The 72,089-nt window shown below is 36.9% G+C and overlaps 3 protein-coding genes across 3 annotated transcripts in view; 2 read left to right on the top strand and 1 right to left on the bottom strand.

Annotated features, from left to right (window-relative positions):
* The window catches only part of LOC144707455 (rho GTPase-activating protein REN1-like), an 11,351-nt gene extending 5,775 nt beyond the window's left edge, over window positions 1-5,576 (top strand). Inside the window, exons 15-25 of the mRNA XM_078580566.1 lie at window positions 1-245; window positions 704-997; window positions 1,071-1,120; window positions 1,739-1,799; window positions 1,880-1,963; window positions 2,658-2,774; window positions 2,876-3,009; window positions 4,433-4,511; window positions 4,591-4,641; window positions 4,708-4,776; window positions 5,186-5,576. The exon at window positions 1-245 is cut by the window's left edge and continues 145 nt beyond it. Coding sequence (XP_078436692.1) covers window positions 1-245; window positions 704-997; window positions 1,071-1,120; window positions 1,739-1,799; window positions 1,880-1,963; window positions 2,658-2,774; window positions 2,876-3,009; window positions 4,433-4,511; window positions 4,591-4,641; window positions 4,708-4,776; window positions 5,186-5,386 — 1,385 coding nt within the window. The 3' untranslated portion in view covers window positions 5,387-5,576. The remainder of the gene's footprint in view (window positions 246-703; window positions 998-1,070; window positions 1,121-1,738; window positions 1,800-1,879; window positions 1,964-2,657; window positions 2,775-2,875; window positions 3,010-4,432; window positions 4,512-4,590; window positions 4,642-4,707; window positions 4,777-5,185) is intronic.
* Window positions 5,577-31,285: 25,709 nt separating this feature from the next.
* Window positions 31,286-35,311, bottom strand: LOC144707458 (receptor-like serine/threonine-protein kinase SD1-8). Its single transcript, XM_078580568.1, has 7 exons — window positions 33,954-35,311; window positions 33,261-33,398; window positions 33,000-33,142; window positions 32,700-32,910; window positions 32,361-32,601; window positions 32,061-32,211; window positions 31,286-31,827 (listed from the first exon to the last, which is right to left on the bottom strand). The coding sequence occupies exons 1-7, from the start codon at window positions 35,221-35,223 to the stop codon at window positions 31,516-31,518; spliced, it is 2,466 nt and encodes an 821-aa protein (XP_078436694.1). The 5' UTR covers window positions 35,224-35,311; the 3' UTR covers window positions 31,286-31,515.
* Window positions 35,312-67,036: 31,725 nt separating this feature from the next.
* Window positions 67,037-71,062, top strand: LOC144707651 (receptor-like serine/threonine-protein kinase SD1-8). The gene is made up of 7 exons (XM_078580876.1): window positions 67,037-68,418; window positions 69,036-69,173; window positions 69,292-69,434; window positions 69,524-69,734; window positions 69,833-70,073; window positions 70,223-70,373; window positions 70,607-71,062. Exons 1-7 carry the CDS (start codon window positions 67,110-67,112, stop codon window positions 70,916-70,918), a joined length of 2,505 nt encoding a protein of 834 aa, XP_078437002.1. The 5' UTR covers window positions 67,037-67,109; the 3' UTR covers window positions 70,919-71,062.
* The last annotated feature ends 1,027 nt before the right edge of the window (window positions 71,063-72,089 follow it).

Raw genomic sequence — 72,089 nt, 5'->3', positions numbered from 1 at the left:
ACGATGATGTTGATAATGATGATGATGATGATGATGATGATGGTGATGATGGTAATGATGATGATGATGATAATGATGATGATGATGGTGATGCTGTTGATGTGGATGAGCGTACAGATGGTGAGGTAATGGAAGATGAAGGATACCATGATGCACAGAACGATCTGGCCCATTCCGCTGAGGAGGATTCAGAAAATTTGTCTGCTGGAACTCTCAATGACGATATTGAATTATGCGGTTGTAAGGTCATAGTTGTAGATACTACCATATCATGATGATTCCATCATCTCATTCGTTAAAAAAACACTTAATAGACATGCATCACATTGTGAAATATGAATTATCAGAGACAATTACCGATTGTTCTTTTCTTTCCAAGAAAGTCTCACTACATCCTAATATGTTCTGTTTTATTAAAAAAAATTCTTCATCATCTGGTAAGTATTAAACTCCCCGTCTCGTAAGTATAAAATACATCAAAGCTTAAACCTAATTTAAGAGTTGAAATATTTTTATCCAATTTAGTTTGTAAACCAGTGCATCTAGACTGTGAAATAAATTTATCATTGCCATATTTAAATTGTTTTCATGTTCCTCATTGAAAATCTCCCTTGCATTTTTTTGCTTTCTTATTTAGCATTTATTGTCACCTCACACTTTCGCTATCACATCCATATAAATTTCCATTTATGTTTTTCTTCAGGAAATTGTGGATCATGCCTCCTTGGAGGAAACTCCTAAGCTCAGTAATGACAATCAAGACATTGAGAAATCTGGGCAATCCCTAGATACATCACCTAGTGAGGAAAACTTTGTAATTTCACAGGAAGATAACCATGGAGATGGTTTAGATTGCATGCGTACAGTACCAAGCCCTTTGCAGACTTCGCTGAGCAGCATAAATCCCTTATTTGTTGAAAAACTACCTGAAAAATCAAACAATTCAATATTGCAAGGATGGAAACTCAGGCCCCCAACAAAGTGGGGACGCACATCTGTGAGTTTTTTGTGTTATTGTTTTTTATGTCATATATTTCTTTCATGTTTTATCTTTTCTATTCAACTTTCAGGCAAGGAAGAACCTTTCAATGGAGTCAATTGACTATTCTGTTGAAGATGAGTAAGTCACTCTCACGGCCTCTATCATGTGCACTTCGTGGTGTTTTTATAAATTTCTTGGTACTATGTTTATACAGTTTCAAGAATGAATTTTGATCTATGCTACTTCATCGTAATCATCACATCTTACTGTAAACGTGTTTTTAGTACTTTTGGGGGAATAAAAGAGTTACATTTGAAGGAAGGGACATAAAAGGATTAGATCAAGAATGAATGCCTGATGTATCATAAAGTGGTACAATGTAATAATGTATTATACAGTTGGAAACTGAGTGATATTGATCCAAACAGGAAAGATGAAAGATAGATCAAGAAATTTGAGATCGAGATCAATAATTGAATAATCAAGAAAGCAAGTAGGGCAGGAGATAGAATCAAGAACTAGAGAAATGAATAGTCCTGAATAATGAGCTCTTGCGTTGATACCTAAGCTGGAAAATGTCTTCTCTTTCCTGTAGAATCTGGATCCTTTACTTAGAGATGGAGGGATGTAGATGTAAATGAATATATTGCCTTTTTCAAGTATTAGGGCCATAATGTATTCAAATACTCATGACATTTTGGAGATGGCAAATTATAGTACTTGTTTTCCTTTCCCTCTCCTTTCCCCAATGTGTAGTAATTTGATCCAGAGGCTGGAGATCACAAAAAGTGACTTGGAAGCTAAAATTGCCAAGGAGGTAGGCGCTATTTATCTAAAATATAAACTAGTAAAATGGTTACAACCATAATTATGTTCTGATTTTTGATTTTGGTGTAGGTGCAAGCAAATGCAATATTGCAGGGTAGTATAGAAAAGAGAAAAGAAACTCTGCATGAGCGCCGGGCTGCCCTTGAAGAAGATGTGGGTTTCAATTATGTATTTAAATTTTATTTTTGATACTTTGAAGTAAATAGACTAAAATTTTGAAGTCAGGTATAAAATAAATATCGACAGAAATATGGTTGAAAGCTGAAAAGACTTAACTTTCAAACTCCAAACCATTTCTTTCAGGATAAGAGGTTTCAGGTTTGATGAGGATGGTGACTGGTGGACCAAAACAATGCTAAATCACCATCTTCCTTGTCATTTTCAACCATTGGTTGATCATGAGTCAGGCGAAGCATAAATGACAATGACGATGATGACGAATCAGTCTTTGTTCGCGAGTGGACGATGATCTTCTAAGTCTGTATTGTCATTTTCTTGGTCATTGTTATCCAACCGTCTACGAAGATTTCATCATCGTTACTGTGAGTCGTCCAAGCCACCCATGGATGATGATGTCAGAATCCAGAGAGGTGGCGATGATAAATTAGTCATCTTATACCAACCCTAATAGAATACCAAAATGATGCATGATCATATAAATTTTTAAGAATTTATATCGTCATGCCAAAGCATTCTATGCAAATCTAAGGATTTGCACAGTTTTAAATCATTGTTCTATTGCATACACTCTTCTATTGGTAGGTTTCCTATTCCACATAACATTGCTGTATTTAGCAATCAATCATCATCATGTGAGACCCGAAGGTCCCAAGTGTTTTTGATACAGGTGAAGGGCTTACAAGAGCAATTGAGGAGAGAGAAAGAGCGGAGGTTATGCTTGGAGGCTGGCCTCATGAACTTGCGACCTGGACATGTGTCTTTCTCAACTCACATTGACTGCCGGGTAGGAACATTATTATACAGCTTTTCATGATGTTTTATGTGAAAAACAGAATTAGAAAACCTACTCATCTTTCATTATTCGTCCAAACTCCTCTTTCTCAGAATGTGCGATCAGATCTCGAGGACATTGCGCTGAGTGAGAAAGATGTGATTAACCTGAAGCAAAAGATTGCAGATCTTCGTGGTCAGTTCTTCCAACCAGCACAACAGATGTGTCCTACTTGCGGTCAACATATGTAAGCAAATCACTACCCAAGTACCATGACTGTTGGGATCATATACTGATAGGGTTTGACTTCCCGAATGATGGCGGCGAGAGGGTGTTGAAGATTAGTAATTTTCCTCGTCATTCATCTGCTATAAAGATGGCTAATGATGATGCAGACTTGTCATCATTAATGTCATTTGTAGGCAGCTAGTGAGGTTTGGGACCTCTTATTGACATCGACAGCCGATGTTGGCAGTAATATGACTTTGACAATTCGACATTGACAGTGTCAACTGTCACTTGTGTCAACGTCTTTATTGTCATCAACTGGCGATATGAGTAAAAACTATCCTTCATTGTCAAAATCAACAATGGTCATTAACATTGAAAGACCCCAAAAATTAACGTCGCTGGGTTATTGCTTGTGAACACCGTCACGACAACTGTCAGTATCAACCACAGGAAAATCAGCTCTGGTGGTTGATACCGACAGTTGTCGTGACGGTGTTCTTTAAGTATTCTTCATCATTGTCAACCTTGCCGAGGACAATGCGACTCTCTGTCTTAACTCTCTCAGATTACAATGAATTGGTGCATTTATTGCCATTTCCTCCAACCCTATGAAATGGTGCATTTTTTGCGTGAACAGAAGTGTCATCATCAGTAAAATATGAACCTGTGAACGTTGAGATTTCATTATTTTAGGGGAAAGAAATATTGTTATATTTTCATCATCAGGAAAACGAAAAATTGAAATTAAGATTGTATACTGATGAAAGGGATATGATTTTTTATTCATTAATTTTATGGCGGACTTGTGCAATTTGACTGTGTCATCTTACAATCGCCTAAAACAATAGGGTTTTTTGATCCCATTTTATTTATGATCTATTTCTCGGTGCTTTGAATTATTCAATGAAATAAAATGTTCTGACTCAGAGATCATCAAGAACAAAGATATTGTTAATTACAATTGAGTAAAGATAAACTGGACATAGTTGCAGTATTTTTTTATAATTATCTCGAGAGGTATTATGTTCGCATACAATAATAAGATACAATGGCTTTCAGGTTTTACTATTTTTAGGCCCCTTATTATTTCTTATTGCTTATTTTCTTGCTGATTTCTTTAATTTTTCGGGCGTATTCATGACCCAAACACGACAACATCAGCATAATGTAACCATGAACTGCTAATACATTATTTTTTTCTGAGAACGAAAATATGGTTTCACAATTTATTACTATGAGGGGTATCATATAATTTTATTGTATTTTCATTCGCTGGCCGCATTAAAAAAATTATGGCAGCAGGATGAATAGAAATGAGCATTTGCTTCTGCATAATAAACATATAAAAATTAAAATTGTATTTTATTTAGTTATCCAGATAATTATCATGAGGAATGATACATAATATGAAATCTTATGTCATTATTCTCTGGCTACAGAGCGGATCCATCAAAGTGGGTCAACACTTTGACCACCTCACCCTCCCATCATCTCACAAATACTGTTGAGGAAAAAGGGGTACGTGGCCAACTTTGTGTGGACGCTGGTTTTCTGAATCTAAGATTAAGTTGATTTCTAAATCTTCCGTTGGTTGCAGGCGGCCAAAAGTCATCCCGTTGACCTTTCCGAAGAATTGACAAAAGAGAAGGTGGGGCCCACTGCTAAATACTGCAATATTTTAATTTTTTATGGGTTTTTAAAATTTTATGGCCAGGTCAAAGGACGAGATGACGAGAAGTCTAAGACGAGTCAACCGGCAAGGAAAGCCCATTCCAAGATTGAGGTACATAATGCCTTTTAAAGATTCAAAATAATATAAGGAAGCAAGTTTGTGTACGATCTAAATCAATTGATGACCGTCAGTGTCGATATTTGCATTTTTGGACAAAAAATATAAATAAAAAGGTGAGTGCATGTAATAAATAGATCACAATTAGATGTTACAAACTTTTTTTTCAATGGTTCCTAACAACTGAAATTCTTCATTTGCCTGTTTACACTGCATTCAGGATCTTGCTATGGAAATAACTGAGATGTATGTATTAAAACCTCACTAATTGATATTTCTACTTTATGAGAAAAAAATAGTTAAAAAATTCCTGCAAGTGGATTTTTCAATAAAGTAACATCATTAACAGACTAAATTTAACCTGCTCCGGACCGCTGAAATTGGTGAGCTTCTTCTGATGCAGTCTTCAGAATCTCCGGAAGCAGCTTCCGGATTATCGTTATTATCATCATCGTCATCGACATCGACGTTCTCGAGGTTGACCCATCGGCTTAACTTCCTCAAGGAGCGCCGGATCCAGCTGGCCAATGAGCTTCAGAGCATTGATCAGGTCCCGGCGCAGAGCCCAGAGAGCACTCCCAGCCAAGGAAACTTCATCAGATGATCCAGAATAGACTGGAACCTGCCCAAGAGACTAACTTGAATGGTGATTCAAAGCTCTGATCCTACGGTCCGTAAATTATTTTATTAAATTGCTTCAAGAATTATTCCTTTATTTAAAGATATAGATGGCATATAACTTGATATATCTGTGTAAAACCTTAACTCCAATGAATGAATCTATCTGGTCATGATCAATGCTCTTGGTTCTCTTCTCATAGGCCGTGATTGTTGAAATTTGATTTATTAGAGGAAGAGTATGAAAGGTAGATGGGTTATTAAATTTTTATCATTTAAATAGGGAATCGTGGGATGAATTATTCGTTCGTTCCTCGGCTTGAAAATGATTATAATGGAATAGGTTCTGTGATGCTCTGAGATCTTTTGTAGATTGAGATTCTGTGGTGATGGAAAAAATATTGAATAAGATATTATGTGGCCAAGTGAAGTATTGTGTAAAACATTATTAAATTTATGGAAGAAAACATAACTAACTTCACTTTTTCTTTAACTACTTTAACCTTATGATTATAGATGTATTATAGATCAGTATTATAATACAAGAAAATATGTTAGCATACCTCAATGAAAGTGTGACAGTCATGATTATATTCTTGTCTTATAAAAAATATTTTTGAGATAGATTTTATGCAATTTTTATTAGTCATAAACATGTCTTCATCCAGAACCGAGTTAAAATATTGAAATATTAATTTAAATTTTTATTTCTCTATTCATGCAAATTACGATGGTTCAAGGGGATGATAATTTTTTTTCCAATACTTTCTACGTTTTTGGGAATTTCAAGGCATAAAATTTAAAACAGGAAGGTAGTCCAAAAAACAGGAAGGTAGGTATTTTTTTCTACAGGAGCGCCCATAGGAAGACATGGGTTAATCCTACTTCTCTTATCATTATAGCAATTAGAGAGAGAAAGGGCAAAAGAGAGAGAGAGTGGAGAATAGAAAAATAGGTTTCAATTGATTTTGACAAGACGTCCTCATACACATAAGATAAGAGAGAAGAGAGAGAATGTGGGCCTAGAGTAGATGATGGAGGACCATCTCGAGGACGACGCCACGATGACGAAGAACCATCTCGAGGATGACGCGACGGGATGTCGTCAGCCACGCCGAGCAGCTCGCGCCGACGCTCACCACCCGGGGTTTAAGTACCCCGCGTAAGAACTTTTATCTTTTTACTTATGCTCATTTTCATGTGTGTTTGTATTTTTGGATTCGTGGACTGGGCCAATGTTGTTGGGCCCCGTCCTCGTCATTTTTACTTTTTATGTTTGTATTTTGAATTTGTAAGGGAGGCCGAACCACGTCTCGCGACGGTTCGTCCTCTCCCACGTTCACTTGGCACCCATCCTCACTATATAAGGGGATGGCATGCCCAAGGAACACCTTGGAGTCATTGTTGAAAAGTTTATTCACAATTCGCCCCTATCGTAGAGAGTAGTGTAGGGGTTTGGCTAGCCCCACCCCACGCTGAGATCACTCCGTGGTAGAGCCCACGCCTCCCCGTCGAGATCACTCCGAGGAGATGTGTTAAAGCGCGCCGTCGAGATCACTCCGGTGCGAGAAAGAGTTTCAAGAAGCCGCCATCAAGAATCAAAAGAGGCCTTCGTCGAGATTACTCCGGGGGTCTTGGGAGATTCAAGAAGCGTCGCCGACACGCCATCAACCGGGGAAATCTGCTCCGTCGAGGGAGCACACCCCAGATCCGTCAAGAACTCCTCTTTCTTGGAGGGTTCTTGGTTGTTACAGTTCAAGAAAGCCATTTCTTGGTACCTTTTTCCACCCTTCCACCATTTCTTGATCGCCCACCCCCCTTTCCCCATCGTTTCTTGATTCCCAACCGCCTCGTCTTGCCTTTCTTGATCGCCCACCCTCCTTTCCCCATCGTTTCTTGATCCCCAACCGCATCCTCTTGTCTTTCTTGATCGCCCACTTTCTTTCCCCTTGATTTCTTGATTTCTTGATTTCTTGATTTCTTGATTTCTTGATTTCTTGATTTCTTGATTTCTTGATTTCTTGATTTCTTGATTTCTTGATTTCATGATTTCTTGATTTCTTGATTTCATGATTTCTTGATTTCTTGATTTCTTGATTTCTTGATCTCACCATATCTCCTTGATTCCCCTTCGTTCTCCCCTTCGCCCTCATCTTTCTTGATTTCTTGATTCCCACCCTCTACGCCATAACTGATTACTTGGTTTTCTACCCCACCCCCACGACTATTCCCCCGATACTTGGTTCGCTGTCTTGCCCGCCCACACGACTACGCCTTGCGCCAGCCAAGCGCGCGCCTTGTGCGCCCTCTGCTCCGACTTTTGTTGCACGCCACCCGTGGACTCAGCTCTCTGGTAGTTACGACCGCACCGTCCGCACCGGTTTTGTCCTCGCCAACGACACTCGCCCGCGACCCGACACTAAGCATCCGCTCGACGACTTGGACGCCTTGGACTAAGCGATACAAAGGTCAGTCTCGTCTCCCCTCTATAAACTCCAGTATTATTATCTTCGACAGTCTCGTCTTCCCCTATCGCGTCCGCTACCGTGATATTCTCGAACATCATCGGATAGGACTAGCCACCTTGTCGAGCATAGGGATTCTTGTGGTAGACGGACTGTCATCCGACTTGGACGCCGAACGCTCCAGGGCTGTTAGATGCCCCTCACTTAGTAGACGTCTAGTAGGTCCGGCGGGTCATTGGGAGTTTGATCTTAGGTTCACTCGTCTCTCATTGATCGGTACGGCCGACGTCGCTATCCGTCAAGTCCTTATCTGCTCATTCGTATTTTCTCATCATTCGGCTTACATCCCATACATTCGCATCATAACCCTGTGACGTGAAACGCGCCGATCGATCCCGGCCGTCGTCGTATCACATCAGTAGACCCACTAAAGAAGGAGAGAGATATATTCCAATACTCCCCCTCAAGCTGGAGCATGGAGATCAAACATGCCCATCTTGCTTCCAATAGTCTCATACGTTGTCTCGGCCAGCACCTTTATACGGATATCTGCAAGTTGATGTGTGGAAGCAACATGAGGAGTACAGATAGTACCATCTATGACGTACTGTCGAATGAAGTGGCAATCACTCTCGATATGCTTGGCCCTCATGTGAAAAGTGTCGTTGCTGGCGATGAAGGTGACAGCTTCATTATCACAATACATCTTCATAGACAAGGGAGGCGGAAAACCGAGTTCAGTGAGAAGGGATCTCAACTAGAGCAGTTCCGATGTCGTGTCTGCCATGGCCCTATACTCTAACTCGGCAGTGGAACGGGAAACCATATATTATTTCTGTGATCTCCATGTGACCAGATTACCCCCAACATAAGTGGCATAGCCACCATGAGACTTGCGATCGTCCTTATCGCCCGCATATCCTGCATCAGAATAAGCCTCAACATGTAGATGGCCATGCCTCCGGTACAATAGGCCTTTTTTGGGGCCTCGCTTGATGTAGGAGAGAACACGATATACACCATCAAGATGTATTACACGAGCTTGCATGAACGGACTCAATACACTCACTGCATACACAATGTCAGGGCGTGTCACAGTCAAATAGAGAAGATTACCAACCAGACAATGATATAGGCCCAGGTTCGCCAATAATGTTGTTGCCTTATCCCACCAATAGGTTTTCCTTTAGGAGATCTAAAGCATAATTCTGCAGGCATAAAACCAGGTGGTTGGGGCGATAAGCAATTTCAAGGCCACAGAAGTACGGTGGTGGGGAGAAATCACGCATCACAAAATGCTGACAAAGATAAGCCTTGGTCGCAACAACCTCGGCCTCGTCACTGCCAGTGAGAATAATATCATCACCATAGACAGCTAGCACAATGCAACCCATAGGAGTTCACTGCCGCATGTGGGATCGGAGACAGTGGAGACGAAGCCATAAGTAAACAACAATGTGAAGAACTTGTGAAACCAAGCACGAGGGCTTTGCTTCAAGCCATAGATTGCGTTGTTCGAGAGATATACCATAGAAGACTCCCCTAGAGCAACATACCCAGGAGGTTGCTCCATATAAACTTGTTCTACCAAGTCTCCATAAAGGAACGCATTGGAGACATTGCTGATGAAGAGACCATGCCTGATTGAGTGCCACCGAGAAGAGGACCTGAATGGAGCTAAGAGGGGCCACTGGAGAGAAAGTCTCAGTATAGTCAAGTCCATAGGCCTGGGAGAAGCCGCGAGCGATGAGACACGCCTTGTATTGGGCAATAGTACAATCATGATTGTACTTGAGGGAGTACACCCACTTATAGGAGACAACGTTGGTGTCAGAGGGGCGGGGCACCAGCTGTCACGTGTCTCGCTAAAGAAAGGCAACATATTCTGCATCCATAGCTGCCTTCCACTCCAGTACCTGCAAAGCTTCAGAATACGATTTAGGAATTGACCCAGTGATAACAAAAAGGGCAAAGGTGCGATAGAAGAGAGAGAGACGAGTAGAGGAAACATGATGGCTAATAGGATGTTAAGTACATTGACGTGTGCCTTTTCGAAATGCAATAGGAAGGTCAAGGTTCAAGGGAGGAGAGGCTTAGGAGGATGCATGGTCGACGGATGGATCGACGGGAGGAGGAGATGTAGGGACGATAGGCTCAGGAGTAGGAGAAGGTGCGGAGAGTAGTGGATGGTCGAGATTAGAAGAAGAGTCAGCTGGGATGGTGGAAGAAGAGGAAGCCGTAGCTGAATCGAGAATGGAAGCTGAGGGGAGCGGAGTGAGAAGAGGGCCTCTAGTGTTAGAAGAAGTTATAGAGATGGGTGAGGGAACTAGGGGTGATGGTGTGAAGTATGGGACATCCTCGTGGAAAGTGACATCGACAGATGTGATGTAGCAGCATGTAGAGGGAAAGTAGACCCGGTAACCAATTTGAGTCTTGGAATAACCAACGAAGACACACTTGAGAGCATGCAGAGCGAGTTTGGATAAATCAAGGGTGTGATCTTGAACAAATCCAGTGCAGCCAAAGACTCAAGGAGGTAAGGAGAATGAGTCTGCACTGGGATGAAGACACTGATTAGGAATAACCCCACTTAAGGCAGCAGATGGAAGGTGATTCGCCAAGAATGTGGCAGAAAGGACTACATCAGACCACAAATACATGGGAACATGCATAACAACCAACATGGTGCGCACCATATCCAAGAGATGTTGATGTTTCTGCTCAACCACTCCATTATGTTGGGAGGTGTAGGGGCAAGTCGTTTGATGGATAATCCCTTTGTCTGCATAAAAGGTCTCCAAATAACATTGTACAAATTCCAGGGCATTATCCATACAAAATACTTTTGGGGTGGCAGCGTATTGTGTAATGATCGCCATCACAAAGTGTTGAACTGTGTCTAGGACTTTTTTCCGGCTCTGAAGGATGGAAGTCCAGCTTCATCTAGTATAGTCATCCACAAAGACAATGTAGTATCTCCCCCCGGAAGGTGAGGTGTGCTGTGTAAGGCCCCATACGTCGTAGTGGACAAGATCGAAAGGTCGAGCAGAAGGTATGCCGGTGCATGCAGGATATGATAATCGATGATGTTTTCCTAGTTCACATGATTTACATTTAAAAGAACACACATCAATCCATGGTAAGGCTTCTTTGGGTTTTGCAAAACTTGGATGTCCCAAACGACAATGCCATAAAAAGGAGTTTTGGGAAGAACATTGGGAGGCAGAAAGCGAAAACAGAGCAAGTAGTCTAGTGGATGGCGAAACAAGCATGAGCTCATAGATTCCTCGTTCATTCTCGTGGCCCAGTCCAATCCTCTGCCCTGTACGAAGATCCTGGAAGATGTAGTGATAAGGATAGAAGAAAACCCCACAGTTAAGGGCTTTGGTGATGGCACTGATGGAAAGCAGGTTCGTAAAGGACATTGTGGAGGGCCAGAGAAGATGTAGCCTGAGTGGTTCTTGACCCCTTTATGGGACACGGGTGACCATCAACGATGTAGATGTCAGGGTGTGAGGTGTTAGGGAATAGGGATTTAAGATGGAGGAGGTACCCGTCATATGAGCCGAAGCTCCTGGGTCAATCATCCAAATCGTATTAGAAGCTGAGAGGGTGGACATACCTGGAGTGGAGGAGCTTCCTCTGGCATAGGAAGCTAGATTGGTGGAGAGAGAGGCCAGACTAGTCGATGCACCCGACGGAGTGTGCAGAACGGATGCGTGGGAAGCCTAGAGATATGCAAGATGACATCATAGAGAGAGAGAGTTGTAACAGATGAGGCTACAATGGACATAGTGGACATCATAGAGAGAGCTGAAGTGCTCGATGTGGCCGGTGCGGATTTGCCCCCATCGGCAGCGAGTACCTATGCAGGTTTCCCGAAGTCCTTCCAACACTTCTCAGAGGGATGCGTCACCTTCCCACACTTGCATAAATGGAAAGCATTCTGTGGCTTTCCAGAGGTAGGCCCCTTGCCCAAGGACTTCGGGGGACCTCCAGATCCACTAGATACAGCTAAGGCAGAGATGTTGGCCGAAGGTATAGGTGACAAGGTAGGCACACTGTCATGAACCCAGAGTGCTGCAGAAAAAAATCTCCTCAATGGGCATCACCCGAGAACCAGCAAGAACTTGCCCGCGTATCATATGGGCGAGCTCGGGCTTCAGCCCACTCAGGAATGCACCAGCCTGAAGTTCGTCTCGATATCGAGCCAGTGTGTCGAAATCAGTAGACGGAGGCTGATACATTGCTATATCGGTAATGATGGACTCCATTGCGCCATAATAGTCATGGAGTAAGCGAGAGTCCTGCTTGCATGCAAATAGATCCTTGTATTGACGAACAGTCTTATTGACATTACTTTGTTGGTGTACATCATCGCTAGTCGTGGCCATAGAGCATGAGCTGAGCGAGTTTGATTGATAGGTTGCATGATCTTCGTGTGGACGCTCTGACACAGCCACGTACAGATCGCCGATTCAAGGTAACTCCACTCGGCATAGGTCGTATCGGACTCGGTCGGCAGAGGAACTGTCAGGTGATGTCGAAGTCGATGAGCATTCACGAATTCCAGGAATGCAGTCGACCACGAACTATAATTTGTTCCGTCAAACATATATGTCGGATGAGTGAGAGCCGTCATGATCGAGTGCCTCACGGGGGTTGGGTCAAGGGGAGCCGTTTGGATGGAAGATTCCGCTTCATCTGCCATGAGAGAGATGCTGCCAGATGCCGTTGGAGAGATAGGAGTGCCGCCTATAAAGATGCCGCTGGAGAGATAGGACCGCTGGAGAGATAGGAACGCCGGAGAGAGTTAGGAGCGCCGCCTGAGAGATAGGAGTGCCACCAATAAATATGCCGCCGGAGAGATAGGAATGCCACCAGAGAGATAGGAATGCTGGTGATCGGCGCCGCGTGGAAGAGTGGAGACGCCATTGTCAAGGAGATCGCCCCAAGGAAGATGCCGCTGATAGCCTCTCTCGACGCTCTGATACCATGTAGTGATCAGAGAGAGAAAGGGTGAAAGAGAGAGAGCGGCGAATAGAAAAATAGGGTTTGATTGATTTTGACAAGACGTCCTCATACACTTTTATAAGATAAGAGAGAAGAGAGAGAATGTGGGCCCAGAGTAGAGCCACTAAAGAAGGAGGGAGATATATTCCAACAATCATTAAATAAAGGTAAACCAAAATAAGACTAGCATTGAAATATATAACCTTTAATATTCACCTGGATATGTTTTTTTATTTTATCTTAAACAATACTAGAGTTATAAAGCACACATTTTCTTTATTCACTTTAATTTGATCTCCTAAAATTGTTTAACAGCCAATCCTTTTGCATCTACATGTAAAAATGATTATTAAATTGTGGTAGTGTTATTTTATGTGGGTCTACCTATAATATTCAAGACACACAATATTTTTTGATTTATTTGAGAAAATATATCATAATAAGGGGAATTGGGTAATTACAATTATCATAGTTTAGTGATAAATGCTTATCTGCTGAATAAATATTAAATGTATCTAATGGTATCTAAGGAAGGCAGCATGATCAGATGAATGAAATAATTATTAATTCAGGTTAGGGATACTCCTTAATACAATTTTATGTGTTAGCGGTCTAAGTGTTTGATTGATGTGATAAAAAATAGGGATCGCCGGTCCTGATACCGACATCGGATTATGGTATTGGGATGAATGCTGTACTGGATACCAAAAATCAAATTTTCGGTATCCATTTTTCGGATATCCATTTATAGGTTGCTACAGTAACGATATCCGTATCCGTATCCGTCTTGATGTCGTCATCCACCTTCGTCTCTCGGAGAGGATGGCGATATCAGATATTGGAGTTGGATATCGGATTTCGATATCCAACATAGAAGGGTTGTTGAAAATATAACTTAAGCATCATAATCGTCATTGTGCAACGGTTTAGTGAGGAAATATGTGGGCCAGCGAGTAAGCAGAGAGCTTTTTAGTTATTTAGTTGCTCGTTTAATATATACAACTCAACCTTTTTGTTTTCTTCCATATGGGATAACAGGACTTGGAGTTTGACATTAAACTCCAAATCCTATTGTACCATATAGAAGAAAACAAAAATATCAGAGTTTAAAGATTTAAAATTTTGAATCCAGTCTAATTATTATAAGAAGGATAGGAAAATGAAGTAAAAATAGAGGGATATGTAAGTAAAGGATAATAATTCAATGTCAAATGGATTTTGCATAAAATTATTTGAATAAGGTAAAGTTTTGGTAATTAGGAAGAATCAGCAGATTTTCTATCAATTTTGAGAAGTTTCATTATTTTGTTCTATTATAATAAAGAACCCTACGAATTAAGAAAGTATCATAACATTTTGACATTCAATATGAAATTTCCCCTCAAGGCATTTCAGAAATCATAGCAGACTTATGTCTACAAAGCTTGTACTAATACCATATGACTCTTCACGGCAAAATAGAAGGTTCCTAATACATTATATGGAGGAAAACTTTATTTTCTTGTAATTTTTTCACATGAAATTACCTGGTTTAAATATGATATGTTTAATAATAAATATCTTAAAATAGGCAATTCAAGGGTTAAAAGCTTAATTTTCCTTGGCATATTATATTGGGTTGTGTTTCAAGATTGATGATCCAAAATGATTTGTGCAGAATAAATTAAAACAAATTACAAGTGGTTTGATCTCATAACCTTGTCCAGAGTGGAATCTCATAAACTCAATAATTAGGATTTTGATTTGGTGGTGTACTCTATTTAATTATATTTAGCCAGTGATGAGTACATATCGTTCCACATAGAAAACTAGTTAAGGATTTACTATTTTAAATAAATCCTTAACTATTTTAAATAAGGATTTAGTTTTTTTTATTTAGTGGGATGATATGATAACAATATAAATTTGTTCTTAAGGTGAGATGATGTCAAAATTAAAATAGTTATTGGATAGTACTTAGTGATAATTAGAAGAAAAATTAAAGCAAGGATGTAGTGATGATAATGAGAGAAGAAAATAAATACACATGACATACATGATGAAAAGAATGAATCATGTAAGGGGGATGATGATGAACCAGAAATTAGGGTTAAATATGTTGTTTAGAGCTTCTGGTTTGTAATATATATATATACTTTCCTTTAGAGCATAGATCGAGTAAGGGTTGAATCCATAGTGAGCAAGTGTTGAATAGTTGAATTTTTGTATTTTATTTCTATTTTTTAAAAATAATTTTATAGTTATTTAAGGAAACAAATTGAATTTAACAAATGTAAACTAGTGAAAAGCAATTTAAAAGAATTATAGGAAGGTCTGAAAATATTTATCCAATTTAACCTAATTTATTCACATTGTATACAATAATTTTGAGAATTTTAATATGGCTTTACAGTAGAAAATACTAATAAATACTAATTTTAAAATACCTTAGCGGAACACTTTGGGAGTGTCAGGTGATGGTAGACAGAGATGAACATTAGTGTAGTGGAGCGGATGAAAGGTTATCGTGCTGATTGCAGCGGAGAGGATAGTGGATACATGATGACGAGCGGGGGAGCAGGGGCGAGTGGTGAAGATTTTCCTGTCAATGGTGAATCACGGATGGCAGCAGATAGGAGCCAACAAGTGGATGAACTGAAGATGGTGTGGGTGAGAGTGGAAACGTAGGCTATTAGCGATGGTAACCTAGGAAAAAAGACAAAGACGTAAGTTAGAAAAAGAAGAACACACTAACCTCGTCTGCACATGCCGAATAGGTCGAGTGGTGCTTTTTCTTCATGTGTCTTGATCAGAATGTTGCTGCTTCAGATCAAGAACGAACCCAAACGAGATTTTGAATGAGAAAATCACTATGCTAATCATAATTAGAACAAATTATAATGTTGTCCTTTTTACAATGATGGGGGGTTGTATTAATAGATCCAAGATGGTGGATGGATAGAGGAGGAAAATGTGTAACTACCCACAAAATTTCTGCCCAAAAATCCTTCTAGATCATGAGAGATCATCATATCAATTTGGACCAATCCAAGTCATCAGATTTTATCTCTCCTCTGATTTTCTCTCACTACCGAATTGTATGGTAGACTGACAGCCTGGTACAGAATTATAGGAGTGGAAAAATTCAATGTATCTATTAAAAATATTTAAATAAGTTTAAAAGTATATTTTTTGAATTATAAAAATTATTTTCTTTATGAATTCAACTTCAGAAATTCCATAAGAATGCTAGAAAATCCACAAAAATATAACAAACCCCCTTAAATTTTTAAATACTTCAAAATAGATATTTTCTGACCTGTGAAAGTATTTTAGTCATGAAGTTATTGTCAGAAAATTATGTTAAAATACCATAAAATAAAGAAAAAATAGAAATTGATTATTAGAGTGAAATAAACCATTTTAAACTCTAATAATATGGATTTATGATGATTTTAAGGAGAATAAATGCATAAAGTCCATGAAAATTAGCATGTGATTTTTGATTATCAGAGGAGTGTGATTATGATTAGATGGTGACGTGAATGGGCAAGTGATAATCTGAAAATTAGGGTTTAATCCTCATCGCTGGTATTTTGATATTATTCAATAAAAATATAAGCCTGTAATAAGGATTAAATATTCTTGTTATGGTGATTATTGAGATGAAGAGATATAATTACTCAATACAAAATTAAGTGACGAGAAAGTACAATGCGAGATAGTGATATTAAGTGAGGGAGAGTAGTTAGTAGATTTGAATGATGTGAGGCGTGACCAGAATTGATGAATCAAATCCCCCAATTGATGAGTAAGCTAATGGTAGGACGATGAAGTGGAGAACGTATGGATGTGGTGTGATAGCGAGACATGATAGTGGAAACGAACTAAGCTACATAGGATGTCAAGATAGAGCAATGTAAGACGAAGATGCTTACCTTAGATTGATGTCGGACATCGTTGAGGACGTCGTCCGGTCGGCACCGAGTATGATGGCTCGGTACCGATAAATGATGATGGTATCGAACGTCGACGGTGTCGTCGTCCGACGGATCAAAACCCTACATGGGTCGATGTAACTACGATGCGAGATGAGTGTCCTACGTGTCCCACGTGCAGGCTCCGACTCGAGGGAGGTGCCGAGCTCCTAGCTTGGACGACGTCACCCGTGACGGCAACAATGGCCTCCCAAACCTCGTCGGAGTGACGAAGTTGACTGCGACTGAACGGAATCAATCTGTAGGGCTCGCACGTAACGAACGTACTCGTCCGTACCAGTAAGATGCTCAAATTGTCATAGTTTTCTCTCGATTTCTCTCTCTCACCTACCTAGCCCGAGCGCGGTGGAGTCAAGACGAAAATGTACTGTAGGGAGTAATTAAACGAGCGGCGGGAAAGGACGGCATACCACGTTGGCGCGTGCCTCGTTGTGCAGGGCTTCGTCGATGGTTGTGGCGGTCGGAGCGGGCGTGGCGGTAAGGCGCCGGAGAGATCACGGTGCTCGACAGATGAAGCAATGTTGGAGCTATTGCGAAAGGTGGGAGGAGAAGAGACGAGGAGCTACCCACGATGGTGACGCAGCTCGAGAAACCCTGCCAGTCTGGCTTGGCGAGCATAGAATGGTCGATCCAGACGGTTCGTCAATAGGTGCGAGCAGTAAAAATCATTCTCCCGTAGGTGGTAGTCCTAGTAGTGCAGATGAACCGTTGGCGCGTCTAGCTGTCAGGAAACAGCAGCTCGCGATTCTCAACCCAAGGTCAACAATTCACAATCAGGTTGGTTTTCTGATCAATCAGAATTGGAACAGGTCCAAAGCCCCAATCGGGCGATCTTTCAGCCAGCAGAGTTCCCCACAAACTGATAAGTTGGCTGCATGAAAATCATAAACTGGAAGAACACACAACCAGGTGAAAGTCCTTGTCGAGTGGATCACCATTGGAGTCCTCGTCCGAAGTAAATTCCGATCAGGCCTGCACTCTGACCAGGTGAATTTCCAGTCTAGCGGGTCTCGAACAGACAAATTACTGATTATGTTGAGCTCCGGTCAAGGAAATTCACAGAATCTGGGCATTCTTCCCTTGGGTATCCTCAGACCCGGGCAGCAATCCGGTTAGGACTTCAGCTCATCGGTAAATCGTAACTTGGGGGAGGCGAGCCCTCCTGTTGACTGGTGGAAGACTGGTCGAACGGCTGAAAGGGCGACGGCGGGACAAACTTTGTAGCCGGCAGAAAGAACCCGGGTGGGGGGGGGGGGCGTGGGGATTGAAGAGGAGAAGTGGGGGAGGGTCAGCCGACTCCCCTCTTTTCTTCCTTGCTTCCTTCCAGCAAATTCCCTTCCTGACGCTCTCTGTAATCTCCTCTCTTCCCCCCTCTCTTGATCTTCTCTCGATGGCGGGGTTGAGACCAAGAAATTGACAAACTGAATTCTTCTTACTTCCTGGTCTGTTCCTCTAGGCCTTGTCTAGGGCGCTCTTCCCTTATAAAGGGGAAGGGATGGGACCTTAAGTGGGCTAACAAAGAAAAGGGGAAAGGAGTCCATTAAGGGGGCCCTTATAGTGTGGGCCCCCCCATTACAAAGACAAAGGGGAGATTGACAAAAATAAAATACAAAAAAGAAAAGGGGAAGGGAAAGGACTAGGGTCCTCATCTTGTGACGACGAAGACGGACATACGACGAGAACAGGATGCGATGAAATCAAAACGTCAAACACGAAGGAACACTAACGACTAGGAAATGACAAAAAATCAAAAGGCGATAACGAGCATCTTTCACCCGGCTTTCGATAACAGTGGCTGGCAGCGCGGACGCCATCGTCGACGATCTTTGATGGTGTGCGCCATCATAGATCCTTCCGTTTTGCCTGGATCACAGTAATTTGGGAGTGTAGGTAAGCTCCCCCTCTTCTCTGTTGATTCTTCCTACACCCAGAGAACCAAGAATACACGATAGATCTCAAAACTATCTATCTTTTAATCAGCCCACATGCATAGGATGCAAGTAAAGGATGATTTTGATAGGGACCCAAACCCCTATTTATAGATCATAGGTTATGGATGGAAAGAAGAGGGGGAGACAAAGCGTCCCTGAAAACTTCAGCACAATCTGACCTCTCGATAATCAGATATCTTATTTTGAATTTAGAACAATCCTAGCTGTTCATTTTTTCTCGTGTTTTGAATGGGATGCTTCCTCTTTTTATATTTCAGTTATGCCGTCCAATTGTCAGATCCTTAATTGATTGTGCGATTGCCTCATCTTCTGCGGTCATGCACTTTGAAATCACCATGTGGATCTGGAGGAGAAAAAGACAAAAAACTTCAAAGCTAGTTTTGAATATTAAGATGTGGCAGTAGGTCATCGCACGCCACGTCAAAATATTCCCTTTTCCTTGGATGACACACGTCATTCATGTCAGAAAAAGGGATTATTCTCTTACTGTTACTTGATGTGACACGTGTTTTCGTATGTCATTCAGTCTACTTTTGCTTTTTAATCATTTGTGCGGGTACACGTGTGCACCAGGTGTACCACCGCAATTGTTGACTACTTTTTCTCTTATTTTTTATTCTACTCTCTCTCTCTCTCTCTCTCTCTCTTTGAACCTTTTTGCAATGATTAGCATAGCTAATCATTGAAAATGCTCATGATTGGTCATCATTCAATGAATCGAATGGTGACACATGGAGGGCACATATTAAAGCCAAAAAGTACATGAATAACTCATTATAAAATAAATACTAAGTCATAAAAATATAATATATGTACTTTAATTAGAAAATTTATATCTCTCTAATTACAAGTGCAAAAAATAATAACAATATATTCAGAATCAGAAAGTTAGGTTCTTTATTTATTCAGTGTTAAAAGAATTATTTACAATCATATTAAATCCACATAAATCAGAATATCAATCTAGAATTAGGTTTAAACATTTATAGATTGATAGCATGCATTTATACTCATTTTAATGCATAAAAGGTATAAGTTTCCCTTAATTTACCCCATAATTTACGTGTTATTAGTAATAAGTGATCGGAGGGTATAAAGATGTAATGTGATTGTAGAATCAGATGATGAAATAGTTGAACCCTAATAATGATGCCGAGAAGAACCAATTTAAGGTGAAAATATTTACCATAGATCCATAAGTTTTGATAGTACCACATTGATAGGAGAGTGTAGCTAAAATATCATTAAATTAATAAAATATGATAAAAAATAAGAGACAAGACTTGTTGAGGTAGCACGTGGTGACACCCTGTCACGTCACAAAAAAAGACATTGTCTTTTTCCTCAATAGAGGGACATGTGCCACTCTTGGAGCAGCCGTTCATAAAAGCCAATGTGATCGTGACAACCATTCAATTAATCACCAGCTAATATTCTAACCCTTAATCCGACGAAGGAAGCGAGATCACCGATGATGAGGAGAGAGAAGAATGGAAGACCTGGATTTCTCAAACTTCAAAGCTTTATATCTGACGATCCAAAAGGCCAATTGAGCTGAAATTTTGAGTGCGATTTTTTCTTCATTCTTTGCCTTTCCATCCGTGCCCTCTGATCTAAGAATCAAGGTGTGGATCCTTATCAAATTCATCCTTAAACTTGCTTCATATATTTGTGAGCTGACTGAAATTTAGTAAGTTTTGGAGATCCATCAGGCTTGTTCTTGCGCATGCCATTCATGTCATAAAAGACAAGACCTAATGCTTGTGTAACGTGGCGATGTGTTTATGCCTTTAAACTGATGGTGACTGCTGCAAATGTTGAATTTTTAAGCTCTAAATATTCATTTTTTGTTCTTCCCTCCCTCGATCATCACACAACCTTTATTGTGATTTGAATCCATTCTTTTTTTGATTGGTGAACATCACCTTTGAATTTAAAAATAAAAACAGGTGTCAGTGAATAATCAAGAAATATGAAATCCAGATTGCGATGTTACAATGACATCTTTTTGGAATGATTAGTTGTGCTAATCATTGCCAAAACTCTTGATTGGTCGTCATTTGATCAAATCGAATGATTAAACATGGCGATCCTGATTTTAAGACCTTAAATATATATTTAAATTTAAGTCATAAAAATATAATATATATATTATGACTTGGAAAATCAATATCTCTATAATATTGGGTAAGCAAAATACATAAAAATATATTAATACTCAGAAAAGTAATTTCATAAAAAATATTGTGTTGGAAAAATCCTGAAAAATACCATGAAATCCAAAATATTAGGATATCACTCTAAGAATTCTTTGAATTATTTTAATTTCAATAAAACACATAAATAATTATTTTTAATGCATCAAATATGTAAGTTCGATATAAATGACCCAATAATTTAAGTGTTATCAAAATCCATTATTGATAAATTCTTGATTGAGACTCTATTGATAAGTCTTTGCTTTGAGACATCCACGTGGTCCTTGGTATGTTGAGTCTCCTCACCAATTCAGTTTCTTCAAGACAAGGAGGGTCCTGAAGAAGAAATTGAAAGGAGCAAAACTTGCATGTGGTGTAACCATACAAATCAAACAGAGGCAGATATGATCTCCATATCTTAATCAATGGGTTAAGGCATTTGTAGACCAATGTAGTTAACAAATCACTGATACTAAATATAGAATGTAAAGAGGAGCTTATGTGATCCCAGTTTCGTCATCTAAATGTTTAGTTAAATTTTATTTTATTCTGATATGTAGATGTCTAAGTTTTGGTACATGGAGAAACCACCTTAACCTCTAGAGGAAATCAAAAGAGAGAAATGATAAGACAGTGAATTAATTACAAGAAATTATATGAAGTGGATAGTTTATCAATTTTAAAATACTGGAATTTGAAAGAATTTGGAGACATGTTTCATATTTCGAATTTTTGTATGTTGAAGGAGAGATCAATGTTTTAGTGACAAAAATGTTTTATGGGTCAGACATGGATAATATTTGCTATGAATAGATATAGAAATATTTATGGTTTAAATATTTTAATTTATACTTTTCAATTATTTAATTTCATAATAAATTGTAAATATATTTTTAATTTAAGGTTCGATACTTTTTAAGGCAATATCAATGTTTCAAAATCTTTCAAGTAAGAAAGATTTTTATGCACTTTTAATATATAGCAGTCTATTATACAATGATATGTATTATGGATGAACATCTTAATTTTGATGGGGCTAAATGTACTATAAGCCACTCATACTTATGCATCTTTCCTTTCTGTTTTATTGAATTTAAGATCTTTCGGTATGAAGGGATTTATAAAAAGGGCTCTTTGCTTCTCTCAACACTGGAGTTTTTCGTTTTAAAAGATGGATCTTATATCAAAGGTTCATTCACTAATTTTCCTTAATGCTTTCCCCAACTAGAGTGATCATTTTTTGAGGGGGAAACCATTCATTTTAGGATCTAGGAGTATTTTGATCTTACATCCAGGTATTGGACATCCATACCTTCGCCTTCCCTGGCATCTGGGTGCTGTAGATGCATGTTCTACCCATGTAAGCTGGCTAGGTCGAATTTCAAACTAGAATAGTGAATATAAACCAGTTGATGATCTTTGAAAGATACCATTGAAATAAATAATATTCCTTATTATTCATGTGCAGAGTTTATTATGAGTTCTTCTAGTATATGCAAGGATTAGAGAATTGCTGGATGAATCTTGAGCTTATTTGTAATAATCCTGGTTTGTACTGTACCTAAATGTTAAGCAAGTCGATTCATATCACGATTGTGTAAGTGGTGCTTAGAGCTGAGACACCAATGATGTATTATGGACAAATATTTATGTTTTGATTGCCATATATGATCCTTTAATCATATAATTAAAAATAACTCTAGCGCTAATGTAGTAACAAATATATGTCAATAATTGAGTGGTCAAGATGGGATCATTTTTCTTTGGTGTAAGAGGAGACAATTATAGGAATATGATAAACTAAAATCCTTGTGGTGGGAGTGTAAATAATGGAGAATGAGTTCTCTGATGATTGCCTAATATGTGAATTCTTACTAGTTTTTTTAGTTAGAGGTCGAGAGTTGACCATGCTCTAAGTCATCCTAGAAGCATTGAACTGATAAAATTGTATATGAACATAGTATCTACGGTTTGACACTAAGTAATGATAGTAAACCTCTCTGTGCGTTCTAGAGGAGTATCCTACTTATAGATTAAACCCCGAATCTAAATGACCATATTTTAGATCATGGTTTAGTATACATTGAAATGTGCTTTTGTATAGTTTAACACTTATTTTAACTTTTGATTTATTACAAGGATTTATTTGAAGGATAATTTATTTATAAATTTTAATGTCCTTATAATTATTTTTGTATTTTTGGTATTTTTACAGATTTTACAAATTTCAATTTGTTGAGAATTCAATGTGAGAAGTCATAAAATATAATTTTAAATTGTTCAAGGCATTGGATATTTTTCATCTTTCCCTCACATGTGATATCTATCTTTATTTCTCTCTTCCAATGACGTGTGTTTCATGTCATTAGGAAATCACCTACTATGATGTCATGAGTTGCAAATTTTAATGGGCCAGTCGTGAGCCTCATCATGCAGATGGAAGGACGCAGGGAAAGGTGACAGGTAGGGTTCACTCGTCCTGATACCGGTATCGGATGACAGTATTGGGGTGGATGCTGTATCGGACACCGGCAAGGGAATTTCCGGTATCCTTTTTTCTGATATACGGATATCAGACATTGGTATCGGATATCGGTTGCTAAGGTGACGATATCCGATATTGATATCCGTCTTGATGTCCTCATCCGCCTTCGTCTCAAGGGGAGGATGACAACATCGGTTTTTGATGTTGGATATCAAATTCTGATATCCAACATCGAAAACATTACTTCATGTATTTTTGATTTGAATCTTTTGAATCTCTTTCAATTCAAAAGTTTAAATAAAAAAATACAGGAAATAGAAGGTCTGGCGGACGGCGGTAAAGGCGAAACCAGTGGATGGCAGATGGGGGTAAGTTCTTCTTCCTGTTCTTTCCCTTCACCCTGGAAATCTATTTTTTTTCTTCTTCTTCCGCTGTTTCTCATATTCTTCTTATTCCGCAAATTCTGAATTCTGATCTTCTTCTTATTCATTAAAATGTTGTAATTTCCAGTCTGGTTGCATATATCCGAAGAATTTTATTTCAATTTAAAGTATCTACAGCTTTAATTTGTTTTTGTCTTCCTCAATTCTAGTTTTTACCGTTTCATTTTTTGCTATCTTGTGACAGTAACCATGTTAATATGTTATTTGCACAAGTATGTGCATTCATATTTTTATCTTCGTCGAAGATGGTGTTTAATTCATCTGTTTGATTTTATATCTCAGTTAATCTGTGATTTTACCTGTTGTATGTTCATTACCCACTATACTGAGTTTTCTAGTTGAAGAGAATTGTATATACATGGGGTTGCATGTTAAATTCGTATTTCAGTTTCTTTCTATATGTCTAACTTTTCTCTGTCTTTCTCACTCTTTATCTTTCTCTTTGTCTTTCATTCTGTCTCACCATCTCTTATTCCTTCTATATATCTGAAACACACTCCATCTCTTACTCTCCCTGTCTTAATCTTTCCCTCTTTCTCACTCTTTATCTTTCTCCATGTCTTTTATTCTCTCTCACTGTCTCTTGCTTTGTCTCACTATTTCTCTCTCTCTCTCTCTCTTACTCTCTCTCTCTGTCAGTCTGTCTCTTTAAGTCTTTCTGTCTCACTTTCTCAATCTCGCTGTGTCTGTCTTTCAGTCTGTCTCTTACTCTATTTCGTAATGTGTCTCACTCTCTTGCCTTCTCACTCTTGATATATCTGTCTTTAGTATCTTTATATCTCTAAGTGTGTGTGTCTCTCTCATTCTCTCTCACTTTGTGACTCTTTCTCTCTTTGTTTCTCTCATTCTCCCTCTCTCTCACTCTTTCACTCTTTTTCTCTCTCATTCTCTCTCAGTCTCTCTCTGCGTATTTCAGTCCCTCCCTCTTGCTCTCTCTCTCTGTCCATCTCTCTCAGTCACTCACTTACTAAGTCATCCTTACTCTCTCTTTGTCTGTCTAACTATATATCTCTTCCTATTTCTCTCTTCTTCTTTCTTCCTTTTCTGTCTCTTACTCTTTCTCTCTTTGTCTCTCTCACCCTCTAAAACAATTGACAATACTGTATCATTTCCTTTAAAAATGCAGTTTCAATCCAGCCTTCAGAATCCACATTTATTCTTTCATTTATGTAGTTTATTTGTGGCTCCCCTTTTTTTTTTAAATCTCCCTTCAAAAAAGAATGATCATTTCACATAACTCCTTGCTTCTTTCTTGCTTGCTGCTATTTTGGAACAAAAATTCACAGAAGAATATTGAGAGATTCATCTTTTACAGAAGAATGTAAAAGCAAAAAACAAATAGATGTTTGAACTCTTCCTTGGCTGGAGAAACAACAAAAGATGTCTGAAGAAATTTTCAATTCTCTTCCCTCCTATTTTTCTCTGCTTAGGGTTTCTTCACTTTTCAATTCTCATTTGTTTCCATAACTATGCCCTGCTGCTGCTGTTTTGTTATTCACTTCTACCTTCTTCTCCTTTGTCATTCTTCCAATTCTCCTCTTCTTCCTCTTCCCCTCTACTCCTCAAATCTCTTTAAGTGCATCTTCTTCCCCTCCTCTACTCCTCTGCCCTCTCCTCCATGCCTCTCTCCTTTCTCAAATCTCTTCCCTTCTTCTAGTGCTCTCTTCTCATGGTTTCTTCACTTTTCAATTCTCAGTTTTTCCAGAAAATTTCCCTGCTCCTGCTGATTTTTTATTCACTTATTCCTTCTTCTCCTCTGTCATTTTTCAAATTCTCTTCTTCTTCCCTCATCCCTTCTGCTCATCCATTCTATGTTCCTCTATTATCTTCTCATCATTGCATAACTTTTCTTCTTGTAGGTTAATCCAGAAAGTTGCGTCGCTGTCGCTGTTTTTTATAGATTGTTCAATTTCTTTATAGTGTGTAGTTTCTTTAGTGTATTATCTTCATTGTATCACTTATTTTCTATAGAGTTTTAAGCATAGCTCATCAACATGTCACATAGAAGAGAGCACGTTTGTCGCCGATAAGTATAGAAATACTCATCATTATGAAGTGTTGGCTGCGTGCTGACAACAAGCGATGGTACACTGATGTGGATCTGGATTCGGATGGTGAGGATGACGAGGATGGGTAGTCACATCTGCTCGAGGTACACATCACCTACATTGACTACCTTATATGCATATTTTATATAATCATCATGTTTTATTTGTTCTCTTTCGCTATGCAGGTGGTGACCAAGTAAGCACGAACCGTTGACGGAGCCGTGGGGAAATCCTAAGGCGAAGGGCGTATTTTGGCAGTCAAATATTACAGAAGTACTCAATTTTGTGGCACGCATCTTTTGTTAAAATTTTTCAACATTTCCCTAAAAATTTCTAGAATTTTCCAACATTAAAATTTTACACTTACCCAATGTGGAGACCGCAAAATTAGTAACATATTATTATAAATTTGCACTTAATTCACTAATATAACTATTATGTATATAATCCACATTAAAGATCCAGATAGTGTGGGGTTAAAATTTTTTAACATTGTCTAATAAATTTCTAGAATTTTTCAACATTAAAAATTTGCACTCACCCAATGTGGAGACCCCAAAATTAGTAATATACATATTTTAAATTTTCACTTAGTTCACTAATATAACTATTAGGTATATAAACCATGCTAAAGATCCAGATAGCATGGGGTTAAAAATTTTCAACATTGTCCAATAAATTTCTAGAATTTTCCGACATTAAAAATTTACACTCACTCAATGTGGAGACTGCAAAATTAGTAATATACAAAATTTAAACTTTCACTTAATCAACTATGATATATATATATATATATTAGGTATATAAACCATGTTAAAGAACCAAATAGTGAGAGCATCTTTTGTTAAAAATTTTCAACATTTTCCTATAAATTTCTAGAATTGCCCACATTAAAAATTTACACTTACCCAATGTGGAGACCGCAAAATTAGAAATATAAATATTTTAAATTTTCACTTAATCAACAAATGTAAATATTAGGTATATAAACCATGTTAAAGAACCAGATAGTGTGGGCATCTTTTGTTAAAAATTTTCAACATTTTCCTATAAATTTCTAGAAATTTTCAAGATTAAAAATTTACACTTACCCAATGTGGAGACTGAAAAATTAGTAATATACATATTTTCAACATAGTTAGTATTTAATTGTATAACTTTCAACAAAGTGTGGGCACTAATTGTAGAATTTTATAGAATTTTAAGCATTTCCCAAAAATCTTCTTCATTTTAGGTAATTAGTGGTGGATTGGTAAACATCTTCCACATACATGCTATAACTTTAATAAAAATAAGCTTATAGTGTCTTTTCTAATTTCGAGAAAAATATTTTAGATATTCCTTAGTCCCCATAAAAAATATAGGTTACACGTTGCACGATCAAAAATTAAAATAAATTATTTCAAAGGGTTTCATTTTATCAGGTATTTAGTGGTGGATATGTAAACATCTTCCACATGCTATAACTTTAATAAAAATAAGCTTCTAGTGTCTTTTCTAATTTCCAGAAAAATAGTTTAGATATTACTTGGTCCCATAAAAAATATAGGTTACACATTGCACGATTAAGAATAAAAAAAATTATTTCAAAGGGCTTCATTTTATGAGGTATTTAGTGGTAGATATGTAAACATCTTCCACATACATGCTATAACTTTAATAAAAATAAGCTTCTAGTGTCTTTTCTAATTTCGAGCAAAATACTTTAGATATTCCTTTGTCCCCATAAAAAATATAGGTTACATGCTGCACAATTAAGAATCAAAATAAAATATTTCAAAGGGCTTCATTTTATCAGGTATTTGGCGGTGGATATGTAAACATCTTCCACATACATGCTATAAGTTTAATATAAATAAGCTTATAGTGTCTTTTCTAATTTTGAGAAAAATATTTTAGATATTCCTTTGTCCCCATAAAAAATATAGGTTACACATTGCACGATTAAGAATTAAAATAAATTATTTCAAAGGGCTTCATTTTATCAGGTATTTGGTGGTGGATATGTAAACATCTTCCACATACATGCTATAACTTTAATATAAATAAACTTCTAGAGTCTTTTCTAATTTCGAGAAGAACACTTTAGATATTCCTTGGTCCCCATAAAAAATATATGTTACACATTGCACGATTAAGAATCAAAATAAATTATTTCAAAGGGCTTCATTTTATCAGGTATTTGGTGGTGGATATGTAAACATCTTCCACATACATGCTATAACTTTAATAAAAATAAGCTTCTAGTGTCTTTTCTAATTTCGAGAAAAATATTTTAGATATTCCTTTGTCCCCATAAAAATATAGGTTACATGCCGCATGATTAAGAATCAAAATAAATTATTTCTATGGGCTTAATGGGGATAATTTTTGATTTTCGTATAGTTCTCCTACACAAATTTGGACAATATAAAGTCATAAGGGCATTTCTCTAATAATGTCACATGCAGCATTCGTTCGTGCGCGCAACGTAATACATGGCTTTATATGAAAAACGCCTGGACCGAATTTGAACCTTAAAATATTTTAGAAATCTACCATATGGGATTGCGATGGATTGGGGAAAAAATATCTGGATATTGGTTATTGATATCCGGATACTGAAACTGATATCCAGATTTCGATAACCGATATCCGGTATCCGAGATCCGTCTCATCTCTAGATCACTGGTATCCGTCACCGGTATCTGCCCACACTTTAAAGACGGATATCGAATGATATCCGATATGAGGCACCGTCCCAATTTTATTTCCGAGATCGGGTATCAATTGTCCGATACCGGATAATGGACGGATATCGGTTGGGCAACCACTAGTGACAGGAGGAGAAAATACTTGGGTATTTTACATTAAATGTGACTTAATAATGCAGACATGTAGCCAAATGAAAAAAAATTGTGTCCTTTTTTGTACGAAATATGACTGAAAAGCGTATGCATGAGATAATGGAAGGGAAAGTTTTAGAGCATTAAGTGATAGCAGATGCCCAACTGATGCTTGTAATGCACTCCAGATTGCAGCTGGAAGGTCGGAAAAGTCTTGGTAAGCATCTTGCAATTGCAAGACATGATCATAAATTAAATGAATAAGTAATCTCTAAGTTTTCTACTCCTTTTGTAGAAACATGTCGTAGGAGGTCATCGATAGGCATAGAATATGAGGACAGGGATAAGGGCCAATCAGATTTCAGAATTTTGTCCCCCTGATGATTATGTGGAAGAGAGATAAACCAGTTCAAGGGATTAGAGTTGTCCAAATGATAAGTATGGTATCTGGCTACCAAGCCCCCTAACTGGGCCAATATCTAAAGGAAAGTTTCATCTTTTAATCCTCTATCCATGCATATAGTCAGGAAGAGGAAAAAAAACTCTTTTGAGGCTTTCTGCAATTTAGTTTTCCAGGAAGGACAAAACTTAAAATTTCAATTTATTTTTAATCATTGAACTTATTTCTTTGACCTCTCTAAATACTCCTTTCAAGGGTGGCATGTAAAGGCCATCGGAAAATTTTGATGATTCCGAGTATGATCAACATCCATATCTTACAATCTCGTATCTGTTTCAAATTCCCCATGAAATTCATTTTTCCCAATATTCTCTACTTTTTCTCTCAATTATGTTGGTCCCCAACTCAATGGGCAGCTGTGGCTGTTCTGTACCTAGTGCTGCATATGCTGCCACCAACTATTGGTGACAACATTTTTTAGCAATAGATTGATATGGAATAGGATATATACATATTGAATCATCAAAATCTTGATATTCCTGATATTTCTGAAAAAATAAAACCCTTTTTAATCCTTGAGATCCTGAAATTATTATAGAAGATATTTGTTTCCCTAAAATTCCCATAGTATTTTTAATAAAATAAATTTAGTTTTTATTGGATAACTGCCTGTCTTTGGAAAGACCATTTTTCATGATATACCTTATATAATGTGATGAAGAGAAATTCTAAAGAATTATTGCATATCTAACACTAAGACCTATTTAATTCACATAAATCACACCATTTGAGGCTTCTTATCTACACGGTCTAATTTAACTTCAGTTCATCACCATAAAAAGGGGAATTTATTCATATATATAGAAATAAAAGCTTCCACTCAATAGGTATAAGAGGGATCAAAATTTTATCTTTAACTCTTAAGGGGTCATGGCATACTTACCATTAGCCATGCACACTACTATCTTATGTAAATACAGTCTGAGATAGTGCTAGCTCCTCAACCATACAAATTTTGTGCCTGTTATCCCAGCCTTCTGGACCAATTTGAAGTTGTTGAACTAAAACGTTTAGGTTTCGAGAATCGACATCTTCAAAACTTCCATCTCCACTCGCATCTATCGACTTCACAGATAGAGTGCACCATTATTTAATTTTACATATGTTTGAGGAAGTCCATTGAATATGTATCTATCTATAACTCTTAAGCCTCGCATATCTTCACCAGGCGCTTGTCCCCAATTTTAGAGAACAAACCCTTTCTATCTGACTTTAATGCATTAAGGTATTATCTGAGTAGGATTAACTGATGCATAATTAGATATCATTGGTGGAGCCTAACAAAAATTCCTAACCCAAGAGAATTGTCCCATGTCTAAAATTACAGAAACTCCGCGCGCAGCGCTGCGCCCCTGCCGCCCAGCCTACGCTTCTCACACGCGTGTGCAGTGCTTGGCGCCTGTGCGCGCGCACACTTGGCAGCCCGCATGCCCAGCACACATGGGCCTCCTCTGAACCATTGCGCTTGAGCGCTGACGAGCATATGCACTATAAGGGCGATGGCTTTAAAGATCAGGGTCGGGCATCACCACCCGCAGTACGTGTTGTAGCGTTGCACTTAAGGACTCAGTCTCCAAATCCTGAGTCGAGCACACGGACAAGTCCCCACAATTAGCACGCAGGCCTCTGTACAGGAATGCCACATACTTTGGCGCCTTAGAATTAGCGATAGTAAGAACACGCCAGATATAGAGGAGAAGGGGAGAAGAAGAAGGAGATAATAAAGGACTAGAACAGCAGACTGTGTAAGGTTATATGTCTTCAACTTTACATATGTGTGTCCATTCATAGATATGGACCCCATGGTGATTCTTATGGAAAAATGAATAAAATACTCACCTCGTATTCCTGAGTGAGCTTTTAAATCTTAACTAATCACATTAAACTTTTATCACTTTCCCACAAGATGAAGCCCTCCAATTCTTTCGCCCCCAATCCCATAATTTCTAAACTGATTATAAATATACGTTAAATCTGTGTAAATTAGGCCAAGAAAATAAAATATGCACGAGAAAAAAAGACAAATCAAGATTTAAACTTGATTCCCAAATAGATGCCAAGAGTGACATCTATAGTGAAGCTACACCCAAGAAAATAAACGTTTCAAGGGAATAGAAGAAAAACTATAGTGAAGCTTGGTTCCCAAAAGGAGACTAAATTACACTTGAGAAAAAGCTTTGCACCCTCACCGAGAATTCGTCACTTCTGTTTGGAACAGGTTTTTCCGCTATGCATTGACCACATCCAACTTACCGGCCTTCAATGCATGTTATGGTGAAGTCGGTTGATGGAGATGAGTCACCTACGTCGGTGAACCAGCGAGAGGCTTCCGTAACGTTACACGGATGAAAGAAACCGGGCTTTTCCGGTGGTGGGATCTCAGCTGTATCGTTTGCCATCATAAATACTACTTGTAACATGGTGGGTCTGCTCTCCGGGCACTCCTGAACGCATAGAAGCGCAACCTTTATGAACCTTTGCACATCTGAAAGCTCAGCTGGTCGACCGAGCACACTGTCCAGCAGTACCTCGCACTGGTTCTCAGCCCATAAACTCCACGCCTAAGAAAATAACCCCCTCGATGTTAGACCTCTAATAGTGTTCGAATGACTTTTTTTTAACTACCTTGGTAGTTATAGCAAAATTAGCAACAGAAAATAAGATTACATGAAAAGTAAAAAAGAAAATACAAAACAGGTAAATAAAACTTAAAAGGGGAAAACATGGAAAAAATTAAAACAGATGCAAAAATGAAGGTAATAAAATGAATAAAAATTAGTTGCGTTGCACTTACATTTGCTAGAAGCTCCATTCGGGGAGTCGTCAAAGAGTTCATCTGGTTTCTCCTTCCGCTCATGACTTCCAACATCAAAACCCCGAAGCTGAATATGTCCGACTTCTCGGAGAAGTTGCCCGTCATGAGGTACTCCGGGCTCATGTACCCCCTATGAGATTTATCAAATAACTCTTAGGCTCATCAACATGCCATCTATAAATAGTAGAAAAAATTTAATAGTAGCAAAAAAAATTGTCTACGACAAAAATATAATAGAAATATTTTAGATAAAATTAAATTCCAGGGAAGACAACGAACTTGGTGCCGACTATTGTCATGGTGTTGTGCTCCATCTGTTCTCGCTCAAAGATCCTGGCCGTGCCAAAGTCTGAGATCTTGGGATTCATCTCCTCGTCCAAGAGCACGTTAGCCGCCTTGAGATCCCTGTGTATAACTCTGAGGCGCGAATCTTGGTGGAGGTACAGTAGCCCCCGTGCAACGCCGAGCAGTATTTTTAGGCGCTGTTTCCAGTCCAACAACAACCTTTTTCTTCTATCACCTGCATAATTTTTTGAAAACATAAAGAGGAATTTAGTCGTCGTAATTATTAAGTTGCCCATCATTTTATTCTTTTCATTTGCGAGACAGGCATCTAACCGAAGATGAATAGGTCCAAGCTTCCATTGGCCATATACTCGTAGATTAAGAGCCTTTCTTCTCCTTCAATGCAGCAACCAAGAAGCCTTACAAGGTTCCTGTGCTGAAGTCTGGCTATGAGTTTGACTTCAGTGGCAAACTCCGTAATCCTTTGTCTAGACATAGAAGAAAGTTTTTTCACAGCCACTATCTGGCCGTCTTCCAGCACTGCCTGAAAATCCCAGGCATGGGTTGCGTGACTTGAATGGGATCTCAAGACTCACATAGGAAAATATGTGAATAAAAATAACTAGATTTGACCTTGAATACATCCCCGAATCCCCCTCCGCCAACCTTGTATCTCATTGCAAAGTTGTTGGTAGCTGATAAAAGTACTCTAAATTTCAAGAGGGGCAGCTCACTATCCTTGTCCAGCAGAATATCGGCCATTTGAACCCCTGAACCTGAAAGAAACACATGAATCCATGAATTCAAGTGCCACGTCATCCGTTACCGAATATGAACACTTTGGATTTCATCAAGGATATGAACTTATGAAAGGTGAGAATCTTTCTGTCTTACCATCTTCAGCCCCGATCTTCATCTTCCGAAATCTCTTCCGCCACAGAAAATGTGCGCATAGTATGAACGTAAGCAATGACAGAGCTGCACTCAGCGTTGTGATGATAATTAAACCCTTCTTACTTTTATTCAATGTTTCTGCAGAAATCACAAAACAACGCCAAGAGCATCTGTTAGATGGCTAACTTATAACTAATATCGCATCTTATAACTAATTTTTTTGAGCCACTTATATCTCAATTTTACTGACTTTGGTTTGGCCGATTAAATGCTTCATCAATGTCATTTAAATCTTGCTTGAACACTTTACATGCCCAATAAATACTTCGAAGGTTATGTCAATGCTGAAATTATATTATATCTATCCTACCGACAGAAGAACCGGTTGGGCAACGTTATCTGGAATAGCACCGGGGCCATTGAGAGTCTAGCTTTCGGTTTGGTTCTGTGTAGTTTTCAGGGTCTTTACGTTATAAATGCCCTCTGTATTCTCCTGTAATAAGTTATATATCTATCATAGTGAACATGCATCGAGCCATTACTACTCAAATATATGCACGCCTACTCAGTAAAAAGCCACCAAAAACCCAACCGGGATATTGATTTCAACCTTCAGAAACTTAGGATAAACGATATATATGTATGATTTTATTAAGTTTAAAATGCACGAGGAAAAATGATCGAATCGCTTACCTTGAGAAGGGGGCGAAACGTGTTCGCTTGGGGCTACCCGCACGAACAGAGTTTGGCCGCCTTCAGAAAACGTCCTGGAATCCGTCAAGTCCCCTGTCCAGAATATACAACGGCTTTCGTTCTGAAACGCTTGGGCATAAGCCGTACAACTGCAGTTCTTCAAGCAAAGCTTCTCACACTCTTCAACATTCAAATCATCATTCTTTGCTGCATTAACCGTATCGGGTAGCTTGATCTTATACACTGGCTGGAATTTATCCCCTCCCGTGCAGTTATTCACAGTCATCTTTTCACAGCCTCCATTCCAATTCTGGGCATCCCATTCCTCCTTACTCTTGGGTTTATATCCTGGAAAGCACTTGCAAGGCACCCCATCCACACTACATAATCCATTTGCACGGCAGGTTCCAAACTCATCACACTTAGAATTCATATTACTCCAAAGCATATGCCACTGCTTCTTCTTGTCGTCCCATTCGAAACGTTTGAGCTCCCCTGAACTGCCCACCACTAACCTGGCAAGAGTCCAGCTCTTTGTGACGTTGTACTGGTAGAACACCTCCTCTTGGTTTTCTATCAGGCTGTATGTATAGTTCCTGAAAGTACTCATCCTAAGATTACCGCTCCACCCATTTCCAGTCCACGGCCCGCTTCTGTAAATTATTGAGGATTGTTTTGCAAGTAAAGGCTGAATTACGCCGCGAGTGTCCAGAGAGTATGAATACGGACCTTGACCCGGGTCATCCTCGCCAGCCCAAGAAGTTAGGTTGAGAACTCTGCCTGTTCTTCTGTTCACCCCGATCTTCATCTCTGGCAGCAAGGTATCCGTTGGATAATCAAAGCTCTGCCAGATGATAGCACCATGAGAGCTTTTCAACACCAAATTGCCGTTATCAAGAAGCTGAAGAACAACGTCGGACTCCGTTCTCTGTCCTGCTACCCATATCGCATCACTGCCGTTGAAGAGAAAAAGCCTGTTGCTTTGATCGATACCGAGAAAGTAGTTTTCGTTGAGTGGGATTTCTCTGTTGGCGACCCAGACCGTTGTTTTGGTGGGGTCGACGGTGAACCAGATGCCTAGATACGTCTTGTTGGAGTTGGGTGGAGAGAAGAAGCCCAGCGTGAACTTGTTATTAGCAGAAACGAGAGATTTCCCGTTGGAGATCTTCTCAGAGGAACGGAGGGTGTCCTTGACTCCACTTGCGCTTGATATGAACAAGAGAAGAACGCCGACGAAGAGCAGCTGCAACATCGTCGGAGGTTTCCCCATCTAGCTGAAAGATTTGATGTCTGACTTTTGATCCATGGAAGGAAAAAAAAGGCTTCCTCCCTGTGTCCCGGATTTCTAATTTTAATCTTCCTCCCCATTCTGCACTAACTCTGAAAGATATTAAATACCCCGACGTCACATTTTGATTTTGTTATATTATATAAAATCTATTGACCAGAAAACTCAAGCAGTTGATTATATGAATGTTTCCAAGAAATAGTGTTTGTTCTTTCTTATCTCTATCTTAATTCCATATAGACGTATAATTCCGAAGAAGTTTTGAGTGATTTTGCACTGCGGCTCTCTTTTATCAAAAGCCCGGCCTATTTCAATTCAATATCTTAATATGAACCAGAGAAGAGCGCCAACTAAGCGCCGCCGCAAGATCTTCGGAGTTTTCCCCATCTGGCTCAAGGATTTGATGTCTGATTTGTGATCCACAGAAGCAGAACAAGCTTCTCAGGTGTCCTCGTTGCGGGGCCAATTTCTAAATCTAATCTCTCTCCCCATTCTGATATTATGCTCTTATTTAGAACAACATTAAATAATACGACTTTGCAATTTAATAAAATTACGATCCTGTCAAATCAATTTCTTATATAGAGTTGGAGGGTATTTATTTTAGGATTGTTTCCAAAAAACACGCTCCGTTCCTTCATATCTCTGTTGATTTTTCCTAGTTGATCCCCATAAGGACGCATAATTCAAAAGAACAGGCCAGTGATTCCTACACAAAATCTCTTCCTCGTGTCAGATCCAGCCATTTTAAATTCCATTTCTTGATCGGTATCTTACCAAAATCAGAATTCGAAGTGACGAGACTTTAAGGTAGCGAGGCTTCTAGGTTGTTTTCAAGATCCGTTCATCGCTGTTAGGAAACTAGGCCCTGGGTTTGCTTCTATTCCTTGAAAACTACAAAGTAATATCAAAGGGTCAGCAAGATAAATACGACAAACGAAAGGTCCTTTGGTTTGCATCCATGTGGCATTTGTTTCACGAAAGTCGTTGGGGGTGGCGATGAAGAGAATCTTTGGTATTGCTTCCATGTTGGATATCGACCAGTCAACGTTGTCGCGATGTCAAAGACGATGTGGAAAAATGGGACTCAGATGTGGAAAAAGATTGAGATTCCGTGGTTATGCCGTGAAGCAAGGCAGAAGTGACCCACTTCGCATCATGTAGGGGAACGTGTTATCTATTACAAAAAAGATGAAAAGAAGGGCTTGTCATAAATATCCTACTGGTCAACCTATCCCGAATGCCATTAGCCTGGTTGAGAATGCTCCATTAGTCACTTTCGAATATATCTCATCAAATAAATTCACTTCTCATATAGATTTCACTTTCTCCTCAGGTTAGATATTGACTCAAGAACCCTCAAACCATATGAATAATACGAACCAATTTTTTCTACTACATATACTATTATTTTATTTAACGATTGAATAATAGCTGCCATTTATTTTGCACACGACATTGAAATAGTTGCCTAAGCTCTCAATCAAAAGTTTTTTTGGAAAAATAACTAAATCGCATGTTCAGACCTCTCAGCATTTTTTTAACACTGAAAATCAGACACTGTTTTTCATTAAACGCAATATAAAATAAATCCACATACTCATTACTTCGTCATAATTTAAGGACAAGGATTCACGGATATCTTTTATATGAACAAAAAAATAATAATCAAAATAAAAAAAAACTTTGATTCTAAATGAAGGTTTACTTTAGCATTTTGATAAATCCCTCCCTCAACCAGTCATGAAAAGCAAAGGAAGAGTCTGGAGGACTCACGGGCAATTAAAATGCACAGGAGAAGAAAATAAAATGAAGAGTGTGGGGCAATAATGATAGTTGACTTTTTGTGAACATTTATTTGTAAAACATTGATTTAATAGTATATCATGAAGGACAAGAGGAGTAAGATCTGTAGGGAGACTTGGTGGAGAAGATTTCTTTAATATGAAGATCATTTCCTTATTAAAAATTCATACAGCAAATGGTCCATATAGAATAAGCAAGTTCACGGACGGAAGCCATGGCACATATCTTGAATTTCATATCTTATTTTTATTGTAATTTTTGCTACAATGTGACCCTTATGGGCCAAGCCAGTCTAGGGAGGGGGTTCGAAACTATGCTGACCATAAATGTGAAAGTTTTTATTTCAGTTCTAAAAATTCAAAAGACATCATCAAAAAAGTGTGCAGTATAAAATTTTCAAAGTATATAATTTTCATAGTACTAGGCTTGGGGGATTTTACTTTGTTCAGACTCAAAAAATAATTTCTCAAAAAAATCCTGAAAATCTAAAATACTAAAATTAATTAAGTCTCGATATTGAGTTTCATATTTTTCTTGGATTTTTATTAAAATACATGATTAAGTTGAAAGAAATTTCAGTTTTGCATTCAAATATAACTCGCTACGTGTGGGGGTCGACAATAAAAAGAAAGAAAAATGGAGAAAGACTGAAGGCAGGATGACAACTATGTGCTATAGTCTAGCTCTCTAGATCATTATCCTTCACCAGTTCTTAGTAAACAGGGTTCAACTAGCAATAGTTAAGCATAATATCATTGTTTTGTCATCCCCAAAGTCAAAATCAATATTTGTGTTAAGTATGTTGATGGAGTACAGGTATTTTTTACAAAATATTTAATAAGCTGAAATTCATTACACAAATCATGTTTGGATCGAAGTCAAAGTACTCTATTTAAATATGAAAAATTTCATAAATTTGGGAAAATGTATAATTGGTTGAATAGTTGTATAATATTTCTGAATGAAATAAGAGACTGAAATTTTCGTGAAACTAAATTCTCTTTTGGGGTAGTTAGAGAGAGATCACTGTTATGGAGCATCTAGAGGAAAGAATACACTAGTCTTAAGTGAAATATTTTTAAATGAACAGCGATTGTTTCTCAAACCAAAATATTGCCAACTGGTGAATCACATAATTATTTTTGAATCAATCAATGTGACATAAATTTAAATTTTCAGTTAAGTTTTCTTTCTATTGTAAATTAATTATATCTTTCCACAAAGGTAGAAAAAAAACTAACACAATCATTGGATAGTTCACACAATTCATGGATAGTTAAAATGAATGATCATGTTACTAACAAACTGTTGGATGGCACAAATAGACCAGAAATGTTTTAATTATATAATATTGAAGGAAATATTCAATAACAACAAAAGATAAATATCTTGGTAAATATATTAAAAAATCAGCTGTGAATGATACATATAAAGAATCTTTTAGCTCAAAAGTATAATGATATTATCTTACCAATTGACTGAGTTGGCATTGGCATTGCATTGAACTAAAATTCAACCTGTCAGCTATAAATATTTAAGTTATACTTCACAAGGAAATCATATGACTCTACCCAGATCGACAACTTCTAACATTAGATGTGTTTTCACTTGATTTTTGGCAAGAAGTATAAATGTCAAGGTAGAAAAATGAACTTGAACTCTTAATTCGATCCAAAAAACAAATAACCAGACAGAAGTGGTGAAATCAGCTGTGAACATAAATGTAATTTTTTTGTATCAGAATATCTAAAATATTGTAGAAGTGGTTTGTATTTCTGGATATAATGATAATCTACCTCATCACACATTAATAAACATAGTCCCTTTCAGTGTATTGTATGGCAGAGATCATATCATTCTCTTACATTGTGATTAATTGGCATCATATAGACTACTTGGACACTTAAAATTATGGAAAAAAACCAAAAAAATTAATATTTAAACTTTATATGTATAAATTTTAGTTGAGTATGAATGCCCAGCTGACCTACACCTGTGGAGACGTCATAAATGAATAGTAAAAAATATAAGATGAATAGAAAATGGAATTACTGCAAAAAATTGTAAAATTGGGGGATGATGATATTAGGGTAGAAATAATAAAGGGAAGGTAGTATAGATTAGTTCATGTTAGCACTTTTAGACGTACACCATACCGACAACAATATATCGGTTCCTACTTTTATATCTTTATAAAATTATACTCATAGTATATTTTCTAAGAAAGGAATACCGACTTTTATTGGACGAAATATTTATTTACATGATTAAATGTGAACTAATTATTTATTTTTAATTGCATCTTATAAAATTTACTTCACAGATTATTTAAATTATGGAACAATGAATAATTCATTTATTATTAACTTTCAATGGGCTTCCACAAATTAGCACGTCATTTCACGTGTCCTCACCTTGTGGAATTATATTTCAGGGGATAACAATATTGGCTATACCTTTTTAATATTTTGTCGTGATGATCCTTTGCCAAAATAGCATCACCTTGGGCATTATAATTTGGTTCATGTTCAATCTGATGGGCACACTTTTCAAGTCTTTGGATGCCTTCAAGTCTAGCTTAAATGCAAAATTTGTATCTTTGATCTGAGGAAGTCCATGATAATCATTGATGATGTGACCATCGGACATGCAATGATTCAAAAAATCCCATTTCTCTAATTTTTGGGGTTGAAATAAAAAAATCCATAAAGGGTTACTGAGAAAAATTTTAAGGTTATATTATCTTTTTAAACTTTACACACATGTACTTCCCAAAGAAGAATTTAGTGCTAAATCATTAAACAAAGTTATTCAGAGCTACCTCAAGGTTGTCCAAACGATTGAAATATTGATGGAATTATCTTATAGGCAAGAAAACAACACTGTTATGTCTCGTTCAAGTTCATTAAAAATACTGTGTTAATTATTTTTTATGTGGGATATTTATAAAAAATTAAAATAACCTATGCAATGATAGATGAATGATGCACAGATCATAATAAGATGATAAGTTATGTTTAAACATGTATTGTACGTTTTTTTACATGAAGGACGTGAGAATGGTTGCGGATAATATCCCCATCTACATCTGCTCATATGCTGAGAATAGTTAATCCAATGATAATTTTTAAGTTGACATTTTATAGACAATGTGTCTTATTTTGGAATAATCTGCTAGATTAATTTGTATACATCCCTAGATGATTATATATCTAACAGTGAAACAGGTGCATTTGAGTCATTGTTTTCCAAGTGGTACTTTGATATGGGAAATGGAAGACACTTTAAGGATATTTATGTTTGCACAATGACAAAGAAGTTATTTCATGTGCCTAAAAATGCTGTCATTAATGAAAATTAATCATGTCATTAATTTCTAGACTTATGCAATAATACTTTTCAAATCATATAAAAATAGTATAAGAAATACGCCACTTCAAACTATGGCAGTTATAAAAAAAACATTGAATTTTAATTAAAGATAATAATTAAAATATAACAATAAAAAATATTTTTTATATGTTTAGTATCTCAAATTAGTAGGGAAATTTGAAGATATTAATTTATATATATAAATAAGAAGTTTGATTTTCATAACTTTCTATATTTTTATTTGATTTTTAAATTTAAATATCCCCAAATTTGTACAAAAGCCACATATATATTGCGAGATGAAACGAGATAAGACAGGGTTTGAATTTTTTATTTAATTTCATATATTTTTATTTGTGAAAGGAGAAAAAAGGATGACAAAACTTGAGGGGAGCGTGAATTCCCATGATTTCAATCCATAAAACTCTCTAAGGGAATGTCCATGTTGACCATGTGTGAAAAGTTTTACCCATATAGTTAGACATCGCTTTCATAGCAACTAGATTGGAGTGAGCTTTATAGCTTTTTTTTAAGAAAAAATAAATCCAACCATATGGATGCACAAGAAGACCTCCCACAAAATTTGAAGCAATGGAAGCATTGGATCTCTTTTTTCTGTTTTCTACAAATTTGCTCATTTTTTAAAAACATGTATGCTAATTGGGCCCCTAATTTTCATCTTTTTTGTGTCTTGTGAGTGAAGTGGTATAAACTTAAGGACATTAAGTTTTAAATTTTAATCATCGTGTGTCGTCCCAATTGTAAGATCTCGATATCTATTTAGCTACTTGCACTCACAAACATTGTGCTGCATGTACATACGTTAAATAATGGAAAATCTTTCAAAAAAAAATTAATACCTTTATGGAGCTCATTTAGTGTTGCAAAGTAACTTTGTTTCGAATGGATTAAGTGATGTGTTTGATAGAGGAATTACAAATTATCATCCTCACTCAACAAATTCTTATCTCACTTTAGCTAATTCAATCCCACAGAAACACAAGCACATTTTATTGAGATACATTTGATGTTCAAAGTGTTTAATCAGTCTTATGCAGATGACCTTTCTTGTATTAAGTTTTAATAGTTTTGTCACACCATGCGTTTGTGTGCAATTAAAAAAAATGAGATGATTGGACCATTATGTCATCATGAGTTGTGATGCCATAATGTTTTACTTTCAGCCAATTGGAACACTCAACCATTGGATGAAAAATTTCCAATTACAAAAAAACATGTGGCAGGATGAAATTATACCCAGATAAATGAAGTTACACCCATAAAGCAGTACAAATTTAAATGATGTAAATTATTACTCGTCACATTAATTTTTGCGTGAATCAATCATCATAAAATTCTATAAAATTTAATCAAATGAATAAAAATGAAAAAAACACCTTTATTAAGTAAACAACTATTATCTAACTTTTAAAATTAATTATTAATTGATTTTAATTTCAAAAATATGTAGAAAAATTTAACAATTCTTGAAATTTCAAAATGACAGCAATTTCCAATTTGGTGAATTTAACCCATCATAATCATGTATATATAGTTTCTTTATTCAATATGAATGATATTTCAATGTTAGTTTGCACATTTTAATCCTTGATCACACCATTCTTAATATACTTTTCTCAGATGCCATAACGAGTACATGAGCACAATTGGGTGGTCAATATGGGATAATTTGCCCTCGATATTGAAGGAGATGGTTAAATCATAGGAGTAGGTAGGGGAAATGTCAAAGCAGTTTCCCATGGTTTGTTGCTACATCAGCCCTTACGAGAATGACCAAATCTAGTTTGATTTCTAACCATAGTATATTGTTTTTATATAGTGTCCTAGGCATGAAGGATCATGGTTACCTGGTAAATAATGATAGTAGGCTTTCATTAAAACTCCTTTCTACCTTCTAGGATCTAAATGTATTGATTGGGTTAATAATTCTGTATTTCGGATACACTCAAAGACTAAAGCCATTCAGTAAATCGATATCAAGATTATAGAGTTATTGAGTACACTGGTACATGGGGCTAGAGGGCCAGTCAAATAGGATTTATGACACGTCAAAGGAATTACATGAGTTTTCATGAATAGTACAAGAGGAGGAAGGCTCCTAGAGAGAATACATCTAAACAAGTTTCATGGAGTGCCCTTCATTCTTCTCTTCTCCTTGTGCACTATCTCATCTCCAAGTGCTTAGAATGGTGAGAATAGCTAGCAATGCCATTTTGAGAAGGCAACAAGGAGATTTGACATACTGAGGACTGTGAGGATGTATCTTAAGACCCAACCACTGTGGGGCGTGACGAGATAGTTCGGGATCATTTGGTTGTGGATTCCATTATCAACATACTTTCTATTTGTATAGACATATTTTTATTTAATTGTTTTCCTTTGTGCATGTCGGATTTCAAACATGGATTGCAGAAAAAACCCAAAAAATGAGTAAATGTTTTTGTGCATGTTGTCCACTCCTTGGTGATGAGAAATTCATGCCCTCCTTTTGAAACAAAAGAGGTTTAGATTAATGGTAATAAGAGATAAATCTCCAAAAATTAAGTATCTGCTAGGATTCACATCTTCATAATTTCAAGGCCTGAGAAAGGTCCATCATCTATTCAGCATCATCTATTAATTATTTTTCCACCTTTCTATACTTTCAACCGGAATAATTTTTAATTATATTAAATGGTATTAAATAGAAAGATCGAAATTTTATGTATCAATCATCTGTTATTTTTATTACTGTTAGTGATCAAATTAATGTCAATGCTATCTGTTTAAATATTTTTCACTTGGATTAACAGGCACAACTCTCCATAAAACTGAATTGCATGGATAAAAACTCAGCAACCACTTTATTGCTTTTCCCTCTGAATTAACCACTTTATTTTTTAAATTTGATGTATTTGTGATCTCTAATATGATATAGACTTTGCAACTGTTTTTGACCTATTGGTTTCCTGGAACAATACCAAATGTAGAAACTCAGGTCATCAGCACGAAAACAGTATAATAATATTTAAACTAATATTTTTTGAAAAGTACAAATTTATGGGTAATGAAGATGTAATAAATTATTTCTAGTATCACTAATCATAAATATAATGGTCGTGTAATCCATAAAGAAGAAACTAATCTAGTAGGATAGTGAGAAAGAATAAAGAAAGGAGATAAAGAAAGGAGTGTGAATTAGATCGTAATAAAAAAATCACATGAGATAAAGTTTCAATTTTTAGTTTTTATGATTCATTTACAAAATTGATAAAACATAGTGACAATAAAAGTCTATTACATCAGAATAGGAGAATGGGTGATCCTAAGGAGCTCTTAAGCTTTTGACAATTCTATAGTGTAATAGTTATTCTACACCATGCTTTAGTTCAAATGGTTTTTTTGAGAAAATTTAATTATAGTCTTTTATAAAAAATTCATCCAGAGCAAGAGACATGTTTTTGGCCCCATCATTGAAATGACTGTCTGATATAGCCTTAAGGTATCAAACTTTACTAATATTGCATCTACCATTATGTCGATGCAACCAAATGAATGGATAACGTGCCACACATCACACTCATAATTTAAATAAATATAGGGGATGATGGTCGCCGCATGTAAGGATCTACCGATAGATTCTTCAAAATTGGAAAACATCATGTTTCGACAACATTGAAGATATGGGCTCATATATGATCTCCATCCTTATCTCATGCTGGCATAAGTTTGGTTAAACATGAAGTTGTAAATGTTGATTTAGATAGCTAGAGATAACCTAAGAGGGGAGGGGTAAATTAGGTTATCCTTATTATAATCTAATTTTTTTTACTTTACTCGATAGTGACATTATAAATATTTTAGACACTACTTAGACTTTAGGTGAGGTGGAGGATGACAACCGATATTTTTATATAGGTTAGGGTTATTCCCTTACTCCTTTCCTGGAATATGCAGCCGGAATTGATAATCAATCCCTAACCAAGTTCTTTAACCCCCAAGCTAAAACATTTTGGCAATAGGGATACACGGATATCACCTATCTAAGAATTGAACTGGCGAGCATCCTCGGGACCCCTTAGCCTCCGCAAGTTCAATAGTCCCTTCAACTCCTTCTAGGTCTAACCACCCAGGTCCTCGTAATTAGTTCAACAATTCTGCACCTTAAGATGCACCTGTCTGTATATTAAAATTTCACAAAATATACCTGGTAAATGATGATTGCGCTATGATGTTCTGACGTTCTTGCATACAGCCTGATATAGACAGTCAATGATACATATAGTCAAGAAGAGACTTGCACACAATTAGACAAGTGTAATCACGAGTAAATCTTGTACTCGATCAAGAAAAAGGATTCAATTTTAACAGTATTCAGATATGATGCTGGTGAACAATCAAATAAAGATAGTTGAATGTAGTGGTATTCAAACGTGATGCTGGAAATTAATTATGAAAAAAATATTCCACTTAATATATATTCAAACATGATGCTGGTAGTTAATAGATGATGATAGGCAGGAATGTTTCTTTCAGGGGATTAGACAAAATGAGGATATTCGAACAGCAAACTCACTCAGAGAGGCACAATTTGTGATTAGCCTTACCCTTCTTGCAAATCCACACAACTCTACTAATGATGTTGTCAAGAACCTAGAATACGAACCCGAAGAGACTGGTGCAGCTTCCTTGTGCTTCTTTCTCCTCCAAATGGTTAGTTCTTCTGATGCTGGTTTACCTACACTGTGAGTCTACTTCCACCATGAAAATAGAGTGATCTATATAGCTCCGTTAACAACACTATAAAGGTAGATCACCATTGATTAACTTTCAACTTCAGAGTTCAAAATAGTAATGGGCTTTCGACTGGTATTTCGTATATGCACACGTTCAATTTGAATGATGATTACTGGTTTAAGTTGCTTCAATCAAACTTTTTGTTTTGATCATGGATGTCAGTTTAAGATCTGGTTCTCAAATTTAAGTCACGCTAACTAAAGTAGCAAACAATCAATCTTACAGTTTCACTTCTTGAATCACTTCAAATAATGAGTAATTTTCATGATGAGCTTAAATATTGCAATTTACTGATAACTGTTCAATAATCAAATGAGCCTTATCAATCGACTGTTAATTCAGGTAAAGAAAAATCGAATGAAGGTCGTATATGATCAAAATATAATTAGTTGATTTGTCCTCAGATTAGCTGACTCAGGGTTTTAGTTGGCAGCTAATCGTTATTCTCTAGTGGTTTTATATCTAATCTCAATGATCAATAATAGATAATCTCACGTCAAAACTTACTACGCCGAGATTGTAATTTCTGACAGTCTTCTCAATATTTGATCAATGTAGGATAAAAATCAATTTCAGATTAGTTAGGTTTAGATCTGTCTCTTTTGATCAAGTTCACAATACTCACTTACCTTATTCTTGGGAGGATGTCGTCAATTGGTTTTTGCTGACACTCTTGCACACCGGTTTTGGATTGCTCAGTGTTCCCTGCAATAAAACAGCAACAAAACCACAAAGAATGACCAAATGAGATAACCCACCCAGTTCTTACTGGGAGCGCTCGATCCCAGGACTTGATGGAACACATGCCTTCTTCTCAGCCTAAGGGAATAGGTTGGGTTTTCTTTTATTTCAGCAGATCCAAGGTTTCGTTGCAGCAGCACTTCATTTCATGTTTTTCACCACCCAAAACTTTCAATCGTCCACCGAGCTCTACATCTCAATCAGACCTTTCAGTTTCCTTTCTCATGTATTCTCCAGTTTGAATAATTGTGCTTATCCCGAAATATCCTTGCATTCTCAATGTAACGGCTATTTCCTCCGAGGGTAATAATGAGAATAAATTTATTTATAATGATATTAACATAAATTATGGACAATGCATTAAGCTTGTTCCTAGGAGTGTTAATAGGTAATTTATAATCATTAATTGTTACAGTTATCCTAGTTATAAGTTTCTCAACATGGCCATAGTCATAAGGCTGGTTATAAAAACATTAATATGTTATTACTAGAACTTAATCAAAATATCAAACAGAACTTTGATTGAGGACCATCAATATTCAGTAAATTAACAAAACCAATGTGTGCACAAATGAATGATGGCAAGATGATGGGCCACATTCAGGCTAAGGCAGACGTCCTCAGCCTTCTGATATGAAACATAAACTTGAAGTTTTTATGCTTATACTTTTTATTGTATTTTTATTTTTTATCACTCTTTAAATCAATGCCTACATTTCTTAACTCGACGAGATTTAATTCACAAAACTTGTTTGACATTGGCAGCTCGAGAATGAATAACTCTTGCTATTACAAGTTAATTAATGGAACAATAAGTTATTCAATTCAGAGTTCAAATATGAAATAATTCATTCATTGCAAAATGAATTTACTAATCATATTAATTACATATTTATAATAAATTTTAATCAATTTATATTATTACATAAGTTACTAGTCTTGAAATGGGATTATTAATACATAATTACAAACATGAAATGCATATCCATAGCATCGGACCTGCGTATCTGGGTTCCATAATGTTTTTGCAATTGAATTAGAATCAGTGTCATGCATTACATGAATCTCAATTACTTATTTTTCAATATTCAGATAAAAGCTTTCACGTAAAAAGGGTAGGCAAACATAGTGTCAAAATGATAAAATGGTTCATATCTGTTTGAAAATCTATCCCATTCAATATGCTCCACGATTATCATTCAGAGGATGTAGCTACATTATCTCTATTAAATATCTTCATTTCTTGGCCACTTACTTAGGATGACCATAGTTATATATTTATAAAAGTATTTATATCATCCTAAAATTGTTGTCCAAATTTCATCTATAAGTATCAACTTTTCTAGCCCCTTTTTTAATGATTATTTGGGAAATACTTTTCTTATGCGGATGTCCATATGTTTTATTGTTTACTGATGCTCAGTGGAAAAAAATGATATAGTAACTGTATACTTATCATTTGCGCGACATTTTTATTATGCAATGCTAGACTTTTAATCATTATTTTTTTAAAAAAATTGTTCTGTCTTCCAAGGGGACAGGAAAATATTTATAACTAATCTGATTCTCTTTGATATCACCAGAGACATATTTACTACAATGAGGTTACTATTATTAAATTTTATTTTTAAATTTATTTTATAATTTGGGACACTTATTTTTAAATTATACTTCTGGCGGGTTGTCAATGGGATTCGCCCATTTGATATCAAATATCAGACCACCAATATCTCATGATTAGAAGAAATTGTGCAGTTTCTGATACTGTTTTAATGTTTAAATAGTTTCCATTTGGTGTGTTTAACAATACACTAGTTGGAAATCAATTTTGACCCCCCATGGAGACTAAAATCTTGCACAATTCCGTCATATGCTACATTATTTATTATAAATATGTAATGTTTAATTATCTGAGTGAATGGATTAAGTCCATTCTGTCACATATATTGAAAACTAGTTTTTTTTTTTTACAAAGTAAATGGATTAGACAAAACCTTTATTATTGATGAAAAAACCAATAATGGTCAAGTATAAAGTGAAAGATGTCATTCTATACTCCATTATTTACTACAAACCAATAATATTTAATTCTAAACAGATTAAGTCAACTCTTAAGTATATATAAAAAATAAATGCTGGTAATGATAAAGGGAATGGGTTATATATAAGCTTAACTATTTATGACAAACCACAGTGGTTAAGTGTCAAGCAAAATTGTTATTACATCCTTTAATATTTTTTATAAACATAGTTTTTATTTTCGACCAAATGAATTAAGTCCACTTGTGAGTATATATTGAAAACCAATCATTGTTAATAATAAAGTGAATGTATTCGACTTAATCTTGATTAGTTATGGAAAACCATTAAAGCTGTAGTATTATGTGAAAGATGAAATTCTAGAACTAGAAAATGTTATCATACTCATGAATTTTGACTAATTTTTTTTGCATAATAAAAGCTTTGTTTGTTATCTTTGGGCCAAGTAAAATGCCCTCCAACATAGCTGTTATTATCTCAATGAGTCCAAAATGATTCCATCAGAGGTTTATACTGATTTGGGCATCGCCAAAGATGATTTAAAAATGATGGTTATTTTTAAATTTGAATACATGACTGGGCAGTTAGGGATTCAAACCTTGACGTGATGCAATGACCCCATCCTTACTATCACGGCCATCAGAATCTAGGTCAACGTCATTGTACCAATAACTATTGTCCACATGTCATCAACACTTCACAATGACGAGTGTTTAAATGCTTATTGGCACTAAGCCCTCTCTTCTATTGGAGGATGACAAGCCCTAGAGAGAACCTTTGTTCCATTGGAGCACTTGACCAACATGTAGACATCAATTTTCTTGTAACTATGGCAAGAAAAAAGATTTTTGTCATGTGATGGCTGTTCGGTTCGGTGCCTTGGTTCGTCCATGGAAAACATGTTCAATGGACGTGGAAGTGTGTCGATCGATTCACAATCGATCTTTAAAATAAACCATATTGTACGTATCTTTTGGGGAACTCATTTTGCCCTCGACTTTGCGGCTCCGAGATTTTTCTGAAGCCATTCATGTGTCAGGCCTCTAGAATTATCCATGTGATCACTCGGCGCTTGGATCTCCACATCTTCTTCTTTAGCTATTCTTAAAAATCTAGAAGATCTCCTCACCATGAAGACACTATTCCTTGGATGAGTCGAGAAAGGCGGGCTCTCAAATCAGGCTTGCATGGGTGCTTAAAACGTGACTACTTCCCTCTTTATATTTCACTTAAGGTTTTTTTCAAAAAACCCTCCAAAGTGAAATATATCCACCACTGCCCTTATGACCTTGTGCATGTGACCCTCTAGGCCCATGTATTATTCTAGTTAATAACTTTAATGGCCCAAGAACATTTATTGACCAACCTTATTAATTAACGATATCAATATATATATTAATTAAATAAGGAACAATTTTTACCTGATCGATAGGTTAAATTGATCCTTATTTAATTAATATATCAAGATATATATACAGGCCGTGGGGTGCCAAGCTACACCTTGTGCTCTAAAAGATACCGAGTAGTCTGGAAGCTCTCTCATGGAACCTTTATCATCATCTGTTACCGTATATGTATAATCCATCATCCGCGGGAGACTCTCAAACAACTTAGGGTATGGTTTATCGTCAAACCCTAATCCATCATTCGATTAGTACTGATGCATAACAGGGATCATTGGAGAATGCCTTCTCCAATATCCCTACTACCCTGGCCAGGGATGTTTTTGCATCGTCTTCTTCGAGTCAATATCCTCTTATACTGAGGGCGGATGATCCCATCTTGACCACACAATCGTCTTCGTAAGCTTCTTACTACATCCGATCTTTTACTGGTTTGAATCCTTTGATTAGAGGCTTGTACGTCAAAGTCAAAAAGTAGTCGTCTAGTTACTAGATGTCCTTGGTGTCTCAGGTCAGTAGATCACTTATACAACCGTGACTTGAATCAACATGATTGACATTTAGGTATAATACCATTTAGGGATTCGTATAGAATCAATTGCATGAACTCTTTATCCAAAGAGCACCGATTATCTATGCTTAGTGTCATGACACCAATAGCTACAAGATCAGCTATACTTATCATATAAGTAGGATCAGCTAGTACTATTCTATCCGAACAAATCAATGTCCGTCTCGACTATCCAGCGAATATGAATATTTGGATTATTTGTTTAAAGACTAGTGATCACTGTATTATGTTCTCATTATAATTCACTAAGTTATTGCACATATTTGTGGACTTCATTACAAACATCACACAAAATAATAATGAATGCAAATATTTTATTCAATGAACTTAAATAAACATGGTAGTGTGATTGGCTTGACAGCCACATAATATCCATCAATGACCCACCAAAATAGTTGCCTAAACATTCTGTTAGTTTAGGTGGCCAAGGAATAACTTAAGAGAGGGGTAAATTAGATTCTCTATTTATATTATATTTTTATTTTAATTAGCCTAGTATTTGTTTACTTAAGAAATGAGGTAGGGGAAATGGGAGACAAAGTTATTTTTTTTAGACATCTTAGGCTAATCGTTAATGCTATTCGGGGTATTTGTCCCAAGGTGATGATGTGCCCTAACCAAGTTTGTGTGAATGCCCGCCAAGCAAATCACTTGGAAATGGGGCTGAATAAGGATACCAATAAAAAAGAAAAAGTTGATGAATCTTTGTCATCCTCAACCCTCAAAGGCTTCCGCAGAATAACGCTGCTTAAACTACAACTTAGCCCCCAAAGCCTTATTTGTATTGCCCCCAAAACCTTAACTTGAGTGATCATAAAGATCTAGCAATAAAACTATATTTCTGAATAATCTATTCTCTTCAACAGAAATTATTATTGATGGCTACTGAAAATAGTATGCAAGAGAATGATCAATGTTAGGTATTTCAACAACAAAACTTTTATGTCAAAATTTATTAATTCAGAGATAACGATTCATAAATATAACTATGACTTCCCTTCAGTAATACTTCCTTGTTGGTTCTCATTCTTTCTTCGGTCCTCTTCTTCTCCACATTTTCTTTGGATAAAGTCTTAATTTTTTTTTACCTTTGATGCTTAAAATTCCATTATCTATTTCAGTCCTGCACCAAATGCAATGATTCCACCTGGAACGATTTCGTAACACAACTTTGTACAATGGTTATCTCGCACAAAGTATTCATAAACAAATCCGAGAAATCTTACGAGATCAATATTTCAACATCCTTTCTTTATCGCTGGATTCCTTTGTCTCCAACTTTAAACTGTTGTAACTCTTTCCATACTCAACCAAATGATGCGATTCAAATTTCATTGGTTTTTATGGATGTTAGCAATAATTTCTATGTTGAACAAAATCTCAAACTAAAAAATTACTTTAAAAATTATAAACTTATCACAAATCCTTTTTTTTCTTTTAATCTTGAAATACCTTGCACCAAACCACGATTCCAAATTCTATGGACTTTGGTTGATGTTAAAAACAAATAACCTCTTCAAAGAATGCTTAAAAATGGCTTGAAAATTGCTCCAAGAATTTAGAGATCTCTCTAACTTTTGGACTGCAATTTTCAAAGGGCAAAGAGAAGGGAGTATGAAATTGGGGCTCAAAGCTGCATATATGGTCATGGAAATCCAAAAGGGCATAATGGTTATCTGTCAAAAGTCTAACAATCAAATTCATTGATTATGATTAAGCAATATAAAATAATAATCATTTTAATTTCAATTTTTTTATATTTATATTTTTTCCATCAATTCAAAATAACTTTCAAGAGTTAAAAGCAAAAACTAGTTGTTATTCCGAGGACTTGAGAATTAAAATAATATTAAACTTTGAGAAATGTTTACCATAACTCTGAAATAACTATATCACAATTGGGTAATAATATCTTCATGTAAAGTATTTTTATTAAATCATCCATAAAGTTAGCCTTAAATACTCGAAGGTAGTAATTTAGATTTTGAACAAGTTATTTAACAAATCAAATGAAGAAAAATTTACACAAAATACCTGAACAGCGGTAAAAATTATGTTTATCTTCATGTCATAAAATTATGAGTCTTAAATACATAAATAGACTGGTTGAGTGTATGGTCAAACTAAGTAACATTTTAATATACCTAAGGCTCTTATTCTATCTTTACATACAACCATTCAACTACTTGACTGAGGGCCTAATGTGTTTTGATCACAACCCATTTTGAGGCATGCATCACTTAGAACATTCATCAAAACACACATTAAAGCATGCAACTAAAAACACCCTTAAAACTTAATCTTCACATTCCCTCATCAGACATGACTTCTAGGAGATATTAATTTAACTTATCTAAGGCTGACCGCGCAGAAGTTGTGGCACGCTTGAATTTTCACATGAGTCCAATCGTCTTCATTTGGTGTCTTTAAATTCAATAGGATGAGCCATTTTATGCATTGATGAGGCAAGTGCCAAGAGAGATCATATATAGGTTATTGCTGGCTCTTTGAACCTCTTACTGAGCATGGGTCAATTATGGAATGGGTCCATTAATGCTCTAATGATTTCTTCATTTTCCCACAAGAGTCTTGCATGTTGTGATAACTGGCATTGCATTGACTTGCATGGAAGGGCCATGTTGGAACTATCTTCTCCATGCAAATACTTATGCTAAAGGTTCAACCCTTTGATTTTATGGACCACGTCTTTGATATATTGCTCAAGACATTTCAATGATGAACATCACATCACATATGGCCGAAGTATCTATCTAGCTAACATGATGAGCAGAGACACAAAATTCCTCAAGATTATGATAAAATTCTTTCATCTAGTTCACGCTTTATACAGAAGTAGGTAGCATTGCACATGTGATGTTCAAACGAGTTGCACAGCTCAATGTGACCATCTTACTGTCCTCAACATTTGGGTCCTCTTCACACACTGTAGAATACTCATATCGCCCCTACGCAGAGCTTCAAAATCCCCACACTCTCATCCACACCTTCTCCTCTACATCTTTGAAACATAATAAATGGGATGCTCTAATAGTTTCCTCAAGCATTGATAACATCTCTCCATGAAAGTTATCCTCATTGTTGTTAAATGGATGAGCCATTATCCCAATGCTACCTTTTTTATGAACAACAACATGGGCAGAAGGAATGCCAAAGGTTTTAACTGAAGCATTAATGACAAGGTTGAAGATGTGCATGGCACATGGTGCATGTCGTCTGGCACTAAACGTTGGGTTGACCCGCTTTATCTTGTTCGCAACCATTGCTATCATCCTTTTATTTGAAGAGGTGTCATCAGGTCATAGTGTAAACATACATAAACATATGATACATCTAAAATTGTATGTCTGACATAAAAGGGAAAGTATATTTTTAATGTTAACCTTGAGTCATAGGTCAAATTCTTCTAGGATCCGGACAATGATAGATACAGTATGTTTACCATTGTACTTGCCAAAAAGCTCTCATATGGTGAGTACTCATTCCTGATACACCCACTTTTCATCCACTCAATGAATGGTGATGCCTAAAGGGCCAGTACCATTCTTTACAATCCATGCGTGTGGAGTGGCAGGCACTCAGTCGGTACTATCCCATAGCTTCCTCAACCCTTGTGCAGCCATGCATTTAGATAATCCATGGCTTCATATAACTGTTGCATTCGGGAGTACTAAGTCCACCTATGTTGCATAGCACCACAGCTCCTTGATGTTTGGATTCAAATGATGTTCCAAGGGAGATCCGTAAAGAAAATGAAAAAAGCAATGTTGTCGTTTTCCTTGTCAGGATTAGGCTCCTTTAAAGGATGTCTTGGGAATGCCCCTCCATGAGGTTGGAAATATGTAGCACGGATTATTTCTGGCTGTTGCTTGTTGATAATGCCCTTTAGCTAGTCATACTATGAAAAAAGACTAGCTTTGAAATATCTTTGAAATATCTCCAAAAGGCAATAGTGCTAATGGCATCTTGCTGCTTGATCTCTTTCTACGTATTATGTGGGTTCTTTTCGCAACATAAGAGACATTTATAGTACCCAGAACTTAAAGGTGTGAGGTGGTATATGAAGACTGCCTTGTTTTATCGTTGATGACTCTGGGCACCACGACATGTTACGACATGGGTAGCCTAAAGACCTTGGGTCTCTGCCCTAGTTGTGATTGGGGCAGGACACTACTTTGAAATGGAGTCATACTTTTGATAACCATAACTAGGTGATCAACATTATATATTCAAGGGCATACTTTCTATGAATTCAATCCTACTAGCAGAACATATATGCATTATAATATAATATTTTAAGGACTACAAATAACCAACACAATGATAAATTACAAGAGGAGAGTAGGAATAAGAAAAACAAGGAGAAGAAGAAACAAAAGGAAATAGAAGAAGAAGGAGAAGGGAAATAGGAGGAAGAGGAGTAATAAAGAAGAAAAAGAATAAGAGAAGGAAGAGGATAATATAAGAGAACGAGGAAGAAGAATAATAAGAAAATAAGAGGTTAAGGATATGAGGAAGAGGAAGGAGAAGAGCAGTAGAAGAAGAATAAGAAATGGAAGAAGAAAAAATGGAGAAGGAATAGAAACAATAAGAAAGAAGAAAGAGAAGGGGGGAGGATAAAAAAGAGCAGAAGACCAAGAGGAAGAAGAAGAAAGAAGAAAGAGAAGGGGGGAGGAAAAAAAGGAGGTGAATAACAAGATGGAGAATAAAAAGGAGGAGAGAAGAGGATGAGGAGGAGAAGAAGAAGAAAGGGAATAAATAGAAGAATCGTAATACAAAAAGGAAAAGGATGAGAAGAAAAAGGGAGGGGAAAGGGGGAACGAGACGAACAAGAGAAAGAATCAGAAAGTGGAAGGAGGAGTCGAAGAAGAAGACGAAGAGGAAGGACTAGGAAGGAGGAAAAGAAAAAGAGGAAAAAGAAAGACAACGACGAAGGATGATCCGATAATAAGAGTCGGTGGAGGAAGTATAGGAAGGAAAATATGTTAATAAGAAGAACAAGTGAAGGAAATGGAGGAAGGATAAGGAGGAGAAGGAGGAGAAAAGAAAGAAGTGGAGATAGAGGAAGGAGAAGGAGCATAAGAAGAATAGATGGAGGGTAAAGAGGAAAAGAAAATAAAGAAGCGGAGATGGAGGAAGGAGGAGATTATGAAGAATAAGAATGAAAATAGGAAGACCAAAAACCAAGAGAACGATGAAGAAAGAAGAAAGAGACAAGATAAGGAGGAAATGGAGAAGAAAAAGAGGAAGAATAATAAAAGGGAAAGGAAGATGACAAGGAGGAGAAGAATAAGAAGACAAGGAGAAAAGAGGGGAAGGATGAGAAAAAGAGGAATAAGAATAAAAGGGAAAGAAAGATGACAAGGAGGAGAAGAAGAACAAGAGAAAGAGAAAAGAGGGGAAGGAGGAGAAAAAGATGAAGAAGTAGGAGGAGAAAAAGAAAAAGACGAAGAAGATGACAAATGAAGAAGAAAAGGCAAAGAATAAGGTCAATGAACAAACACGGAGGATGAAGGAGACGGAGGATAAGATGAAAAAAAAAAAAAAAAGAATACAAATAAGAACAGGAAGAAGAAGAATATGAATAATAAGAATAATAATAATAATAATAATAGGTAAGGAGCAGGAGTAGGAAGGAGACTGAGGAGAAGAAGGAAAAGTAAAAGAAGAATAATACAAATAAGAGGAAAAAGAATAATACTAATATGAAGAAGAACAATAATCATAGTAATAATAATATCAGGTAAGGACCAGGAGGAGGGAGGAGACCGAGGAGAAGAATAAGAAGAAGAAGAAGAGGAAGAAGAATTTGAATAATAAGAAGAAGATTAATAATATACAAATAATAACAATAAGAAAAAGAAAAAGAAAGAAGGAGAAGATGGAAGGAGGAGGAGAAGAAGAAGAAAGCAAATGAAGGGGAAGACAGAAGGAGTAGGAAGGAGACAGAGAAGAAGAAGTAGAGGAACAATTAATGAGAAGGGGGAAGGAGACAGAGTAGAAGACGTAGAGGAACAAATATGGAGAAGGGAGATGGAGACGGAGTAGAAGATGTAGAGAAACAAATATGGAGAAGGGGGAATGAGACAGAGTAGAATATGTAGATGAACAAATATGGAGAAGGGGGAATGAGACAGAGTAGAATATGTAGATGAACAAATATGGAGAAGGAGGAAGGATATGGAGGAATAGAAGAAAAACAAGGTAATGAACCAAGAAGGAGAAGACGGAAGTAGGAGGAGAATAATAAGAAGAATAAGAATAAAGAAGGTGAATAGGGAATGAGACGAAGGAGAAGAAGAATATGAAATAAGAAGGAGAAGAGCGGAGGAGGAAGGAGATGGAGGAAAAGAAAAAAGAAGCAGAAGACAAACCAAAAAGGATAAGATAGAAGGATATCGAGGAAGAGAATAAGAAGAAGCAGAAGACAAACAAAAAGAGATAAGATGGAAGGAGATGGAGGAGAAGAAGAGGTGGACGAAGTAGGATGAAAGACAAGGAGGAGGAGAAGAAGGAGATTAAAAAGGAGGAAGGAGACGGAGGGGGGTGAGGAGGAAGAAGGAGGTTGTAAAGGAGGGAGAAGAAAATAAACAGAGAAAGAAGGTTGAGGGTTACTGTGGACGAGGAAGGAAGAGGAGAATAAGAAGAGGAAGCGGAAGAAAAAGGAGAAGAGGAAACACGGAAGAAGGATACGACACAAAAAATAACTAGACAGTGAAGAACGAAGTAGAAGAAGAGGAGGAAGGAAGGAGGAGGAGGATAAGGAGGTTGGGTTAGAGGGAAAGGAGGAAGGGGGAGGTTAAGAAAAAGCGTTTAAGGTGGATGGGGAATGAGGAATAGAAGAAATAAATACAAAGGAGGGAGGACTCACACACTCACGTAGTTGCCCGTTCTCACATTGTCAAAAACCCTCACTGCCGATCAGATGAAGCTCTTACGCTCTTGTCACTTCCAACTTCGTTTACATTTCACAACCCAATTTTAACTCATATTACACATCAATTTTAATTACATATTACCTATGTAAAGATGTATGATGTCTTAATATCCATCGCTAGAGACACCGATGGATGCTGACATTGGAGATCAGTCCTGTACAAACACATGGATGCTTGAAACTTAAATTCCAATTCACTAAAGTCTGACCGGTAAATTTTTTAATCATGTTTTAAGCATATATATATTTATAAAGATGTTCCTGGTTAAAAAATAACCTAACCAGAGATCCTCTCCTTGATGAAGAAACATAAGTGGTAGGGTTTGTGAGATGAAATATCAGATGCTAAATAAAAGTTTATATCATTGTTTGGGGGTAATTACCTTATTCATAGCTACCAGGATCATTTTTTTGTGATAGTTCATTAAAATAAATATTTAAGCAATATTATTCTGTAGTGTTTATTTTGAAATATTTAAGTACAACAAATGAACTAGTGTAATATGAAGAGGTTAAAATATGTTGATCACTACTCTTAAAATTATCAGGGTAGACTAATACAGTATGAACCAAATGTTATGATATATGGCTGATTCTATGGCCATTAGTCTAGAAAAACTAGGACTAAATGGTGGTTATTATTAATAGAGTGAGTACACTGAAGTGATCTTTATGACTTTCTCAAGCATCAATGAGGTTAATCATGTCACGGTCACTTATGTAGACCATTGACTTGAGATTCTGTGGGTATCATCTGTATGGATGGCCATGTTTCAATTATGGCATACGAGTCTTTAACCATGGAACTCAAAGATCTCTTAGCTCATATATAGCAAAAAATAGACAAAGGTAATTGAGTGGCCAGTATGGGATCATCTATTTTTTGTTAATTGGATATTGAATGAAAGGACAAGATAGATCTAAACCCTAGACTAGGTTGTAGGGATGCTGAAGAAGACATTCTTTGATGATCCCGGATAAACATCAATTCTAACTCAATGATGAATTAGGGTTTGACGCCTATGAATACGGAAGGTCATTTCTGAATTGTGCCCAGACAAAGGATTATACATATGTGATAACCAATGATTGTAAATGTTCTCAAAAAGAGTTAAAATTTTACTCTTTATCATCTGGAGTACCAAGCGTAGATTGGTGTCCAAATGATGGAGGCTGAATCAATCGATTCTGTAACATTGATCCTTGATTGGTTAACATACATTTGTTATATTGATCCTTTAAATTAACTAAACTGATTGATCCATGGGACCTAGAAGATTATAAGAATTTGGGGATACATCTTATTCTTCAGGACTTTAATAAAAAGTTATGAAGTATGAGTAAGGATGTTCCCATTTTTGGTGCCAATGTAAGGCATACCTAGGCACCCCCTCCCATCATTTCGCCTTTCATTCACAATGCAGTTATTCCACTAGAGGTTTTCATGGTGCAAAAACTACAGATATACTAAATAAGATTTGGAGAAGATGAAGAAGATATCCAAAAGTCCAACAATTGTGTAAATATTTATAGAGGCCAAGCAATTGAATCGCGTGAAAGCACTGTCTAAGGAAGATAATAAAGGTTTTAAGAAACTCTCCAAAAGTAAATTTAATTTTGGTGCATCATAGAGATAAATTGAGACTTCATGTCATTGTATGTTGCATGAATAGGGTTTCCATGCATTAATCAAGGCATAAAACCCATGAATAGTATCAGATGCAAGCTCTAGAATGACATCCAAAAATTGATTTTGGACATTGTAGAGGGCATTTTGGGTGCCACCAATGGCCAGTATTAGCATCAGCTATAAGAACCACTAGAGACAATCTTTTACACCTTAGATGACTTGTTTTGATCCCCTTTGGTAGTTACAAGGCACGTAGATGGCCACCATACACCACTGCTTAGGGAAAGCCCATGGGGATGAGACAGCTACTCAGGGTCTGGAAACATCCATTCGCCTACCAACAACCCCGTGCACAATAAGGGCACGTGTCCATTAAGCAGCCAGGAGGTGTCCCCAAGTTAGGTATCAAATTTTGAAGCCTGGATAGCTATGAAGTGTCCTAAAGATTGGTTTACACCAAAATAGACTTGACCACCTCAAACTTAGGTTGATCCTATCATAGCAGGATTGACCAACCAACTTTGTTCGATCTGGTCTACTAGGCCATTGATAAACCAAAAACAGGTGTGAATTTTACAAATGTTTTTAACCCCTTGTCGTTGTTGATTTTAGCTTATATAATAAAATTTATAAAACCTCACTTAAGATGTATAATGATAAGTAAAGGTACCGTCCAAGGGAAGCTAGTAAAGAATCTAATTTGATGACCTGCTCAAGTAATTTGACCCTAATTAGATTAATTTATCTTCAATGAAGATCAAATCAACCTAATTAGACAATGAAGTTAGAAAGGGGGGTAGAAGAGATGAGAGGAATATAAGAAATTAGGGGCTCTGGATTGGCGTCTTTGATCCAAATAGAAGGGTAAAAGGGGTCGATTAGAGAGGTTGAGGGGAAAATTTTGATTTTGTTTGGTTGGTTTTTGAAGATTGGAAATTCAAAAGTAACTACACTATTAGATAATAAAAGGGGAAATTGAAGTTTTTTATAGTTTTTTTAATGTGCACTTGGAATAGCTTGGTAAATCTCTCAATCTCAGTAAGGGTTTGCATATTTTGCTCAAGCCTAGTGATTTAGAAGTTCAAACCAAGATCGAGAAGAACGAAGAAGTAATTTAACTAAAACATCATCCAAAATACACTAAAGTTCAAATATAAAGAAGAAAAAGGTACCAAATAGGTTGATCCAAGCTGGAGCTTCTCTCTGCCTTTCATCTGTGATAGAGCCACATCCATACTGAGCTCCCCCTTATGAAATTCAGCTTTTATACTTAGGTTAGATGGTATAAATTACCATTTTACCCCCATTTAGTAATTAATTTTTATCTATCAATGTAGGCTTTATCTGAATGATCCAACATATAGATAGAGACAAGAGGTCAAGACGAGCAAATCCATAAAAAAAATCATCTCAATCGGACTTCAGGATCAAAAGGTATGTATAAATAAATTTAAATCAATTTAGCCATTAGATTTAAATCCATTTATTTATTAATTTCCTTTTTAAACACGCAATGATGTGTGTTTTCTCATTGGCTGATGACTTTTGAACTTCAAATGGTGGCTTTGTTCTCGTTGCCCCATGTACCCCCTGGCCTGGAATCAAAAATAAAGAAAAAACAATAAAAAACAACATGATACAAAGCAATTTGCATGTACCTGTACGCTCTATATAATTTAAGCCAGTCATAAGCTTCCCCGTCCCGTGCATGCACTTGGCATGCACAACACGGGAGGTGAGCTTACCTGCCGGAGAGAGACTGGCCTGGAATTTTGCAATCCAGTCCCTCATAAAACGAGTGCATGCAAACGGACGCCACTCGGCAAATATTTGTGTATGTCTCCTTTTCACTATCTCTCTCATCATTCTTCTCATAGGAAGCATTAAAAATTGCTGATTAATTGCAATAAAACCCTGTAACTATTTAAATAATGTTTTTACACCTGCACACACGACCGCGAGCTGTTTAAAGGGCATACCTGCAAAAGAAATTTCAAAAAACCCTTTTGACTTTAGAAATTGCATTAAAACTCATATTCTTCATAAAAATATTGCCTTTTCCTATTTAAAAATCCATTTCTTCCTCAAATAAATACCAGAAAAATACAAACAAATCCTAAAAAATTCCAGAAAGTTCTATAAAATTCAGTAATTTATCCCTAGATTAATTAACCTCAAAACTAAATTTTAAACCTGCCATTTTGATTTAAAAATAATTATTTCAAGCTTAAATAAATCCCAGAATATTCATAAAATTAACAGAAATTAAGGAAAAATTAGAAATCACTTGGAAACATTAATTACATGTAAATATATGAAAAGAACCCCCAATTTAATATCGTTAAATGCATAAAATTGTGCTAAATTTCTTGAAATAAAGACCAAATTTAGGGTGTTACCCGTCATCTGATCTGACATGACTGTTGGATCTGCTATACAATCAGGTGAGATGGCAAGAATGACAATGTAGGGACCCTTATTTGAACCTTGGTACTACACTTTGACACAGGGCTGCACAACCACTATACTGCATGTTTGTTCTTATATAAATATTTATATATTTTTTATTTACCACATAGTGACAAAATATTTAATTAATCATATGAGACATATATTAGTTACGGAAAAATAAGTTGTTTCAAATTCTGAAAAAAATTAAGACAACCATAAAATAATTTAATTGACTATAATAAATCTAAATAAAAGTTATCGCAGGCTAATAAATTTATTTAATGTATTTTTATATTTTATATATAAAAGTCTTTTACCCTAATTTAAAGTGTCTAAAAACTTCAACATGATACACTTGTATTTGAATGGTCAATTATGGTATAACTATGTGTTAATATGCATAAGAGCGAGATGAGGAAAGCGTATGGGGGCCTAATGTAGTTATTGCTAAGTTTTGTCGATTGGTGTGATTGAATCTTGGGATTTAGTATCTAAGGTAATAAATATACACACCAACACATTGATATACCAACAATAGCTGAAGACATGTGCTAATACGCTATATTACACTATGTTTAGTTCATCGAGGAGCATTTTAAATCCCTATATTTTAAAATCATATTTATAGCACAAAGATAATGAACTTGAGCATGGGCCTACTTTGTTATAATACTAGGATTAAATTTTTCTTAGGTTGGGTGGGTGGATTCCACCCCAAGCCCACTTATCCATGTGGAGGATGCAAGGACTAGAGTATGGCACAAGGATGGCATAGAGAAACTGTATAATTTGATGGGGGTGTACTCTATAATTGTGCATAAATCTATTTCTATCATATAAAAAATAATTGCTCACAATAGACTCATTTGTTGGTGGGTGTATGATCCAAAATGCATGAGTATTGGGAAAAGAATCACGATTTGATATTATAAGTAATTTCATGCCCCATGATATGGGTTCTCCATAATATGTATTATGATTTGTTGGGGTATACTGATGGAAATCACAGTATGTACTATGATTTGTGGCCCGCAAGTAAATCACACATTCCATATCACATTCGATGCTAGTTCTTATAACATATACATTATATTCCATATGTGATGCTTATAATGAAATCCATAATTATATAATCAAACTGAGTAAATTATGATGAGCTCGCAAGATAAAGATCACTAGTCTTTAAGCACGCACTCTGAATATTTGGATGTGAATGTGAAGTCGAACGTCTCCGATGACGTCATAATTTTTTATTTTATTAATCTTACTTTTTGCTATTTAGTTCCTATGATTTTATTATTTTAATACATATTTATTTTTATGATTATTTATATGTCAAACCAATCAATTGGTATGAATTTTCCCAATGTCATATTCATTCAGAAAGGTCATGGTGCATGCTAATTGCCAATTCCCAACAATAGGAGCAAGATTATGTATGGAGGATAGCAAGTAAAAGTCATGAGTCAGGTTCAATGATGATATTATGAATGCTTTGCTCCTCGTAAAGGAGAATATTGACATATAGAACTCTTTTCCCTCTATCTGTTGGTTTGAGTTACATACAAGTAATAAAAACTGATATGATGCTTCATCTGTGATCATAGAGGATTCAGCTTCCACCAACTCAGCCCGAATTCTAAATAGTATCTCCTAGATAGATTTTATCTCATACTTTATGTATAAGAAATCCCTCATGTCTCCTAATTATTTCCTTTAATTTTTTCGATCAACATCATTCCATCAATTAACTATTTTCTCAGTTTTTATTCATGGGTTTTATTGATTAAAAATAAAGTTTAAGGGTTGAAAATATCTACGAAATACTCCTCTAAAATGGGCGGGAGTAGAATGACCAGTAAGTTGGATTATTGTCATAGTAAGGTGGTGATTTCTACCAGTGTGTCTCCTACAAAATTGAGAGGAACAAGAAATCTTGAGGCCAAGAGGACAATAATCCTTTGAGCATAAGTTCAATTCTTATATTAGACTTTAATCCTCTATGATAAGGTTTATATCCTAGTGTCACGTTGTAAAATCCTAAGCTAAGAGCAATGCTCAAATCTGACGCGTGTCAGCCTTAGTGATTGGAGTAGAGCACTTTTGCAGTGGAAGTGTTCGCAATAGCTTAAGATTTCATAGAAAGGGTTAGAAGGGAAGGTGGGGATGCAGCAATGTACATGAAAAGGGTCATTGCATTCATGCTGTAAAGAGGTTACATCGTAGTCATGGACATTACGTGGCGCGCCCCTCGGTAGCGTTGCTCATGCGCCTAGAGGCCCGTTGCTCCACCCACGCCTGCCAACCTTGTTACTACATGGGTGTCCCTGATCCGGGCGCTGCGTGCCCAAGGGCATGGCGCTCGGCCATCTGCCACCCCATCCCATCCTTGACGCTCCAAGCACCACCATCAACCGCGCTAACACCTATCGCATGCGATCCGCCTAGACGCGATCATGCTCGAGACGTCAAGCAGGATTTTGTGTGCCATGTGATTCTCGTGGGGGCGCCACTCGCCCATGCGATCTCGGCACTCTCTATGCACTAGTACCTTAGTCTCTTGCCATGATGTCTCCCTCCCTGTACACATAGTGCGCACTGTGCGCGATTGACCTGCACAACTCTGCGCAGAACACTGCAGCGCTACCGCCCAGCCCACGCGTCCCACAGGCGTGAGCTGCTTGGTGCCTGCGCACGCACTCTTGCCTACCCACGCACCCAGCATGCGCATAACTCCCCTGATCTGATGCGCTTTAGTGCCGATGGGCACATGCACCATGAGGGTGATGGCCTTAAAGATCAAGGTCGTACATCACCGACTGCAGTGCATTTTTGTAGCGTCACACTTAAGGACTCAAGTCTCCAAATCGTGAGTCCAATACACAGACATGTCCCCACAGTTAGTGCACATGCCTTTGTGCATGAATGTTGTATACTTTGTGGCCTTACACCAAGTTATAGATGTCAACTGGTGGATGAGACACAATCATTTGAGTTCAAATTGATACTATTAGACAGAGCAATGTTTTTGCATGTCTTTGAGATAAATTAATAATCCACAATGAAATATTTAAAATTATGCATAACAGATATCATAGCAACTTCAAAATTGATCCCTTTCTAAACAGGTTTTATGTTTGTTATGGATAAAATGCCCACAAAAGGGGCTCCAGACATTACTGCAAATTGTTGATGCCAAAAGCTTCTACTGATTAAATCCATCTGTCATTTATATAATATTGCAAGTGAAGTGAAATAAGATGAAAATTATCCTTAACTGGCATAGTATGAAGGTGTAATAATCTTCTTTCTCACATATTCTTATTTTCTTGCATGATCACTTATTTTACAAAGATATTTTTTTATTAGTTTTACCTCTTTTCTCTAATCATATTACAACTCACTTAATGTGGTTCTACTAGTATTTTATTTCCTATACGTCCCAGGTTATAATAACATAATAATACTGTTATTTTTTTATTTATCAGTGTCATCATAATATTATCATTTTTATCCTAGTACCATCACATCTTTAGTCCCGTCTATTTCATAACTCACATTTATGTCAAATATTCAACCTATTGGGAGATTGCATTTTTCATCACTATAAGCTTGCTGGAATTAACTACTTATCAATATTTTTTATTCTATCAAGATTTGAATAAACTAACCAAAACTAGTATTTTATTGTCATATTTGCTGTTGGGTTGATGATTTCAACGAGTGCAATGTTCTTTCATTTAATATTGGACATATAGATTATTCGATTAGTTAAATTTACTCAAATCCTCTTCCACATACTTTTTAATAATAAATATTATGACTTTGTCGAACTTAATTATTTAAAAACTATAACATCTGAAATAAAAATTTAACATCTTCATGAACCCTCAAGTTTAAACCCCTCAAGCGCCACCTTGATCTGAAATTAACAATATAAAATAAAATGAGTTACTCGTGGTATGTGCAATGGCTTATTTTTCCTAATAACTATCATATTATATACATAAGGGTTAAACAAATTTTTTTTAAAAAATTAAAATTACAATTTCATTATTTAGTTTCGAAAATTTCCTATAACGCAAATGATGATATTAAACTAAATTTTAATGAATTCTCATTTAATTTTGTTGGACTACATCTTTAATAAATATCTAAATGATTTAGTGAGTCATAAAAATATCATTTACTTTAGATTATTTTTAGGGCTGAATGGAATGGTTTTTCCAGTCTAATTTTTCTTAGTTTGAAGTCAAGTTGATAGCACAATTTAATCTAATATCTGAGAGATGGCCGTTTTAGGAATCGGAAATCATCTAACTTAACGTAAAAGTAAATATTAACAAAATTGAGGACCATTCTAAGAAATAAGTCCATTAGACTGATTTTTAATGCAGATATATTGATAACTTGATGGAAGATCAAGATAACATTGATTGCCTTATTTATCTAAGAATAGTCAAGCCTTCGTCCATGAAGTCAGACATTTATATTTAGAATATATGTCCGAATATTCTGAAACAACCTAGTATTGACTTGCAGTCAATTTTTTATATTTAATAATGATTTAAGTATATTCCATAAGTGATTGTCGGCAAATTTTATGAAAGGGAGTATTTGATTTTTTTGTGGGTCAGTTGAGAAATAATATGTTGAAACGACGGCAGACGCTCGTTAAATAATTTTACAAAAACCGAAACAGAATTGTGAGATCAGATATATATATCTCAATCCTTGAGTAAACCCGGGAAACTGCAATTCAATCAGTGAAGTCACAAATTTGTACCTAGTGCTCGGAAAAACATTGGAATTGTAAACATCAATCGAGGCTTCTTCTAAACTGATACGAAAGAGGAATATTTATGAGGAATGAAGTTCCTCGATTAGATAGATTTGAAATCGACTCACGGATCATTCACAACCAAGCTAATCGCATTCCGTCAGTAAAGACGGGATCACCAGGAGGATATTTTGGACTGGCCCTTCTCTTCCTCCTTTTTTGGTTATTGGTAAAGTATTCAATCAGATACTGAGAGGTAGGCCATTCTTGGCTTGTCTCTTGGCACTACGACGAAGCTTAATCTTTTGGCATATCTCGCTTCCTATCTATGCGATGACGTTAACTTTGCCTGTGTGACGTGCAAACGATGAGGTGGGTGCAATATGGAAAAAAATGACAACTGATATTCAACGCTAAGTTGAAAAAAATTGAACATTCCTCGTTCTGCCTAGGAACAAGACAGGCGTAGCCCACCTCTCAGCATCAATGGGAACGCATGCGTCATCATTAAAAATAGGGTTGAAAATAAGGCCAAGTCTTCAGTATACTGCAGGACGACCCATCCGAATGCCATGAGCCTGGTTGAGAATGCTCCGCAAGTCCTTTTCTACTTAACCTTAGAAGACAACGTCACCCCTCAACTACACGGCACTTCCATCTCAGCTTAGATATTGACTCAGGATAACTCTCACAATGTAAATAATATCCATGAATTTTCCCGTCAGAACTATGATGTAATATAGAATTGATACAGAAGCCACTCCGAAGATTCCTCCGTCTCCCTGTCCAACCCAATTTTTTAACAAATTAATGTCCAATTTTTTGATAAAAATAATGACGTTTAAATATCTCGTCACCACCTATCTGACCGCCTGCCCTTACATTGTGGTTGTCAAGGAAAAGTAGCAATCCCTGAGCCTAGTTTCCTTGCAGCGATGAAAAGATATGAAGAACAACCCATAGGACTCACGATCTTAAGTTTCGTCGGCAATAACTCTGAGACATTGAGTTATTGAATTGAAATAGGCCGTGCTTTTGATAAAAGAGAGCCGCAGTGCAAAATCACTGAAAAATTCTTCGGAATTATACGTCTATATGGAATTAAGATTGAAATAAATAGAGATAAGAAAGAACAAACACTATTTCTTGGAAACATTCATATAATCAATTGCTTGAGTTTTCTAGTCAATAGAATTTACACAATATAACAAAATCAAAATGTGACGTCCGGGTATTTAATATCTTTCCGAGTTAGTTCAGAATGGGGATGAAGATTAAAATTAGAAATTCGGGCCACAGGGAGGAAGACTTTTTCTCCTTGCATGGAGCAAAAGGCAGACATCAAATCTTTCAGCTCGATGGGGAAACCTTCGACGATGCTGCAGCCGCGCTTCGCCGGCGTTCTTCTCTTGTTCGTATCAAGCGCAAGCGGCTTCAACGACACTCTCCGTTCCTCGGAGAAGATCTTCAACGGGCAATCTCTCATCTCTGCGAATAACAAGTTCACACTGGGCTTCTTCTCTCCGCCCAACTCCAACAAGACGTATCTAGGCATCTGGTTCACCGTCGACCCCACCAAAACAACGGTCTGGGTCGCCAACAGAGAAATCCCACTCAACAAAAACTCCGGCTTTCTCGGTATCGATCAAAGCAACAGGCCTTTTCTCTTCAACGGCAGTGATGCGATATGGGTAGCAGGACAGAGAACGGAGTCCGACGTTGTTCTTCAGCTTCTTGATAACGGCAATTTGGTGTTGAAAAGCTCTCATGGTGCTATCATCTGGCAGAGCTTTGATTATCCGACGGATACCTTGCTGCCAGAGATGAAGATCGGGGTGAACAGAAGAACAGGCAGAGTTCTCAACCTAACTTCTTGGGCTGGCGAGGATGACCCGGGTCAAGGTCCGTATTCATACTCTCTGGACACTCGCGGCGTAATTCAGCCTTTACTTGCAAAACAATCCTCAATAATTTACAGAAGCGGGCCGTGGACTGGAAATGGATGGAGCGGAAATCATAGGATGGGTACTTTCAGGAACTATACGTTCAACCTACAGGAAAACCAAGAAGAGGTGTTCTACCAGTACAACGTAACCCAGAGCTGGACTCTTGCCAGGTTAATCGTGGGCACTTCAGGGTGGCTCAAACGTTTCGAATGGGATTATAAGGAGAAAAAATGGTTTGAGCTTTGGAGTAATATGGATTCCAAGTGTGATGAGTTTGGAACCTGCCGTGCGAATGGATTATGTAGTGAGGATGGGGTGCCTTGCAAATGCTTACCAGGATATAGACCCAAGAGTAAGGAGGAATGGGATGCCCAGAATTGGAATGGAGGCTGTGAAAAGATGATAGTGAATAATTGCACTGGAGGGGATAAATTCCAGCCAGTGTATAAGATCAAGTTACCCGACACGGTTAATGCAACAAAGAATGATGATTTGAATGTTGAAGAGTGTGAGAGGCTGTGCTTGAAGAACTGCGGTTGTACGGCTTATGCGCAAGCGTTTCAGAACGGAACCCGTTGTATAGTCTGGATTGGGGACTTGACGGATTCCAGGACGTTTACTGAAGACGGCCAAATTCTGTTTGTGCGGGTAGCCCCACATGAATACGTTTCGCCCCCTTCTCAAGGTACGTGATTCGATTATTTTTCTTCGTTCAATATTAATTCTTTATGATTGTACATCTCTAGCGTTCTTCCTCAGATGAAATCGATGTTTTCGTTTTTTTTTGGATGTTCTCTTTGGAGTAGAAATACGGATAATTGACAAATAATGGGCTAATGGTTTTTCTCTATGATTGAAAATAGGATATTTGTTGAGTTAAGAGAAAGAGATAGGAGATAAAGAATGCAGAAGAAAGTAGAAGGAGAAGAAGACAGCAACTTACAATCCTGGAGTGAAGGAAGAATGAATAACCAGGAAGAAATAGAAGGCAGAGGAGAAAGGGAGGCTGCGGAAGAACTGTAATGTTTCCATACTATTGCAAAAGCGTTCTTACGTGCACATAAGTTGTTTTTCCACTACATGGGACCCACAGTTGACTGAGTTCACAACAATAATATAAAATTGAATATAGAAGCCATTTACAAAGTAAATTGATCCTCTGCAGTCAAGGAGATACCCAAAAAGCTATACTCTCACTGGGCCTGCTGTCGTTCCAAAAAGCTAGATATTTCTAGATAATCATTACTAAGAAAATCTGGCCATCTAATAGAATATTTTGGCGTTGTTGTGCGATTCCTCCAGGAACACCCCATATAAGTATAAGCGCTCGAATTATCAGCATCACGCTGGGTGCAACTCTGGCATTGTTTACGGTCATTGTATGCTCGCATTTTAGTTGGCGGAAAAGATTTCAGAAGACAAGCATCGGTGCTGAACATGGTAAGATAAAAATATTATCAACTTTCATTAATTATCATCTTTGGTGAAGCCAAAAGTTTTCATCTTTGGACGCGGATAACGCGGCACTTGAATTCATGGATTCATGTGTTTCTTTCAGGTTCAGGGGTTCAAATGGCCGATATTCTGCTGGACAAGGATAGTGAGCTGCCCCTCTTGAAATTTAGAGTACTTTTATCAGCTACCAACAACTTTGCAATGAGATACAAGGTTGGCGGAGGGGGATTCGGGGATGTATTCAAGGTCAAATCTAGTTATTTTTATTCACATATTTTCCTATGTGAGTCTTGAGATCCCATTCAAGTCACGCAACCCATGCCTGGGATTTTCAGGCAGTGCTGGAAGACGGCCAGATAGTGGCTGTGAAAAAACTTTCTTCTATGTCTAGACAAAGGATTACGGAGTTTGCCACTGAAGTCAAACTCATCGCCAGACTTCAGCACAGGAACCTTGTAAGGCTTCTTGGTTGCTGCATTGAAGGAGAAGAAAGGCTCTTAATCTACGGGTATATGGCCAATGGAAGCTTGGACCTATTCATCTTCGGTTAGATGCCTGTCTCGCAAATGAAAAGAATAAAATGATGGGCAACTTAATAATTACGACGACTAAATTCCTCTTTATGTTTTCAAAAAATTATGCAGGTGATAGAAGAAAAAGGTTGTTGTTGGACTGGAAACAGCGCCTAAAAATACTGCTCGGCGTTGCACGGGGGCTACTGTACCTCCACCAAGATTCGCGCCTCAGAGTTATACACAGGGATCTCAAGGCGGCTAACGTGCTCTTGGACGAGGAGATGAATCCCAAGATCTCAGACTTTGGCACGGCCAGGATCTTTGAGCGAGAACAGATGGAGCACAACACCATGACAATAGTCGGCACCAAGTTCGTTGTCTTCCCTGGAATTTAATTTTATCTAAAATATTTCTATTATATTTTTGTCGTAGACAATTTTTTTTGCTACTATTAAATTTTTTCTACTATTTATAGATGGCATGTTGATGAGCCTAAGAGTTATTTGATAAATCTCATAGGGGGTACATGAGCCCGGAGTACCTCATGACGGGCAACTTCTCCGAGAAGTCGGACATATTCAGCTTCGGGGTTTTGATGTTGGAAGTCATGAGCGGAAGGAGAAACCAGATGAACTCTTTGACGACTCCCCGAATGGAGCTTCTAGCAAATGTAAGTGCAACGCAACTAATTTTTATTCATTTTATTACCTTCATTTTTGCATCTGTTTTAATTTTTTCCATGTTTTCCCCTTTTAAGTTTTATTTACCTGTTTTGTATTTTCTTTTTTACTTTTCATGTAATCTTATTTTCTGTTGCTAATTTTGCTATAACTACCTAGGTAGTTTAAAAAAAGTCATTAGAACACTATTAGAGGTCTAACATCGAGGGGGTTATTTTCTTAGGCGTGGAGTTTATGGGCTGAGAACCAGTGCGAGGTACTGCTGGACAGTGTGCTCGGTCGACCAGCTGAGCTTTCAGATGTGCAAAGGTTCATAAAGGTTGCGCTTCTATGCGTTCAGGAGTGCCCGGAGAGCAGACCCACCATGTTACAAGTAGTATTTATGATGGCAAACGATACAGCTGAGATCCCACCACCGGAAAAGCCCGGTTTCTTTTATCCCTGTAACGTTATGGAAGCCTCTCGCTGGTTCACCGACGTAGGTGACTCATCTCCATCAAGGGATTTTACTATAACATGCATTGAAGGCCGGTAAGTTGGATGTGGTCAATGCATAGCGGAAAAACCTATTCCAAACAGAAGTGACGAATTCTCGATTTGGATGTACAGCTCTTACGTCGAGTATATTTTACTTACTTTTTCGTCTTTTTGGGAATCAAGTTTTAGTCTTGATTTGTCATGGGTTAACCTACAAAATTTACTTTTCCGAAGCTGATTTAGACATTTTAACATCTTTCTAGGAATCAAATTTTACTTTTAATATTTCAAGTATTGTGATGAAAATGTTACTTTCTCAAGTGTAGTTACGTCGCTTTGGTTATCTGTCTGGGAGTCGAATCTTATGATTGCTATCGTCTTTCCCTTGTCAGCGAGAAAAAATAAATTAGTTTCATGAAACGATAAGAGTCGCCCTTTACTTTTCTCTTGAAGCGGATGCATTACTCAGTTAAGATATCATCCACGTTACATTTTTATATATTTTTTAAATGAAAGATTGCTTATTGTGCTGCTACAACGTTCAATCTTTTATGCATTTCAAGATGAGTTAATTTTAACTAATATGCACCGATTGGTTAGATTCGAGCATGCTTGCGAAGTAGGTCATCGCTATGAACTCAATCTCCATTTACCTTTTTTTTCTCATCGATTGTAGATGCATTGTGGTATGAACTTTAATTTTAACTCTATGTTTCAATCATCTATTCGATATCTTGCTAAACTTCATCCTTCTCTTAGTGTCAACATCTGTAGTTCTAGACCTGCGAAAATGTTTGGAATTAACAATTAGTGTATATTAATGATATGCTAATTATGCGCTGTTTAATGCTAATTAGGCAAAAGATCTATATATTTATAATTCTCCTCACTTTGCACTAATTTAAGATAGACAGCGGGATAAAGGTTTAGTCCTCTCAATTTGGAACAATCACGAGCTGAAGATATGATGCATTTAAAGGGTTGTAGATGAATACTTGTCATAAGGAAATCCTCAAACCTACTGAAAATAAATTTTAAAAAAGTGTCATCTATCAGTAAAAAAGATAAGAGAATTTTCCAAGGGCAGTTCTCTAATATATATTTCAATGGATAAGAAACAATCGCCGTCATGGGCTAATATCACGAAGGATCCTGAAACACAAAGTCTTGGCTCTTAGCAGCCGCTTAGGTTAAGACTAGGGACATATTTACTTCACTCAAACATAAAT

This window comes from Wolffia australiana, chromosome 9, assembly GCF_029677425.1.
Source record: "Wolffia australiana isolate 7733 chromosome 9, ASM2967742v1".
In the NCBI taxonomy this organism is placed as follows: Eukaryota; Viridiplantae; Streptophyta; class Magnoliopsida; order Alismatales; family Araceae; genus Wolffia; species Wolffia australiana.
The sequence above is the reverse complement of the archived record's forward strand: the minus strand, read 5'-3'. Positions and strand labels throughout refer to the sequence as shown.

Coding starts and splice junctions, on each gene's coding strand:
- LOC144707458 (XM_078580568.1), bottom strand. CDS start 35,223: ATGGGGAAACCTCCGACGATGTTGCAGCTGCTCTTCGTCGGCGTTCTT. Junction 33,399..33,953: donor CGTTTCGCCCCCTTCTCAAG/GTAAGCGATTCG, acceptor TGATTTCTGCAG/AAACATTGAATAAAAGTAAG. Junction 32,212..32,360: donor ATGACAATAGTCGGCACCAA/GTTCGTTGTCTT, acceptor TAAATCTCATAG/GGGGTACATGAGCCCGGAGT.
- LOC144707651 (XM_078580876.1), top strand. CDS start 67,110: ATGGAGCAAAAGGCAGACATCAAATCTTTCAGCTCGATGGGGAAACCT. Junction 69,435..69,523: donor GATTCGGGGATGTATTCAAG/GTCAAATCTAGT, acceptor TGGGATTTTCAG/GCAGTGCTGGAAGACGGCCA. Junction 69,735..69,832: donor CTTGGACCTATTCATCTTCG/GTTAGATGCCTG, acceptor AAAATTATGCAG/GTGATAGAAGAAAAAGGTTG.